General features: G+C 24.9%; 6 protein-coding genes across 7 annotated transcripts; 2 read left to right on the forward strand and 4 right to left on the reverse strand.

The window, feature by feature from the left end:
* Positions 1 to 5,063: 5,063 nt before the first annotated feature.
* On the forward strand, positions 5,064 to 12,883 carry RecQ4 (RecQ4 helicase). The gene is made up of 10 exons (XM_011504256.1): positions 5,064 to 5,174; positions 5,254 to 5,745; positions 5,983 to 6,183; positions 6,466 to 7,077; positions 7,153 to 7,249; positions 9,760 to 10,850; positions 10,939 to 11,265; positions 11,344 to 11,503; positions 11,582 to 11,904; positions 12,642 to 12,883. Exons 1-10 carry the CDS (start codon positions 5,064 to 5,066, stop codon positions 12,876 to 12,878), a joined length of 3,651 nt encoding a protein of 1,216 aa, XP_011502558.1. The 3' UTR covers positions 12,879 to 12,883.
* A 5,735-nt stretch (positions 12,884 to 18,618) lies between these two features.
* On the reverse strand, positions 18,619 to 33,918 carry sno (Protein strawberry notch). The gene is made up of 15 exons (XM_011504257.1): positions 33,548 to 33,918; positions 33,359 to 33,449; positions 33,188 to 33,289; positions 32,869 to 33,105; positions 32,665 to 32,790; positions 32,290 to 32,427; positions 31,680 to 32,047; positions 31,347 to 31,599; positions 30,926 to 31,251; positions 30,184 to 30,464; positions 29,331 to 29,704; positions 27,563 to 28,043; positions 22,820 to 23,203; positions 21,190 to 22,073; positions 18,619 to 18,922 (listed from the first exon to the last, which is right to left on the reverse strand). Exons 2-15 carry the CDS (start codon positions 33,423 to 33,425, stop codon positions 18,816 to 18,818), a joined length of 4,128 nt encoding a protein of 1,375 aa, XP_011502559.1. The 5' UTR covers positions 33,426 to 33,449; positions 33,548 to 33,918; the 3' UTR covers positions 18,619 to 18,815.
* A 2,757-nt stretch (positions 33,919 to 36,675) lies between these two features.
* On the forward strand, positions 36,676 to 39,705 carry LOC105365872 (sperm-associated antigen 7 homolog). Its single transcript, XM_011504134.1, has 5 exons — positions 36,676 to 36,838; positions 37,381 to 37,448; positions 38,453 to 38,541; positions 38,617 to 38,954; positions 39,550 to 39,705. Exons 1-5 carry the CDS (start codon positions 36,760 to 36,762, stop codon positions 39,657 to 39,659), a joined length of 684 nt encoding a protein of 227 aa, XP_011502436.1. The 5' UTR covers positions 36,676 to 36,759; the 3' UTR covers positions 39,660 to 39,705.
* Positions 39,706 to 39,779: 74 nt separating this feature from the next.
* On the reverse strand, positions 39,780 to 43,360 carry Exo84 (exocyst complex component Exo84). The gene is made up of 8 exons (XM_011504136.1): positions 43,251 to 43,360; positions 42,507 to 42,862; positions 42,135 to 42,437; positions 41,897 to 42,048; positions 41,314 to 41,822; positions 41,119 to 41,249; positions 40,628 to 41,044; positions 39,780 to 40,034 (listed from the first exon to the last, which is right to left on the reverse strand). Exons 1-8 carry the CDS (start codon positions 43,303 to 43,305, stop codon positions 39,825 to 39,827), a joined length of 2,133 nt encoding a protein of 710 aa, XP_011502438.1. The 5' UTR covers positions 43,306 to 43,360; the 3' UTR covers positions 39,780 to 39,824.
* A 6,828-nt stretch (positions 43,361 to 50,188) lies between these two features.
* Gos28 (golgi SNAP receptor complex member Gos28) lies at positions 50,189 to 51,430 on the reverse strand. The gene is made up of 5 exons (XM_011504137.1): positions 51,355 to 51,430; positions 50,893 to 51,068; positions 50,642 to 50,823; positions 50,514 to 50,579; positions 50,189 to 50,429 (listed from the first exon to the last, which is right to left on the reverse strand). Exons 1-5 carry the CDS (start codon positions 51,386 to 51,388, stop codon positions 50,192 to 50,194), a joined length of 696 nt encoding a protein of 231 aa, XP_011502439.1. The 5' UTR covers positions 51,389 to 51,430; the 3' UTR covers positions 50,189 to 50,191.
* Positions 51,431 to 59,314: 7,884 nt separating this feature from the next.
* Positions 59,315 to 69,037, reverse strand: Wdr33 (WD repeat domain 33). 2 transcript variants are annotated; one of them, XM_011504138.1, is made up of 9 exons: positions 68,929 to 69,037; positions 67,489 to 67,880; positions 67,153 to 67,422; positions 65,516 to 65,667; positions 65,010 to 65,107; positions 64,593 to 64,953; positions 64,292 to 64,503; positions 63,873 to 64,208; positions 59,315 to 60,772 (listed from the first exon to the last, which is right to left on the reverse strand). In XM_011504138.1, the coding sequence occupies exons 2-9, from the start codon at positions 67,810 to 67,812 to the stop codon at positions 59,424 to 59,426; spliced, it is 3,102 nt and encodes a 1,033-aa protein (XP_011502440.1). In that variant the 5' UTR covers positions 67,813 to 67,880; positions 68,929 to 69,037; the 3' UTR covers positions 59,315 to 59,423. The 2 variants fall into 2 exon arrangements, with proteins under 2 accessions (XP_011502440.1, XP_011502441.1); XM_011504139.1 differs by lacking the exon at positions 68,929 to 69,037 and having other exon boundaries at positions 59,317 to 60,772; positions 67,153 to 67,396; positions 67,489 to 67,567.
* Positions 69,038 to 72,089: the final 3,052 nt, after the last annotated feature.

Raw genomic sequence — 72,089 nt, forward strand, 5'->3', positions numbered from 1 at the left:
TCTTTCACTTCACGCAATGCCGCCAAAGATACTCTTTCGATATTCTCATTGAATAAGCCTAATTTCGTAGGAAGTGGGAAAAGGGCGTGCATATTCATCATGCCGCCGAAAAGCAGCGCGCCCTGATTGGAAAACTAAGACCAGAAGCTCCTTGAGTGGGGACTCATGGCAAGAGGCCTTAAAGATAGGAACAAGGCAGTGAAAAGTAGCTGTCCGCGGGGGACAATTGGAACACGCTGTCCGTGTGGGCAGCCAAAGGCTGTGGACATCCACGTACTGTCCGCAGAGACAAGTCAAGAAAAGGTTCGAGTGGGCAGTCTAGGGCTATCTTAAGAAAAAGTCAAGTAATAAAAATTAATTGTCTGTAGAAGCTAAGTCTAAAGATCAATTAACGCAGAAATAAATGTTAGTAATCAGATCAAGCCTGCTGCATCCTTGTGAGTATAAGAGTCTCGCCGCACGCATTTGCTCTGCCGCGTGCAATTGTGTCCAACTCACCGCTGGATCAAATGAAGATTATTGCATCCTTGTGAGTATAAGAGTCACGCCGCACATATTCGCTCTGCCGCATGCAATTGTGACCAACTCATTCGTGGATCAGATTTAAACTACGATATCGCTGTGAGTACGCTAATATACTTTATCTATTCAATTATTGTCAGCCGACGGCGCATCTCACACTCTCTGACAAGAAGTGTGCAGTAATTATTTATCTGTGCAATTTTCATCAATTCAACGATTTCAAAGCATCTTGTGTAGTGATTCATCCTATATAAGAAGCCGTTCAAGAAATCATATCTTCATATAAGATTTAAGAAGATTCTACAACACCCATATGTAAATTGTGTAATAAATTGTATAATAAATGTACAATTAACCAACTCTCACGACTCTTGTACAGCCCCTACATCTGACTCCTTCCCGAGCGTCTGCTAGGGCGGACGGCAAACTAAGCTATTGAAGTATTGGCAGTTCGAGCCAAGAATTACATCAATGTAATTTCGAACAGCCCTTATTTGTCTTAAATTCGTGGAAACTGCATCAATCCTGAACAATGGTACATGACAATGTATGCTTAATAATAATTGACTAACAGTCATTACAATCCACTACTTTCTGCACAGGGTAATAGTATAAACCAAACTATGTTACTAGTTTTACAATATTATCGCACAATTAATAATCTCTACATACTCTACATATTTTAAATAAGTTTTTAGATTATCTCCGTTGTTCATTAGAACATGTCTGGGATCAGATTAAAAAACCTCCTTTAGATGTTGAGTGAAGGTGTTGCTGGCAAGTGAAGGGACAGTGAAATTATTCAAGACTACTTTTAATGTTTATCGTTGTTTGTTTTGTTAAAAATATAATAATAATAAATAATTAATTGTGAAGTATATAAATGATATAATAGATTAAATATAAAGTTTCCTTTTATTGTTACGTATTATGAATGTATTTCTTCCTTTGTTGTATAATTAGTAAAAGCTATCTTAACATACATTAAATTGTTGATAATAGTGGTATGGTTGATGCCGCGCCTTTATTACATCGGTCGTATCTATGAGGTATGGTTGATGCCGAGCCTTTATATCGGTCTTATCTGTAATATGTTTCAATATTATTATGCTTGATTCCGCGCCTTTATTACGTCGGTCTTATCTTATGTATACATTGCTTCAATATATTATATGTTTAACTATTGTTTTATGGTCACTAATACGTTATTCATAATTTAGAATAAATGTCACTATTTCTTTCTTAGATTATTACGTATGTATGCCGTTAAACTGTGGTCACTGTAGAGAAAGCTTGATGATGTATAGTGCATTTGTTATAATGATTGTGTAATTGTTACCAGAATGAGGCAAACTGAGGAAGGCTGTGTGAAGCGTAGCCCTTAAATATTATCGCACTATTTCACAAACGCTGATGTTTGTTACCATGACGAAATTAGTCGTGACTTCAACAGGGCATAGCCTGGAACGTTCGTTGCTAGTATTTTGTTTAAATAACTGAATTACTCATTCATACCTCTCCCACTTTCGACTTTCAAGTTTTTAATCCGTAACAGAACAAAACAGACAGATTGTACACTAAAGATATAAGTATAATTATTGAAATGCGTCTTAATCCATTCTTAAATTCTTTTAAAAAATTATATCTGACACTTCCTTTTAATATAAGTTATAATTGAATGACTTTATAGTCGTTTTTACAGTGCTTTACGTTTAGATGTTTGTGAGATATCGTCAAATGATTCGATGAATTCTAATTTGTTGCCTAATAGCTTTAATTCCCTTCTAGTACAAATTAAATATTTATATTCTAATTATCTTAAACTTTATATACCTTAATTATTAAATGTAATTAAAAATTAATTATAAAACAGTAATACCATTCTTTTTTAAGTTATGTTAGCCACCAGAGTTAAAGATCGCTATATTTTAATACGCCTTCTACTGACTTGAACATTACGCTCAAGGTTACATACTCTAGTTAGAATGCGTTTACTTCTTTTACCAAACCTATATGAAATCCATTCCTACTTCACTTTTCTCATGGTTTTAACTTATTCGTACTTGTAACGTTTCCAATTCAACATTCAAAAAACGAATTTATTATAAAGAATTCAAAATTAAAAAATCTATTCTTTTAAAATACTATTAATATTACCTTTTAATCGATCTTTCATTTATCTTGTTAATTATTTAATACAATAATAATATAGTCTTACCATTTTGTGTATCACATTTATATTTATATACATATATACAAATTTGGGTATATATGTAAGTTTGAAATATATAAAATTAAAAATGTCTAATTTTTTTGTATAGCATTACATATTCTATGTTGATTTTAAATTGTCTATCATGAGAATTAATTTTTATTTCAATTTATAATTTTTAATAACTGTAATTGGAAATTTGAAACTCTAGTATCGTTATATATAGATTTTATTAGTTAGAAATGCATGCTATTTGTTAGATTTAAAAATAGCTACATAGCAAAATTTTATTTGTACATTATTTATATGTATATTTTTAATACTAAATTTTGGAAAACTTAAATACCATTTACCATTTATTATTAAATTACAATTATTGACCATTATTATTAACTAGATTAAACGATAAACTGAAAAGGCAAACAATCTGTATATATCTGTATATTTATTTATTAGTTTTGTAAATATATATATATAAATATTAATATTCATAATTTTATTCTAACAGTTATCTATACTTTATATTCATATTTTTTATAATTTTATTAAATTATTTAAACTGAAAATAGTCTAAAAAACTTACTATTTCTAACCATAATTAATAAAGATCAGCTTCTGATATGAATAATGGTTGTTGGAAAATACTTATGTAAATCATGTGATCGCTTTACATGCTACTTCAAAATTTCGTTGGATGTTATTATTTTATACCATATAAATATATCGATTAAGACAATGGATTATTTAATATATTCTAATTTTCTACAAATCTTATACAAATAACTATTAATAATTATGTATTTTTAAACCTGATTACCTTTATATCTACTTTATCATCCAAATAACTCTGTTTTAAAGAAATTGAATGGTTTTAATAATAAATAAAATTTATTGTATATTGTTAATTAATAAGAAATTATATATTCAATCAAATATATTTAATTTTCTATAGTATTTGAATTAATATTGGTATAAATGAATGAAAATATTAAATTTATTAAAATCTATACTCTAATCAAATTTTACTTGTATATCTATTTTGTTTTAAAAACTGCATTATATATGTGTCATAAATTATATTTAATTTTGATATGGAGTTAATTTAAATTCAATAAAAATTATTTAATAAGAAAACTGTGGAATATAACATTAAAAAACTTGTTCATAAATTTTTATACCACATATAATTTTAATTGGAAATTTGAAATATGGTTTAAATTGCTTCAATTAGTAATTTCAGTTAAAATTTTAATTAGAGTATAGATTTTTTATTTTGTTTAAATGTAGTAAAAAGTTATAAACTATTCAATTAGATATTTCATATGTCATGTAATTATTATTATCATTTATATAATATGTAAATTTCTAATCATCTGATTGAATATGCATTTTTAGTAAATGACTATAGATTAGAATTTTGTAGTATTTAATCTTATTAAATTTTTCCCATTGATTATTTTCAATGTAATAACTGTTACGATGTAGACATTCTTTTCTATTTATATAAAGCTACTATATTGATCTTCTCGGTATATATATTCTTTGAAATCATAGTTATAATATTCAATGTTCCTAGTTATATTTTTTAGCTTTTAAATTCGCAAAGCACTATATATTTTTTATATATATTTAATTTAAAAATATATGTTTCATTTCTTATTATAATTAGTTCTATAAAGTTTTATGTACTAATTTTTCACTCAAATCATTACGAAAGTATACAAAATTTTGTGAGAGAGTTTACAAAATTAACGTATTTGCATTCCAAAATTAATCGTATAATTCTCATGTTAACGGATATAATCATTTTAGATAACGAACTATAGTTGTTTGCAAGTAGAAAAAGATAGGGAATATATATTTCTTAACTTTTTGAAAATAACTTATAAAACTTCATATTGAATTAAAAGTATGTTTGCAATTCCTCTAAAATAAAATTTTGTTTGAATATATATATATCGAAACATTATACTATGTTAATATTTAACAAAATTTTATATATAATATTGTAATGAATTTTTAATATGTTTTATTATATTAATTTCAAAATACATAAAAATAAATATTTTCATAAGTTAAAACACTAGATAAAATACAAAATTCATATTGTTGAACTTACTAAATCAATAATGTTAGGCTTGTACTAACGCGGGAAAATAGTATATTTTCTGCTATATATATATAGTTTTTGTTTGTCTTGTATAGATGATTTGACAGTAATATATTAGGATTTTTTATAAATTGTGTAAAAATAAATAAAATAATTGATTTTCGTATAATTACAAAAATTTATCGATTATTGATTAATTAAAAAGTTTTTATACTTAATATGAATTTAATGGAAGATCCAAATTTCAAAACAAAATATCATAAACATAAAATTCGTGTTAAACTTTGGGAGAGTGACTTCATGGAGAAATTTGGGCGTAAACCAAATAAAGTGAGATTTATCATGAGAATTATCATGTACATATAAATTTATAATATTTTACTTATATTAAAGCTTTTTTTTTCTTCAGAATGATATTAAAGTAGCCGATATGACAATTCGTGAGGCATATAAAATGTATTGGAAATTAAAAACTAAAGCTCTAGAAGAAACATTAACTGATATTACTTTTTGCAAAGATACAGTGGATAATATCTCATCCGATTATAGTTTTTCAAAATCAATGCAACATCCGAAACCTCAAGAAGTACAACAAAAAAATATACTAATTGACTCTAAATCTGTAGAATTAGTAAATAATCATGCAAATAATTGTTTATCTGAAATTACAAGCATTTCAAGCTATGTAACAAACAAGACAAATATGGAAAACCCTTTAGATCATATTGCTTTAAAACAAAATTGTATTAAAAAAAATCAAACTGTCTTTATGGAAAGGTCTTCTTCGTTTCAATTATCACAAAATATGTGTAAATCACTCACATTTTCAAAACGAAACCCTAGGAAATCCTTTTCTTTTTCAAAATTTAATGCACAACAACTTGAATTAGATTTATTTTCCAATCAGACAATAAAATCAAAAATAAATAAAGATTATACAGTTCAAGATGTATTAAACTCTACCTTAAATAGTGATCTTAAAATAATTTTTGATGATAAAAATATACCTAAGCAATCAACTATTCAAAATTTAATTGAAACATGTACAGTATATAATAAACAATTAAATTCAGCCTGGTTAAAAAGATGTCTTTCAAATAATTCTTTTAAAAGTAGTATATCAGAAATTGATAAATTATCTCAAAATAATGTTTTTAAATCAGGATCCTTAAATTACATTCAGCCATCTAAAGAAAATTTTTTAACACATTCTATGTTGAACAATCAGTCATTCACAGATGATGAAGATTATATTTGTAACAGTGATTCAGAAGAAGATCGTAAAAATAAACGTATTCGAAATTTAAAAAAAATTGTTTATGATAATGGTTTAGAACCAGCTAAAAAATTATGTAAAACAAATGATATTTATCAAAGAACTAACGATACCAGTAAAATTTTGCAAAATTCTACGACCGATATTAATAAAATTAGATTTTTAAATGATCATTCAACTACGTTAAATTATAAAAATATATATTCTATTAATGACAATGAATTTTCAAAACTAAATAATCGAGGCACAGCAATGAAACTAAAAGAACCAACACAAAAATCTACATCAACGAATATATCACAAAAGTTTTTAAAGAAAGATTGTTTTAATAAAATTGTATGTGAGAATATTGATATAATCAAAGACAACATGAAAAATACAATGAATCAAATGGTTATAAAAGATATAACAGGTTTTTCATCAGTACTTAATCCATTAAATTATCAAACAAAGAATTTTTCAATAAATCTTAGGTCAAATAATAAAAGAAAATCAAAACAAAGTATATCTACAGAAAAACTGAATGAAAATTTCGTTAAACTAAATCTAAAAAAAAAAAAATTTGTTCATGGCAAAAAGGTATTTAACATATCAAAATATAAAAAGAATCAGTGGAAAGAAAAAAAGAAAGAAAGAAATTTTTATGAAACTAATGTGAATATATCAGATTCGATATTTGTAAATAATAATCTTTTATGTTATAAATGTGGTGAATCAGGCCATTTTTCTAGAGATTGTAAAAATTTAAATGATTGTTTATCACAAAATGCAACCACAGATATTTCTGTTTACCCAACATTAAAAGAATTTGAAGATTTGACAAAATTAAATGCAGTTAAAATTTGTCATCAATCTGTTACAGCTATGCAATGTGACAACATGACAACTATAAAATCAAATATAATAGTTCATTCTGGAGATTGGAAAAATAATCAAAACTTATATATGTTAGAGAAAGTAAGTTTTTATTTAAATATAGAAATATTCATATGAGAAATTAATGAAAATATTAAAATTTAATTTTTATTAAAGCCAAAATTAGTTATTACCAATGTTCATGAAAATATCCTGAAAAAGACTTGGGAAATAAATCCATTATATGAATTGGAGTCGGATTATTGTCTCAAAGGTAAACATTGTTTATTAATCTGAAATGAATTCCATCGCATAAGTATCGCTTATAATATATCACTATTGATAAACTCTTATTTTATATTTTAACTAATTGTATTTAAATTATTTTAATTAATCTAATTTTAAGATTAGATTAAATAGTAGCATTACTAGTTCCAATGTTATATAAAATTTTATTAAATAAATTTATAAATATTTCTGATATCAAATAACAATATTTGAAATAGTCCATGAGTTATAAAGCTATTTTTATAAACAGAATAGTTTAATTTTCTACTTAATAAAACTATCGATTATATTAAGTTTTAACAAAAATTGAATATTTTCAAATATATGATTATGAAAAATTATGAAATTTTTTTTTAATTTAGAATAATTATAAAATATTAAATTGTATCTTATTTTAAGATTTAATTATTCTTTTTTAAACATCAATAGTCCATATTTTAAATAATAATAATATTACTAAAATTGAAAATAATATACACATGTTTTATACAAGAATCAATATGAACTTCTTTAAATAAAATAAGACATTTTAAAATTTTTCCATTCCTATGGATATATAAATATACATTTAAAATTCTAAACTTTTAAATATTTTTAATATTACATAAAAGTTTATGTATGTACCTAGACTTTAAATTGAAAATTATTTTTAAGTTATATCTTATCTAATTTATGGTATAAATAATTTTGTTAATGCACTAACTTTTAAGAACTATTGGAATAATCATTTTTTATTCTCATTATACAAAGACTAAAACTGAAACTATATTACATTTATAGCTAAAAACATAAAACTAAAGCTAGTTTAAAACTTAATGTACTATTCAAAGACAAAAATTTGTATGCAATAACTATTAACAAATTTATAGTTTTCAATAAAAAAAAATTATATATTTGTATACATAGATATAAAACAAAAACAAAACATCAACGAAAGTTGAAATACTCATTTTGCTCTAAATATATGATTTATTAATTTTATAATTTAAAATCAATTCTTTTTTTCAGTAATTAAATATTGTACTATGAATATTATTAAAGTATGTATACATCTTCATATACACTATCATATATACTTAATTAGTCAATTTTATGTAGTTAAGGATTTTTTATTCCACTATTAATAGACGATGACTGAAATAACTATTCGCAAAATGTATTTTAAAGTGAGTTGATATATTATTTGAGTTTTTATTAAAAAATAACTTTTATGTAATTAAATGTATTTTAGACCTAAAATAATATAAGTAAAAATAATTTTTTATTGGTTCATAAAATTACTATGACTTTCCTCATACTCAGTACATATAATGTTTGCATTGTAATCGTAATAATATTAATAGTTAGAAATTCTTAAATTTTGATTTTTTATTTGTGTTGAGAGATTAGTTATATAAGGAACATACATATAATTGATGTGTTTATAAGATTAAATTAAAATTTTTGCAATTTTCCTTCTTTGTACACTAACTTTAAAACGTATAAATTATGTATAGTCAAATAGCAAACAGTCATTATGATTTCGAGTTATATTATCAAGTTGATCATGATTTAATATTATAATTAAGTATGAATTTAAACAATATAGTTTTAATTCATTCTTAATTGGCGTTTTACGCCAGTTAGTAACAGGAGGGCTATTTATTCCATGAACTTAAAGGAATATGCAAAGAAAATATGAACCCCGTAAATTTAATTATATATTTAAATTATATTATATTATATTATATTATATTATAATTTAAATGTTGACTAATGCAAATCAAAATTTAATTAATTTCTTTTGTGTTATATACTTGAAAATAAGAGTTTTAAAAATACATTATTTATAAATCTTTTTAAACATAAATAACTATTTTTTATATTAAGGAATAATTGAATTTTAATTAAAATACAATGCATAATGAATACTAAGTCTTCCATACATATACATTTACTTAAATCACCTTTTAATTTATTTTTACTGTATCTTTATTATGTTTGTTTCATATTTTTGTCATTGTAACTACTGGTCTTGATATGATTTTTATTTTATTATACAAAATAGATTGTATTATTAGGCCTACAATACTTTATAATTTAAAATTCTATTTATAATGTATTTATTTATGTTATTACATATATGTAACTTATTGATATATTTTATAATCAATTTTTATGCAGTGGTTTACTATACTTGTGCAATTATTAATGTTTTATATAAAAATAGAAATTTGATAAACACTTGTTTAAACAAAATATATAATTTAATTAGGTGGTAAGTGTTATTAAATTAAACTAGAGTTAACTTGAGTTAATTTATATTATTGAGGTACTTTTAATTTTTATATCTTTGTAATTAAAATATTACTTAAGCCATTCAATAGCTTAAAAATAGCATAATTATTAAATTATATTAAATTTAATACATTATACTTATTTAATTAATTAATTTCGTTAATTTTATATAACTTAAATAAATATATAAAAATTATTCCTCAATTACTTATATTACAGATACACCTCTAGAAGTTTTGATAGCCTTAAAAAAATTTGGTTACAACGAATTTCGTGAAGGGCAGGAGAAGGCAATAATGAGAATTTTATCAGGACAATCGACCCTTGTCGTTTTGCCTACTGGCTTGGGGAAATCCTTATGTTATCAATTACCAGCTTACATGTATGCTAAAAAGTATACATGCATAACATTAGTTATTTCTCCATTAATATCTTTAATGAATGATCAAGTATCTAGAATGCCAAATTTTTTACAAGCAGCCTGTTTACATACTAATCAGAGTTCAAAAGAACAAGAAAAAGTGTTAGAAAATTTAAAAAAAAGAAAACTCAATATTTTACTAATTTCACCGGAATTCATAATTAGTGGAGAAAAATTAAATAGTCTTAGAAATATAAAGCATTCGTTACCTCCGATTGCTTTTGCTTGTATAGATGAAGTACATTGTATTTCACAGTGGTCTCACAATTTTCGTCCATCTTATTTAACAGTCTGTAAAGTGTTAAAAGAGCAATTAGGAGTTGAAGTAACATTAGGTTTAACAGCAACAGCAAGCAATACTACAGTTATGAATATTATACATTTTTTGAATATTAAAGATGGAATAGCTGGTGTTGTATTAGAACGATCGCTACCTTCGAACTTATGTTTAACGATTTCTCAAGATCAACACAAAGAGGAAGCTTTATTCAAATTTTTACAAAGTGAAAAGCTGAAAAAGTGCAAATCTATTATTATATACTGTATACGTCGCGAAGAATGTACTAGGGTAGCTAAATTTCTTCGTATGTCATTATCTAATTTTACATTAAAGCAATTCAACTCAAAAACTAAAATTTCATCAGTCGTAGAAGTTTATCATGCCGGCCTTTCATCTTATCGACGAAAAATTATTCAAATAGCATTTATGAAATCTGAAATACGTATAATAGTAGCAACTATAGCTTTTGGTATGGGTCTTAATAAATCTAACATTAATGCTGTTATTCATTTCAATATGCCAGCGAGTTTTGAAGGATATGTACAAGAAATTGGTCGAGCTGGTAGAGATGGTTCTTTAGCTTATTGTCACTTATTTTTAAATCCGAAGGTGATTGTAAAGTTAATTAATCTTTAAATTAATATATTATATTTAATTTTATAATTTCAAAATATATATTTTTTTTGTCACATTTTAGAAAAATTTAGATGAATACGAATTGTGTCGTCATATAAATGCCAATGGAATAGATAGGTATACAATTAGACGTTTACTTCAAAGAATATTTATACCATGTAGTTGTATCAATTCTTATACAGAGTTGCGTTGCAAAGGGCATGAGATTGGTTTTTCCATAGATGAAACTGTAAAGCTTTTAGATATATCAGAAGAAATAATAACTACACTCTTATGTTATCTTGAGCTACATCCAAAACATTTCATTAAGTTGTTGCCTCCATCACTTATTAATACTGAGATTTATAGTCATAAAGGGTCTAATCTACTTGAAGTGGCTGCACAATCTGTAAATTAGTTTAATTATATTTTATTTTTTAATTAAATTAAAAATTACATTATTTTTATAAACATTTATAATTTTTAGTCACAAACATTAACAATGGCTCTAGCTTTATTAAAAAAGAATGGAACTTATAATGAAAATAGTTCTACTGTTAAATTTTCAGTAATTGATGTTGCTGCAGCAATCGGATTGGATAGTGATGAACTGAAAAGTCAAATAAAAAAATTAGAATGGACCACTGGTAAATGAAAATTTATTGATATAATTATTTAATTAAAATATTTACAGTCACTATATACTGAGTTTTATATTTTGTTAGAAAATAATAAAACTAAAAGATCATCAATATCTGTTCAATTCAATACACGAGGTTTTCGAGTTATAGCTTCTGGTGATTTAAGTAATGATGAATTGGAAGAAGCTCTTGAATCATTAAGTCAACAAAATCAATTACATAGTACAATCAGCTTGCAAAGACTTAAATCTATTAATTCAACAATGCGAAAATACAGTTTTACGTCAATAGAAGAGTGTATTCATCTAAATCAAGAAACCCAATTAAGATCTGAAGAAATAAAAAATACTATACGTAAACATTTTGAATTTAACGAATCTACAACAGATATTTCTGATACTTTAGAGGCAAGTATTATTCATAACTTAATAAACGTTAAATGATTATTATAGTCTGGAAATGATAATGTAAAATTGACTGTTTAAATCTACGCGCACGTGAACATATATTTTGTTACAAATTAAACGTTACTGTAACGCGAAATATATTTTCATAAGTATAGAAGTGTAAATAGATTGATTATTTAGTCTCTTGTTAAATATATCGTTGTCGATTGTATATATTCAATAATCGAATCAAAACGAATTCGAAATGTTACACAATCTTTGTAAGTAGTTGTATGCTATTTATTATTATTATGAGAGATCAAAATGAAAATGTAGAAAATGAGTAGTCACTATTGTCTACTCACTTTTTATTCATTTATGTTCATTATGCTCAGTTTTATTTTTTATTAAGAATGTGTTTACAACAATTAATCAACGTAAAGTTATTATGTACGAATCTTGAAAAGAAAGGAAAGTAATTTAGTGTTCTTCATACATCTTATTTCTATATATACATATATGTAAAAGAGAATATTCTTTTCTTAAATCAATAATTAAATTATTGATTTAATACCCTATCTTAGTAATCTACAATATGAGTAATAAAAGGAACAATAAGCAAATGAATTATAAATTTAGAATTTGTTACAGTATATAGAAGTATACATATTTATATTTATTTTTTATTTTTTTTTTTTAATTAAAAATAAGTATATATCTAGAAATATATATATATATATCTGTTTATTGTATTTCAGATTGATCTACAAAATGAAGATCATATTGTGGCAGACATACGTAATTTAATTTTAAGTTATAAAGATGTTAGCTTTACAGGTAGAAGTGTCGCACGTATTTTTCATGGAATTCAAAGCCCAAATTATTCTGCTATTATTTGGTCTAGATGTCGATTTTGGAGATCTCATGTTACTGAAGATTTCAATGTAATATGTCAATTAGCTAAAAGAGAAATATTAAAATATAAAAAAATGTAAAATATTCTCATTTTCAGTAACAACTTTTCATAATATATCAACATTTACGTAAGATTATTATCACACACATATATATATAAATTATTTATTAAAATTTTCGTTTAAAAATGTAGAAAATTATATATATATATATATATATATATGTATAAGATCTCTATTTAAACGCTTACTTTAAATTTATAATTAAAGTATATATATATATATATATATATATATGTATATGTATAAGTATGGGAAAAAAGATAAATAAATCATTTATTATAGTAATATAGGAAATACTAAACTATCACAATACTTTTTTGTAATATAACTGTAAACAAATATTCCATAATTCTTAATTGATACGAAGATTCTTGATATCTTTATTATATTCACTTAAATAAAAATGTTTACGTAAAGGATAAGACCATTATTAATTGCTCTGATATTGACATAAATTGTTTTGTATTCGAATGAAGAAAAAAATATTAAAGAATTATGCACATAGAAATTAATAAATGGTGCAATAGTTTTACAAAATTTAAAGAATTGAAAGTTAGAAATATACTTTTATCATTTCTATCTGTAACTAATCTTATAATAATTTTTTTGTGTTAATTCAGAACACTTTTTCCAAACGATTTCGAATTTTGCAGTATACTAATTCTTTTTTATATATTATATTTTAGATATGTAACATAAATGTAGTAATAATGTACAATATTTATTGAAAATATTAATTTATATATTCAATTTAATTGTTGTAATTTTTGTTTGATACTTTTATGCTTTAACTTTTCAAATATTTTATTTATTATATTTAAATGATCACTTATAACTTATTATTTTAGAACATCATGTACTAAAAACATATTTAATTAATTAAATTTATGAAATAGTTCTACCATATATTATTGTCTACAATATATCTTATTATAGAAGTCATGAAACAATTTTTTTTATTTATTTATGCAGAATTAACTAATATAGTTTTGTGTATCACAAACTGCAAGTCTGTACTGTCGAATAATTAAAGATACTCGAATAATATATATGTTATTGTTCGAGATTCCGAGAATTTCTCGAATGTTATTATTTCTGGAAAAATCCCAACGGTTATAATTTAGGTCTGTTCGAGAATGCGAGAACATTTTTTCCTTTTTGTCAGTGCAATAAAACATCTGGCAAGTAATATCATAAAATTTGTATTTGGATTTCAAACTTCGCTTGTTCAAATTTTCTCACGCATTTGTGTCATAAAACATCTAGAAAAACAATACCATAAACACGGAAAAACCTATAGTTTTGACATCTGCATTTTCGTTTCCCTCGGCAACTACATCAAGCATTACTGCAAGCGGACCCTCCTTTCCCTTCCCGCTGTCGACAAGTTGCAATTCTGTCACCAGATGTGTCAGCGAACCCCTCCTCTCCGCTGCCAACATGCTATCGCATGCGGCAGCGGCAATGAGAGATCTGCGCATCATGAAGACCCAGAGACGACTAGGCCCTTAATTAACTCCGAAGCAAAAGAGGCGCTGCCCTCGCACTATAAGGGAGGAGTCTCTGATTGGACAGAAAATAAGGGAAGGGATTCAAGTAAAATTCATGGTCAGCAAATGTATTTAAGGGGCGCAATTTTCAATACTCATTTACTCTCGATACTTAACTCTCTTAATCCTTATCACTCGTGACGATATCTTTCAATCATAAAGCCGCATTCATAACCTCAATCATACACGTGCTCGTTCAAAAGGCGTTAGTGTCGATGAACGAAACTTCGCGCCATTCGCCATTCATATTCAATAATCAAGCTGCATAGATTATTGTACAGTTGTCTTCGCAACACATCACTTCAATCAAGAATTTAGTTCTACAAGTAATATTAGTAATACTAGTCAGTCTTGTCATTAATAACTAATAGAATAAAAAGCATATACTTCAGCCATATCTTTATTGTATTATTATAATATCCCTTCCACTTGTGACCTATCATTGCTACCACACAACACCCGTGGTCTCTGAGTTGTCAACGGCATCAAATTGTATCCGTCGAACCGGCCTTGATAAAACAAGTCGGAACGACGAGGTGCATTTTGTACAAGGCCGTTAGATTCTGAAAAGCCGGTACATCCGAACTGATACAAGTGTATAATTGCGCCCATTGCTTCTAGCACCATGATCGTCTCCATTGTTATCTAGCAAAGCTGCTGCGTGAATATTTAAGGCAAGTGCACCACGAAGCGCATTAGTAGATTTTGAGTCATTGACGCAATCAGTCATGCTATTCATCCATGACTAGTTGGTCAGCAAGCTACTCACCACAACAGAAGAAAGGGGCTCTTATTTACTGGCTATATAATAATGATCAAGCTGTAAGTAAGACCAAGACGCCAAGAAGTAAAGCTCTTACTGGTGATACAATGATCAAGCTGTAAGTAACACCAAGATACAAAGAAAACACGTCAATTCTCCTGTGCTGCAATTAAAAGAAGTTGACACTATCTCCTTCATATCAAGAAAATGCCAGACTATCCAAAACATACTCCCGAATACGCAGCGTGCATAATCATTGCTGATTCTTGCAAAATCAGCAACAACTCATCACCACCGACAAGGAGCATTCTTGATAGTGAACTACTCATCATAGGACAAGGTCAAGACTAATGTATTTCTGTGAGTAAAACAAGTCTAAGGCACATAAGTATTGCTAGGCCTTACAAGACTAGCATGACGCTATTATTAATAATAAAAAACACTAATAAGGAGTGTGCATAATCAGTTGCTAATTGTTACAAGATAAACCATTCACCAGAGGAACAGGTCCAAGCAACTGCATCTTCGTAATTGAACATAGGATACACCTTTCCACCGCATAACTCCAACAAATCTATAATGTAATTGTAAATAAACCATAATAAACAATATTTATGGAAGAATTACACACTGTATTCCTACAGCCCTTCCACTTGACTCCCTCCTATACATGTGCTACGGCGGGCGGCAATTATTATAAAGATATCCAAACATTAGCAGTTCGAACACAATTCTATTCAAGCTATAATTACTGTAGTAGAAATAGATGGCTATTATTTAAATATTTCTCAATATTTTAATTTCTCCGATATTATATTATAATGTTTAAGGTAATCAAAGATATAAAACTCAAAATTGTAAAATATTTTCTTCGCCTTGTACCTATTACTTTATCTTTTATTGATTTTTTACATTCATTAATGATTGTTTAATATTTTTGAAAAATGCGGGTTATGCAAATTAAATATAAATAATATATTTTTTATTACATCATGTGATTATAATTGAAAAAAAATAATAATAATAACATCGACACTTCAACATTAGTTTAAAATTTAATGTCTGCTATTGCAGATTTTCCGTTTGTTAGATATATAATTAAAAATATTTGGCTGTATCGATTACGACATAAGATACAATTTATTGTTAATAATACTGTGATCAAATGAACTTATCTTTATAATTAAATGTATCCATCGTGATCCTATAAACGTTTATTATATTGTATTATATATCTTATACATTATTTGTTATTAAATATAACAAAAATTCAATATAATACATTCATGAACTATTCTTAAATATTTATCATAATTACTTCGTTAAAATATTTACAATAAGAATGTAATATTAAGTTTTGAAATGTTCAAAAGTTCATTCTGAAATTATTATTATTATATACTGTACTATTGTAAGCTAATAGATTCTAATCATAGCGTACCATATATCAACGATTAAAACTTTTTTATTGTAAATTTTTAATATTATTAAATGTTTGTTATTGTGAATGAATAAGATACTAAATGGCGTATTTTTCTTATGTTAAAACAAATATTAAATTATATCTATTATGATTTACTCTAATCATCTAATAATAATATTTTTAGTATTAAAATTAAAATATTTCGAAACTTTTAACATTATGTTTAAAATATATGCGCTAAGTATGTATTTATTATATATATATATATATATATATATATATATATATATATATATATACTACGATTATATATTTATGATTCATAGATTTTGTTCAAAATTGCGATAACCCTTCCCAAGTTATTAGGCTTCTGAAAACCCAGTTTATTAGACATCTGGAAGTAGTCCTAATACCCAAAAATAAAAATCTAATGGTACTGTCGCTTGGATAGACAAACAAGGACGCTTCAACCAGCGCTCTCTTAGTGGGAACGCCACGAGTAGACTACTCTCTCTCTCTCTTTTTCTCTAATTTGAAGTAGCACCTGGTACGGGCGCTCCAAGTAGAGACGTCGAAGCTAGACGCGCTCTGATTAGAGACGCCGTGGTCAGCGGAATACATTAAGAGAAACGACCACAAGACTTCCTCACTCTCCAGTGGGTCGTGAGGGAAGAAGGAAACACTCTCAGAAGTCAGTGTGCGTCTAGCACGAAGCAGTCACAAACCTTTCCAATACTAGTGCACCTAGCACAAAGCCGTCGCCGGCCTTCCTCATCCGTCCACACCACAAGACATCAAGTGAAGACTAGCAATCAAGACACCACCACGTGGCACTACACTGAGAGATGTCCAGGGCTTACGACTTCTCACTTCTCAGTGTAGTAACCCATCACCAAGCGCACTGCATCAAGAGGATCCGAAGATTTATGACCTACCTCTGCATATAGTGCATGCTAACGCCACGTACCAACCACGACGATACTGCAAGATCTCAACGATTCTTATCTTTGTGTATAAACTGATTTTTATTTTCGCAGAGAATTTCCATAAGGATTCTTGATTTAGACATATTTTTAAAAGGATTGACATTTAACATTCCTTATAACAATGTTTTACCATCAAATATATTTTCGAAATTTAAAAGTATAAAAATATCTTATAAAAAAAGATCAATATTCATTAAAGTTTATATACTGAAATAATTTTTAAGATAAATTCAATTGCAAAGTTTATTTAAATAGAATTTTTAGTTTTGTGTACAAATATTGATAATAAATATAAATAGCATACGTGATTGAAATGAATTTTTTTTTATGAAACCAAGAATAAGGTTTACATTACATTTATATATTTATAATATATATGAAAAGTGTAAAATGTATTAATTTTATACAGTACAATTTAGATAAAAGCACATATATATGATGACTAATCATATGAATTAAAGTTTTATTATAATTAATGTTGATCTTTGAAATAATGAGTAATGATAATTACACCATTACTATAATAATTAAAACAAGCTAGTAATGATATTTATATATTAATAACAATGACTCTTATTTTTATGAAATTGCTTAATTCTAATTGATCTTATTGGTGTAGTAATTATCATTAATTCATTAAATATTAGTTAAATAATGAAATATAAAGTATACAGCCTTTTCAAATTATTCGCATGATTCATTTACCATAATTTATACAATTAGTTTTAATAAAAGTTTTATGTAGCACGAATATTATTTTACAGTTTCTCAATGTTTACTTGTTTTTTCTCTTAATTTTTTAAACAATAACGTTAATTAATTATAAGAAAAAATCGGGGCGGTTAAGACAAGATTTTTTTTAAATTAAGTAATTTATTGTATGTTTTCTTTAAAAATTCGAGAAATACTTAAAAAGTTAAAAGAAATATTTGGTTTGCTACTTTTAGAATTATAACCATACTCTGTTTCTAATTAAAGTTAAAAAGGATCTATTTGTTAAAATGCAATTTTTCAAAACTATATAAAATTATGCATGAAGTTCTTTTCAAAAGTAGATGCATAACTTCCTTCAATATTGTTTTAATGTAAAATTAGCTTATGATATACACTAATATAGTTGCAAATTTTACATACTTTTACAGATTTTTCTGTACCACTTTTAATATAAGAAACATAATTACGTCCAAATTAGTCTGCATGAATTATTATAACAGTTATTTATTTAAAACTATTTTAAAATGATTGATCTTCCACTCGTTCGGCATCAGTAGCTAAAGCTTTACATAGCGATTCCATACAAGATTTTGGAATTAGAGTACCAACAATTTTAAAACTGTCATCTGAAAATGATTAATATAGGTTTTAAATTTATATATCTTTATGTATCACAATTATAATATTAAGTAAAATTAATTTCTTTAAAGTAAATGTTAAGGTTTCAAATTTATATAAGGTAAATATATTTAATGAATAAAGGTGTAGTAATAATTTTTTTTTGTATTACTTTTTTATAGTATGAGAAGTTATTTTAAAACATTTGGTATATAATAATTGTTAATCTCGAGTTACGGATTGTTTTGAAATATACAAGTACTTATCAATGAAATCGTAATAAATTAAATAATTATAATTATTCAATAAAATTCAATTCCATATTCAATAAAACTGCTTTTTATTGAGTGTTTTGTTACAATTTCCTTTTTAATAAATCTTAATTCATTGAGATTTGTTATCAATTTTTTAAGAATTCCACAAAATTTTATTTTTTATTTAACCATTATATAAAATACTATATAGTAACAAAAAATGTTTATCCCCAAAAGTGTCAGACATTAGTTAAAGCATTAGGTTAAAATGAATTTTCAGAATAAATTTCATTGAATAACATAATATAATAATATATCTTAATTAATCATACAAAAGCATATAAATTATATAATATAATATATCAGAGGATATATAATACATAACAATTTTTAACAATTGATAATAAATGATATGTCAATGCCAATAAATACTGTAATATAGAAATAAACAGAATTTAAATACGATTTAACAGTATCCTCTTGATATAAGTACACTGATAACTATCGTATATGATTGAAATTGAAAAATTAAATAATACTTTTATTTATATAAATTGGAAAATTGTTCTCATAGTTTTTAGATTTTCTAAACATACTTAAGTATAATTTATTGTAATTATTATTACACATTTTTATTTACAGCTATTTCAAATATAACTATTATGCTCTTAGCTCTTCGATAATGAGTAACATTGGTTTACATTAAATGAAAAATTTATACCTTATTTATTGATTTTTGAATTCTTAATTAGCTCTTGCAAGTAATTATATATTGATACATATTTATATTTTAATTATAATAATTGGACATACGATTTCAGAAGCTATTTTTATTTTATATAAATTCTTCCTTTTGTTAATTCTGGTTTTTGTTTTGTGTTTATTTGATATTATCATATATTTATAAATGTAATATAATTTCTAAGCATACTTATATTGATTTATAACACAAATGTTTTTTTCACTATATTGATAGTTATGAATTATAGAAGATAAAAGTTTCTAAAAAATTAAAATATGTTAATTTTCTTAGTAATATTTAAAGGAATTTAATTTTTGAGCAAATTTAAAAATCTTAAAATTTTTTTTATTAATCACATGAGTTTTATAATATTGATCCCTCTTAATTTTTATCGCTTGCACTGAATGTTAAACTAATATAATTTCAATTTGTAGTCAAATATATTTTTTTTCCCTGTATTAAATATTGGTATAGCATATATATTTATGGCCATTATTTTTTTCTGTTTTAAATTTTATTTTGAAAATGACAGTATTAAAAGTATTTTAACGAAAAATATCAGTGTTTGAAATATATTTTATCAGATTGTTTCGAATGTTGCTTAAAAAAAAGTGTTACAATTTTTTATTAAATTTTATATAAAATAATAATAGAAACATGAAATGTTTGAAAATTTATATTGTATGAAATTAGAATATATGTAAGATTCCTATTTACTTATGGTAACAATTTTTATTATTTTATTGGTTTTCTTTTTTTTAGAAATCTCTATATCCGACTAAATTTATTAATTAAAATCTTTAACAGAAATTTTTAAATACAATTTTTATATAAATAATATATATATGTATATATGTATATATAAAAAATAATACCTGAAATAATTTAATTTATGGATTTAAAAATTTAAAGGTAAATTAATTTATCATAAAATATCGTATTAACTAGTATGAGTTAGCATTTACTTTTTTATTTGTTATTTAATATAAATTAATAAAAATAGTAGTGTACCAAATTTTTAATTTAACACAATTGAATATAAATATTTCGACATTTTATGCTTAAACCGTAGTAATTAGCTTATAAAAAGGTTATTTTAACTTATTAAAAGTAATACCAAGATTTGCTTAAATATTAGAAGCTGAAACAGTAAGAGTAATTATATATATTTTAAAATCAGTTTATCTTGAAAACTAAATACCTTTTCTCCTATCCATCCTATATCGGTTAAATTTTAGACATTCTACTAATTCTGTAAAATAAAATATTAGATGCTTACCAGTACGTAACCTTACAACTTGCATTTTTGAGTTGTGACCAATTCGTGTGGCTAAAATGCTTTCAACCCGACTCCACACACTAAGAACAGATCCAGCAAGTACATTATATGATCTACGTCTCAAACCAACTTCACAATCCATATTTAAGTTTACATTCTTACAATTTCCACGCCAGTAAGCATGAGAGCATGTATTTACAGATGCTTCGTATTGTTGCATCCAGTGTATTTCGGCATCTTCTAAAGAAACTTTTTTATATTTTTTTTCTAGTTCAACTATTGTTTCTTGACGCAGTTGTAATCCTGTATTTGGTCTATAAAGCATATAAAGTTGATCCTTTTTTCTTTCAGATTTTTTTTTTCCAGTTGAATGAACGGCTACTGCTAATATAGCAGTTTGTTTACCGTTACGAATTTGGTGACTTAAGTAAAAACCTTCACGTACATCTGTTAATTCAGCCCAACGTTCTGATGCTTCTGACCAAGTCATACCGCGTTCTACTTGTACAACATGCAATTCTGTAGGTGCAGTACCTGTTGCATGTTTACGAAGAAAGCGGAAAAGTCTTGTGCGACGAACACTTTCGCCTGATGCACCGAGGTCAAGTATACCCATATCAAAACGACCTGTTCTTTTTGCTTGGAAAATAATATCATGAAGTGTATCAGTAAAGTACTTAAAAAGACGATTTTGAAGATCGACGGGCATTCCAAGGATACGGTTTAAAAATTTTGAAATATTATTATAATCCTTGTCAAGCGATAGAATTCCAGGCGTACTTTCGCTATTGCAAATTATTCCAACGCCTACTAATGCATCTGCTACATCTTTGAAAAAATCACCAATATAATCCTGTGGTGGCGGTACAAGTGGTTTTTCATACCTGTAATGCAAAGTATACTATTAAATAAATATTATATATAAAGTATAATATTTAAAATTTTCAAATTTTAATTTATAAATATTTTATTTCATATAGTGATAATTATTACTTTTTTTACAAATAATATTATACTATTTTTATGAGTTTAATTAAATATGTAATAATGAACGATGCCAGTTGTTCTCAAAGTTAGATCAATTACAATTTATGTTCGACTTTGGTGAAAATAAATAAGTGTTTAACTATAAATATTACAGTTTTAGGCAATTTTTTAGACTAACATAAACCTTCTATTGAATTAAAATTGGGATTGTCGAAATTTCATAAAAGTACGATACATTAATCTGTATTTCACTTTTTTTAAAATATTTGAAATTCATAAAAACGGAAAGATACAGATGATTAGATCAATATTTTATGATTATTAACAAAAATATTATATACCCACTGTATTAACTTTCTAAAATACTGAGAATTAATCACTTAAACATATGTGGTATATGCTTTAAATGAATAAGCACTGTACTTTCTCTAATTCAAATCCTTTATACAAATGTAAGTATTCAAATGATACTGTTAAAGTTAATTTCTACGAAAATGCCAAAGCAAATTGCAAATAAAATAGAACCATTTAAACTTAAACAAACCATGTGACTTATAATCGTTTATTTACTTTCTTAATATATATTAATATTACATTATTATAATACACTATTATTTTACTGTAACATAAATTTATCGCTTACCCCATTATAGTCTTCATTGTAGCTTCGAGGGCTGCACGACCGTATTTATTGTCAATATTGAATTGGGAGAGATCACGTGTTTCGGTAGCACGTCGATCGCCATGTGTAAGAGCACCAAGACTTTCGAGTCTCTTGGCAACAATTGAAGCAAATCTTCTTTCACCTGCTAAATCCGAAATTAGAAAAATGTATTCTGGTGCATTAACTTGATTTGAGCGATGCGTCCTGCCAAACTGTTGAATTGCTCGATCAGCGCTCCAAGGTAATTCTAATGTTATATGAACACGACGCATTTGGTTTTTAGCTCGTCGATCACTTTGTAATGATATACCACTGCTTGCTGCTTCAGAAATTATTGCAACAGTTTTCTCACCATCCATGAATCTGATATTAAGTAAAATATTTTTTCTATAATAACTTATGCACAGGTTTTAAAAATCAAAACATTATATATAGTTTGATTATTGTTCAATAAATAGTTTGTAATTTTATTGTCATTCATACGGTAATATGAAACTATCCGATTTAATCATACATATATTTAAATTTAAAGCAAATGATAGAATAGTTTTTTAATATAAACAAATATTTTTAAAAAATAGCCCAAGCATAAATAAAAATAGATATTAATTTTTATATTATTCCATGCTTCAAATTCCATAAGATATCTAAACAATAATAAGGAAGTATTTTGATGTTTAGATAAATACATTGTAACATTTTATTCTTCAAGCACTATAATCACGCACTATATATTGTATATAGTTGTATATTTTACAGCTAATTATTATATATTAATGTTTACTTATTTTATCAAACTATCGATATGTAAAAATAAAATATAATGTAAGTAATGTAGATAAAATCAATTATTGATTAAAAAATATTCATTAAAATTTTGTATGTTTTAATATACAAAATTCTGTTTTTAATTAAAACACTTTCTGATTCACAACTTCAATTATCTAGAAAAAAAATGAACATTTGCTTTATTAGAATTAAAAATATAATTGTTGACGTCTATTATATCTTAATTTTTAAATTAATAAATGATATAAAAGTACGGATAGTACATTTTCTAATTTTTTAGCTATTGTTAAATATTAAAAAATTAAAATAAAGTATATTTTCTAATGTTGTAATTACTGTTAAATACTAAAAAATTTAATTACAATCCATTTTCTAATGTTTTAATTACTATTAAATACTATAAAATTATATATATATAAATAAAATTCTTTCATATACCATAAACTCAGTAAAATTTTATATTATTATTAAGATAAATTATTATTAGTTAATAATTTATTTTATGCGTGTAATTAGAGTAAACGATAAATTAATATAAATGTTTCAATTAGTTCATTCATTTAAAAATAGAGAAAAATTTAAAATCACAAGCAGAAAAGATGATTCTAAAAACCGCTGACACGATAGTATTAAAGCATGAAAAATCCGTAATCGTAGTGAAGGAAGAAAATAAAAAAATATGGTTGAACACAAAAAATAGCAAAATAAATTCACTTATACTGGTGAAAATGGTTAATAAATTGTAAATTCTATATTGTTAATAAAAATTGAAATATAAGAAATAAAAAATTTAAAACGAGAAACAAGAACATTAATTAATTAAACAGAATATTAAAAAAGTAATAAAATAAGTTATGCAAAGAAAAAAAAGGAAATAAATATAATAAATTATTATAAAATAAAAATTGTAAAATTTAGATGTAATGAAAAACAATTTAACAGTTATTTAAACTACAATAAACAAAAGTCGGTACTTTTAAATTAAATACAAGTAAAGTCAAACGAAAATTTGCTGTACACTAAGTTACGAAAACATATAATAAAGAATATAAATGAAACATTTATGTAAATTACATTATAAAAAAAAAGTTATATTGTAGAACAAAAGAATAGTAATAAGTTATAAAAAATATATAATTTCCATTCATAAAAGTATAGAAAGCGATCAATCAAAAATTACTAAATATAATTATGAAATTTTAAGATGGAAAATGTATTATAGAAAAAAAAATTTAACATTGATTAAATAAATAAAAAAAAATTTTAAATAATAATTTTAAACTTATTTAAACTTCTATACGAAATCGAAACGATTAATAGTTCTCTGAAAAACTTAGTTTGGGCAAGATCAAAATAAAATAATATTTATAAAATGGAGAAAATAAAGTAAATAAAAATAATAAAAATATAAATAACAATCAATAGAAATGAAGGAATTAAAATTTTCTTAAAAATCTATAAAAAATAAAGATGATGGAAACATTATTGGAATTTATAGACCTATTACATATATGCGAAATAGCATTGGAAGGAAAATTAAAGAATATAAATACTGAAATGGAACATAATAACATAAATACCAATATATAATTTCTGAATGAAAGTATAAGGGAAAAGAAATGGAAAATTTGGTAAAGGGAATCATATATTAAGAAAAAATCAGAGAGTAAAGTGCATTTGTTGCTAATGAATGTATAAAAGGAAAAAAAATATTTACTAAATATTATTTAAAAAGTAAATATCTATATATTTTTTAGATACAAGACACTAAGCAAAATTTTAGTATTATATAATAATTATTTAAATTAAAATGATTATAAGCAAGAAAAAGATTGTCTTTTTATGATGTGATTTCTACAAAGAACTTAATTATCAAACTTTATCTTGATTAAAAGACTAAAAATTGAAATAGATTAATTAATTTTATATTATTATTAAAAATATAAAAATACTTGAAAAGGAATAAAATATTCAAATAAATAATGCACATAGAAAATAATTTAATATTTGATAAAAAATAATTGAGAGAAATAAAAAGAAATTTTTTTAATATTGAAAATACATTTACTTTATGTATAGTAGAAAAAACTGTTTTTAAAAGAATTTATAAGTCATTAATGAAAATCTTAAATTATAAAAAAATTAATGGAACTATATAATCATTTATCAAATTATATTAAATCAAAGATACTAACACTTATCATGGAAGAATGATTTAATTGTGCATATTAATTATTACTAATAATGTAATCATTATACTGTTATTAATATTATGAAATGACAATTAAAAGAAATATTTTCAACTCAATAGTCAATATATAGTGCAAATATACATTTTTTATATTTATAATACAATAAAAATTACAATAGATTTGTTAAAAATATAGTGAATTAGGGTATTAATTATTAAAGAATTTATAACGATATTAACTTTGGTAAAAATGGTTTTGAATATCATTAGTAAATATTCTTCATAACATGTTACAATTACATTGAAAATAAATAGCTGACTAAAAACATTTCAAATATTGTCGGTATTTTTAGATTATTAGATTATACATTTCAATAAATTTTTAAATAAATATAATATAGGACATTACTACGAATAAATGAAATAAAGTGAAATAATATTGTTATTTTAGTAAATATCATATAATCAAATATTTAAACCGTACATGTTTTTACTCTATCTACAAAATTACTATAAATTATTATATTTTATGCCCAATAAGATATTAGACACTAAATTTATTATATTACAATAAAAAATACGGGGGAAATTTTTAAATTCACATCCTTTATTATAAATATAATAGATTAATGTCAACAATTAGATTTCTATAATTCAAAAATTTTTTTTTATATTTATAACTTTATAATGTTCAATAACTCTGTAGCATGTTCAATAAAAATGTAACATTTTTTATACTAAAATTGAACGTTTTTCATGTTGTTTAACTAACTTCTAATATTTTGTTTTAATATTATAATTGTATATCATGTATTTGATTTAAATACTAGTATTGTTTCTTTGATTTATCATGTAATACATTCAAAACCAATTTTAATATTTAACGAAAGCTCTGCTTTATTTTGAGTCATGTCCAGAACAATTACAAATTAGAATCTCATCATCTATATTCAAGTGATATTAAATGTTTAATGTTCCACTATAATATTTATAAAATAGTTTACGTAAATAATTATTACGAAAATATATCAAAAATATGATAAAACAATATAGTATTTAAAACATATAGCAAATATAATTTTAAAACGATAAACAGATTTTTGTAATAAAATCTATTTCGTAAATCACAATAGATGATGTTTCTTCAAATCTATCTAAATTTGATATTCGAATTCGGTAAATATTGTTATTTTTTAATTCAAAATCATGTATCTTACTTGTTTTATTATTGATTTGGTTTTATGCTATTTAGAATATCGATAAATAACTTTAAAAAATTGAATCTCTATATGCAATTTTACTCTATAATCATCGCTTCTATGTGGATTTTATATATTTGTTTTTCAGATAAATATTTTAAGATCTCAATGTAAATATTATTTCTCTTAGGATATTGATGATTAATATGTTTTTTAATTACTATAAAAATGCAATTGAATATTCTAAAAATAATTAAAATATTAATAATTATTCAAAGTATTATATCAATTGAAAAGTAAAGGTAAAATATTTTTTAAAACATTGCAAAATTTATTACATCGTACATGAATTTTAGATAAATAAAAGAATCAATTTTTCGCATTTTATAAATAATTAAATACTTGAAATATATTTGAAACATTTCATAATTGAAGTATGTTAATATGATCTAATTTATTTTATAAAATTATACGGTACACTGTTATTTTTTTTTGGGAGTGAAATTTAATATTATGTTATACAAGGTATAAAATCTATCAGACCTTTGTTTTTCGGTAAGATTCAGAGTTTCCAGCGGTACGTCAGTTTCGGATCTGGATTCGTACTGAATTGACCCTTCGTCTGTTTGCACGATTCGACCCTTACGGCCAGTCATTTCAGCTACATTTTCAGGTCCACCTAATTCATCTATTAATTGATCTAATGTATTAGGTGGTAGCTTTTCACCCAATTTTTCAATTTTAACAAGTAATTCGTCTTTCATACAACAAGCACGTTCGATTGCAATTCTCGATGGTGTGTGGCTTCGTGCACCTGAGTTTGGCTTAACTCTTCCAGAAATTGCTGTCGTCATCAGTGGTAACGTTGCTGTTGCCTTCACAGGTGTACCATTGCGTTGTTTATTCTGAATATTAATTAATGTTTTACATGCTAACATTGACTGTATTTTATCTTGTGTACTAAGACGTTTCTTAACGGATTTTTGTTTTCTCACACCTTTTTTCTTTCTTCTATCCCATGGATCTTTATTAAAAAATTAAGCAAATTAATATTTATTTTATCTTTCATTTCTTTTATATATTTATACAAACAGTGTTATTGTAACAATGAACATTTGCTAGAATCTAATTATTTGTGCAAGATGTCTTAAAAATACATATAAAAATTAATGTTATCCGAAAATAATTTTTGTAAAATAACGAACAAAACAATAAACAATTTTATTTTATTATATAAAAATTTTATAAATAAATAAATTAAAAATATAATAAATTTAAGTTCACATAACTATTATATAAAACTTTGTATATACACAGAGTTAAAAATTATAATATATGTTTTATATGTTTCTCACTAGTATATTTTAATTAAATGATTTAAAAAATAAATCTTTGTATTTAATGTTTTCAATTTTATTAAAAGACCATGTCTCTTAAAGCACAACTATATAACTATATAAATATAACTATACAACTAGACCTATATAAGTATATAACTATCATAATTATAAGAATCAATGCATAGTGTACTATTTTACACAATAAAATAAAAAATCTTATATATGTGAATATAATTCATAAAATTAAGCTTGTAGATATTTAAATTATTAATTAAAATTACCTAATTTAAATTATTGACACATTAAAATTGTCCAATCATAATCACACATTACTTAATTCAAGTATAATTAGATATATAAAGTTTTATTCAAGTGTAATTCATAAATAAAAAATTTCTCTTTAAAATTAACATTAATATTCAGTAATATATTCATTGATACAGAATACACTTTTGAATTAAAGTTTTAAATTAAACTTTTGAATTAAACTTTTAAAATTTTGTTGTTATTTTATATAATATAAAATTATCAATAATTAATTAAATACAAAATTTTAAATAATAAATTAAATAAAAAATTATAAATAATAAATTAAATAAAAGATAATATTTACATCTACATTAAAAACATTGTTTTAATACAGAAATTATATACACAGGCATTATATTTAAAAAGTTACATTTTAAAAAATCATGTAGGTATAAGATATAACTTAAAAATTGTTTTATTTAGATTTGATGACGTTATGAGAGTAGTTCTTTTCGATTCATTACATGGATTTTAAAAATATTACAATAAAATAAAATTTTAGAAAATCTTTTTTTAATTTTTCTACTTTTGTAATTAATACGACAATTTATTACTTTAAATAGCGAAATATTTTATATTTAGTCTATCTGGATTTAGTTTTATTATTGTCCATTTTAAGTTATTACAAAGTTCTTTGAATATTAATAAAATTTTTAACATACCCACATCAGAATCACTATCACTGTCAAATGGATTATAATCTGAGCTTAAGTTACTTATATCTCCATCAGATCGTATTTCTTCCTCGCTTTCTGAACCACTTATTTTAAATTCTGAACTAGAGCTATGCTCTCCGTTTTTCTCTTCTTCCGAAATTTCTTCTTCAGAAGACCACGCACGTACTCGCTTAGAAACTCTTCGGGCTGCTTGACGAATAAGTTTTCGCTTCTTGCTATTTAAAGAACTACTAACCATATTGTTTTTTTCTTGTTCATCAGAGATATTTGGCTGTGGTAAGTCTAAGCCAAGTACTCTATTAATGTGATTTCTATCAGGCGCAGGGAAGTGCTTTTCCACTAATGATTGCAAAACTCCCCTAATGTGCTCGTTCAAAGAAAAACATTTAATAAATACTTTTTTTATATAAATCGTGTTTGAAATTTATTATTTTATATAAACGATTCTTGAAGCATTGCTTTTCAAGACTAAATTATTACAATAAAATAATTGTAATTTATATATTCAAAAATATTTGATATTATATATAAAAATATAAAAAATATTTATAAATAATAATTATAACACTATATTTAATGCTAATATTTTTTATCTTCACAAAAATATAATTCATATTGAAAAAATAATTTATAAATGTATATATATAAATAAAATTTGAAATGTCGCATTCATTTAAGTTTTATATAAAAATTGATATAAATTTACTATTAAAATAATATGCAGTTAAAAAAAAACATTTAAATTAAAACGTAGACATGAACGTTTAAAATTATTGTATAAAATATTACATTGATCAATTAAACAAGTTAATTCAACAAAATAAATAGAAGTTATTACTTTGCAGTAGATACAAAGTCGCTAAGTTCGCCATCATCACGTTCCAATTGCTCAAGCGTACGTGCCTCACCAGTCGATTGAAGGCCTATTACAACGCATTTACCACACTTTACTGCTTCATGGGCTACGCTAACTGCATACTTTACTTTCGCAGCAATACAAAGATACTTAAAAAAGCGTTGATGCGACGACCAAAATTGACCCCACATTGTTTTTTTCATACGATTTTCTGCATCTATAAGCTCTGCGGCTTCTTGGAAACGCTGCATTGCCTCTACCCACTAAAAATCATTGACAATTATTTACAAAATTCAAATTTATTTGGAAATTCTAGTAAATTCTAGTAAGAATTATTTTATTATAAGCATTAATAATATCTATATGAATTTCTAATAACAGTTTGAAAATTTAATTCAATATTGAAATATTATAATATTGAAAATATTGAAAATTCAATATTTTTATTAAAATACATAAATTTTTTTTACAAGTACTAATTATGTTCAAACAATGCATATTATTTTTAAATTATAAAACTATAATAGTCAATTAAAAAATTAATATATTATTATAATGTATGTATGATATATAAAATAAAATTATATTAGGTTTATGTATATGTATTTATTGTATTATACACACATCATATTTCATTATGAAAAATTGTATTATTATTTTTTTATAATAAAAGCATAATGAAATAATTAAAACAATAATTGGTTTTAAAAAATGTATTAATTACCAGTCTAACGGCATGGTTATATACTTTTGTAAATTCTTCTGAAAGAGGAACTTCCTCAATTTTAAATGCGACACCATGAAAACTAAGTTGTCGTGCAATATACATTCCACGAAGTTTCATATCCATAGCCACAATTTCCATTGCACCAACGCCTCTCTTTTCCACTGCTGTAATGAAGTCAATAAATTCTGGAAATGGTGTTCCTTCACCCCATATGCCAAGTCGCACCATATATGCCATATTTCGAGGTTCTGAAGCACCAGTTGCACTAGCATATACAACTCGTGCTTTTGGTAATTTATTTTGTAATTCTAAAACTGTTAAACCTGCATAGAAAGTCAAAACGTAATAGTAATTCTTTTAGCTAAATATTCTATTAATAATTCTATTGATTAAACATATATAAAATATGTAAGTGTACCAGTTTTAGTCGGTTTTGAACTACCAGTGGGACAAAGGTTTTTTGCTCGATGACACTCATCAAAAATAATAAGACCATCAAAATCATCACCACACCATTGTAAAAGCTGCTTTAACCGACTCTTATATTTTCCACAATTTTGAGATGATTCTCCAATTAAAGCAGAATAAGTGCTGAATATGACACCCTTTTTTATATTATTATTTATGCCTGATGAGATTTTTGCATACTTAAATTTATTAAGTTGATGAACCTAATAATTATAAAATCTAAATAGCTAAATACTGCTACATATTATTTATAAAAATATTGAAATTAAAATAAACTGGATACCTCTATACTAGATGCTCCGATATCCCTAAGATCACGCTCAGCATCATACTTTAAATCATTAGAAACAGAAACCCACACAGCACGTTTTCTACCCTTTAAATAATTTTCAAAAATAATTCCTGCAATAGTGCGACCCTTACCAACACCAGCACCATCACCAATAAGAAATCCAGCTCGAGAGCCATCAGGTAAAAGATGTTCGTGTTGTTGTGAAGCATAAGTAACAGATTCAAGTTGTAATGCAGACAAAGCACCCGATTGTATAGTTTCTTTAGGAATTGAAATTTGATACCAAACATCTGTGGGTTCTACACTTGATAAAGATGCAGTTTCTACTACAGGATCAGGATGTTTACGACCAAGTTTTACTACAAAGTTTTAATAAAATATTGTACATATTAAATTTAATAAAAATTAAAATAGTTTGTATAAATAATAATAATTACTATAAATGCAATATTTCGGTTTAATACATACTTGAAACTACAATCTAAATACTATAATTATTTATAAATTCATTCTCTTTCTTCTCTCATTTTTATATAACATTATTAAAAAATATAAATAACGATATAAAAAACCTTTTGTAAATAAACTAAAGGATACTTACATTTGGTGGGCATATAATCTGCATAAGTTTCAGCAACTCCCATTTCTTCATCATCTGCATCTTCTTCTTCAGGAATAATGGATTGCATGTTCATTTTATTAGAATCAGAATTCATCCACATTGTTGATATACTTTTACCTATAATTATTAAGAAAATTTGACTGTTCGATTGTTCTCACCAATGTAACTATTTTTATAATATTATTTATGACATTCAGTATTTGCAATTAGATAATTTCTTATACTGTAAAATATTATTATCGAAAAATAGATAATAATATATTTAATATATATTACAAATCTAATATTGAAACATTTATCAAATACTGTAATGGATTATATATAATTATAAGTAATGTATATTTATCTTTATACCAGTAAGACCTGACATCCAGTTTGGATTAATATCAGTTTGATTTAAAAATTGCATAAAAGGATTAATATTCATATTAAATCCAGTCATTCCTATGAAATTTCCCATAAATTTATTTATATCCATGCCTAAAAAATAGAAATGATTTTTATTTTATATAAATTTATATAATTCATAAAAATTATTTTTAATAGTAAAATATTGACTTTGTAAAATATTAGATGTATTTAGATCTGTAAACCCAGATGGAAATCCAAAATTACCACCAACTGATCCCAGTCCACCTCTAAGTGTATTCATTTGATTTATTTGATTATTTAAATTTATTAAACTATTTGGAATTTCTTGAGAACTACCAACATGTTGAATTATATTGTGACTAGAGGTTGTACTTGTTTCAAATATATCATTAGATATATTTGTTCCATGAGATTGCTCAAAACCTAGTAGTAAGGTAAACATTTATTTTTATATAAAATATATTAATCATTAGACATTAATAGATTATTTACTATATCCTCATACCTTTATTACTTTTTAAGAGATTATTACAAGAAGCTGTTTTAATAAAATGTTCATCTTTTTGAATGGTGATTCGAACTGCAGTTGCAAGATCTTTTCCACCCCCTATTATTAAAATTATATTTATAATTTAATAAATAATAAATTTTTTTAATTCTGTATTTTTCATTTTACCTGGAACTTGAATTTTATCTGGATCATCATCATCATCAAAATCACTATTGCTGCTCTCATCACTCATTTTCCCTTTTTGATTCTCTGTAGTCTACAAGATAAAGAAAAGGAATAACCAATGAAAATGTGGATATTATGTAAAAAAAAATTGTACCGTGTTTTCGGAATTACGTAAAAGTAATTAAATACCGGCAAACTAGAAAGCACGCAGCGGTTAAAACGTCACTATAAGTACCCACGTGCGAAATCTTGTCCAAGTATATAACATAATAGAAAGTTTAAATTAAGGTGTCGTTTCGTTAATATAAATACAACTTTTTTAAGTTAACTCTAGTGTTATGTTTTTTTACTTAAAAAATAGAAGACGTTTTATTTTAAAAATCTTCTAATATGTAAAAAGAAATGTTACATGCGCATGTGTATATGAAAGCAATCATTAATAAGACAATACCAAATGTAATCGCGTACAAAATGCGCGCTAAAACGATAATAAAAAATTATGCAGATGAAAAAAGGAAAAATATAAAGGATAGATAAGTGGCATACAGGTTGAGATAGGTAGGCCAAGTCGCGCGATCTGCAAAAAAATGTCAAAGTAAAGAGCAAAATTATAGAAAGAAAAGTAACGTAAAAAAGGAGAATAGAGCTATTAAATTTAAAATCATTTACCATGATATATCAACAATTTCTAGTGTAGAAAATTATTAAATGTTGTAATAATAGTAAATTCTAACTTGAAAAACTTAACTTTTTTCAAGTTGTTCGACTTGATTCATGCTCTTTCACAAAAATACATATCAACAATTTTTACAGTTGCATATGGTTACGATATTTTCTCCATTTTCTTGTTTTTTTTTTTTTTTTTTTATTTATTAATTTCAAAGTTGAAGATTGGTAAGATAATTAACTACTGACAAGTACAAGAGATTAAAAATTAAATTAAAAAGAAAAATTAGAAGCAAAACATTAAGTATAATGCTTGCAAGTACTTTAATGTAAGACAAGGATCAGTTGGTAGTTATTTAAAATTTAAATTACTTTTTCAACTATAAATTATAGTGATGAAAAAACACTAAGCTTAACAATACTTCCTGAAAGTAGTAGCTTCCAAACATTAGAAAACTATTGGTATAACACAAGGTTGCCGGCTCCTCAACTTCTGATCTAGATATTTAAAATTATTTGTATTCTCAAATAATTCAAATAGACTGAAAGGGAGGGTCTGGCAACGTTGGCAATGACCTCTTGATCATTACAACTTTAAAAAACAGGCGGTAAAAATAAAACACAATGAAATGTATTATTTTATAAAAAGTGTTCAGAAATTATCAGTTTACAACAAATGAAAAGTTATAATGATTTACTTACTGTATGAAAGTGTTTATAATTAATAAAAGAATGTTAAAATTTGTATTACCGCTGAGCTGTGCTTATAGTGTTTTTTAAATCTTGATATATAAATTCATTATGAAGTTAAGTAGAATCGTTTAAATCTCACCACGCCACAAACTGAGTTTATGCAGAACCTATCCAAATGCTCGTTTCATATATTTTCGTATTACAGTACTATGATTTGCATTAAAACGATGACAAAAGTAATTTAGTATATAGTTAAGATAAATTTGTATTTAATCAATTTCAAAATATTTTTGCAAAACTTATATTATTTGATAACATCCACTCTTATATTTTTTTGATAAAATTTTAAATAAAATAAATATCTATGGCTTATCAAATTTATTATACGTGTATTTTTTATATTATTGTTGAATTTTGTAATGCTAAATATTTTTGAGCTGTATATTTACCAACAATATATTTCATATAATTTTTGTAATTTTTTACACTACAATTTTCATTGCTAGATATAATTCTTTTTTCATTTTAATATGTATATTTAGAAATCAAGTAAGATTAATTTATACACATTAATATTAAAAGAGTAATTTACATATAATTTGATTATATTATATATAAAATATAAAAATAAATAAAATCAATATTATTATTAATATATTAGATATTAATTCATAATGATAAAGTCTAATAATTGAACAAAATTATTGAGATTATTGAGATTATTTTATAAAAAAGGTTAATTACACTAAAAATTGAAAGCCTCAATTTAATTATAGACTTAATTATAAATGAATGATTGTTATCTTTGAATACTCCACTTATTTTATATAACTATGATACTTATTTATTATTTTTTTTTATAAATATATACAATTAAAAAAGTATATTAAAACACTATATAATAAATGTTAAATAGTTGCATTGTAATTTAATATATATGCAAATATTTACTTATGTAATTTATTAAAATTTTTGTCTCATTTATGAATATTTTCTTCTTTCATAAAATGTTCAACATTTTTTTTCTCATTTCTAATATATATTTTACTTTTAAATAATTACATCTACTGCTTGATGTCAATTAATCAGCTTTCATATATAAGCAATTTACAGATTATGTTAAATTTTTAGTAATATATTAAACATTATATTTTTTAATTGGTCAAGTATTTTCTTTAAAATGTAAATAAAAATATATATTATTAAACAGATATAGAAAATTTAAAATAAGTTTTCTATATGTATTTCTATTTTTAATAATTCATTTGTTTTTCAATTTTAAAAATCTCAAATTCTAATTAAATTAATATAATCATAATATTCTTCTAATTCCAAGGTTATTTTATTATGATATTTATACTATTTGAATGCGAGACTTTTAACGATAACTATATAAATGTTTTAATAATTTGCTACATTTTTCATGAAATATAATTGAACATAAAATTTATAATTTGTAACAATTTTTAAGTCACGTGGATGGGAATGGAATAGTTCAAAACTGAACAAAGTTGACTAATCCTTTAAAGTTTAGATTATATAATCAATCACACTTGCTTGTTTTTTTATTGAATTGTTATTATATGTGTTTTAACTCTTCGACTTATGAAATTCTGAATGAAATTCAAATACTGAATATATTTAAATTAAAATTGAAGATAAAATATTATTAACAAATTTTTGTGGTAATAATACGTAGTTCCTAATATTTATAAAAAACCTTTTGAGTAAAATATTTAACTAAAAATGTATAAAAAATTGAATGCTTTAATTATATGACGAATCTTTATTATAATAATTTTATTAAAATTTACTCTATCTAATAAAAAATTTAATATTTAAAAATTGTAAAATAAATATTTTGAATAAGAATTTTGAAAGCTAGTTTTTTATGAAATTATTACGCGAAGGAACAAAATGAGATGTTATTATTACCGTGATTGGTTGTTGTTTCTCGAGATACATTTTTATCTATTTTATAAATTTCTTGATGCTTTAAATATTTATATATAAGTAAATTAATTTTTGAACATATAAATAAAATGGATTTACTTGGATCCATTCTAAATTCAATGGACAAACCTCCAGTAATAAGTGATACTCAAAAAGCCATGATAAAAAGTACGTGAAAAAGAACTTTTTTCCTGCATAAAGTATAGATGTATATGGTAATTTAAAAATGAAAAAAATATCTTCTGAAATCTTCTGAAAACTGAAATATATAATTTAATTCATATTAGAGTTATGCCATTAAGATTTAGGAAATATATTTATAAACTAAATATTTTTATATACTATTATTAGTTTCTAATATAATTAACTCAAAATTTATGTTATAAAAGCATGATATTTCAATCTAAGCGTTCTACCATTTTATGTAAAAATGTAATATATTTTTATTTAAATTTATATAATTGAAATACAAAATTGAAATTATTCAATTATTTATATAAAAAAGTACATTCTAAGCCAAGTTAAATGTATCTGATGTTTTAACTTATCAAATTTACATTAATTATAGCATTTAAATTAATGCAATGTGAGATGCTAATGATATTTCATTATAAATAATTTATCATATATAAATATATTTTGTAAATATTTTCTGTTTTGTTATTTTGATTATTGTTTAAATATTAGTTTGTATTATTTTATATTTATAGAGCAACACGAAGACTTTAAAAAACATAAGCAAGCAGAAACAGAAATTTTTAAAAAATTTAGAACAAAGGTAATTTCTATTTTATTTATTTCTTTATGCAAAAATTTTGTGCTACAAATTCTTTAGTTTTCTAATAACGGTAAGCAATTTTTCAATAATTTATACATTATAATATAATATTTATTAACAATTAACTAAGACTTAAAGTAGTATTAACAAATTAAAATTATGATAAATATAATTTTTATCGTTATTGAATCTGAGTACAAATATGTATTTATTAGAAATATCATTGATATAATTGAGTGTTTGAGTCAATTGAAAATCAAAACAAAATGAAATGAAAACAATATTGAACATTGGTAATAAAATTATATTTAATTCAGAAATATAATATTGTTTTTTATGTTAAAAAGTTATAATATTGTTTTATATTTTAATTTTTGTATTTATTTTGTTGAATATATGATTATTAATTTAATTTATACATTTAGTCATTTAAGATTGAAATGATACATTTATGCAAATAAATTTGTTATTCATATTTTGAATTCAATACTTTTATTTTTTTAATCTATTTCATTTTATTCCAAAAAAAAAATAATAAATGAATACAATTTTTTTTATTTAATTTAATTTTTCATATTATCTTATGTTATATTATATTATGTAATTTTTTAATATATTCAATTTATTTTATGTATTATTCTATTTGTAATTCTTAATGTCATGATATACTATATATTTTAAAAATAATTTATTTTACTTATATGGTAAAATATTTAAATACAAGAATAAGAATATAAATAATTTTGAATGAAATATTTAAATGAAATAAATGTTATATATCATTATTTATTAAAAGTTGTCATTTAAATAAACTAATAAATAAACCTTTCTTAACAAAACAAATTATTGTTTATTAAAGCATTAAAAATTGTTTTTATAAAAGCAAATGATACAATGTTTTAAAAATTATTAATTTTCAATATACGTGCTTCTAAATAAATTGTCATAATCTTTTAAATTTTATTTTTATTAATTGCAAAAATTTAATGTAATTATTTACTTAGGTTGAAGATAAAATTAATACTTTTCTTAAAGATGATCTTAGAAAAGAATATAAATTTTCAGCTATGGAGCAAGTTTATAGAAGTATTATGTAATTTTTATATTTTTGACTAAAAATATTTTTAGCCATATATTTTATTTAATTATATTAGCATTAACTTTTTAGTTATGATGTTTGTGAAGTTGCTAATATTTTAGCATATTCTTTTGGTGAAGAAGGAATTGATAAACATGTCGTTATTTTTAAAAAAGAGCATACACCTTCTGAAGACCATTTAAATGCTTTACGAAGAGGAGAAGAGTGGAATGAAGACATTGCCCAAAAATTACAAGAAAAACGTCAAAAATATCTTGATCAAGTAAAAGAAGAAAGAAATATAAATACTCAGAAACGTAACTTTATACCAAATTCTAATTATAAAGATAAATATAAACATCTTATTGGTGAAGATGCTGCTCTTGAGGCAGCTAGAAAAACAGAAGCAAATACTAGTTATGGTTATGGTAAGTGGCAAATATTAAAGAAAACAGGAAAACTTAAGGATTTAATATGTGCTAGCAAAATTTTCAAGAAATATTTAATTGATACATTGTTGTTAAAAGTGGTAAAGTTAGAGACTCACATAATGACATAAAATGTCTATAAAATTTATGGTTTAATTAAAAATATTGGATACATAATTATATAAATTAATTTTTTGTAATATTATTTTATCAGTGTAAAAAATTTATTCATTTACACATCGAAAATTCAAATAAATTGTAATATTCAATTGCGATTTAACTGATGTTATATTATTTGGAAGCTTTACCATAAATAATAATCAAAACCAATATTTTAATTCATTATAAATATATACTAAAATTGAAAAACAAAATAAAATTTTCAAAAAATATTTCAATCATTTTCACAAATACTTTATAAATAGAAATATATGTTCATTTAAGATAATATTTAAGACATAAATTAATTGTTAAAATATTATGATTTGTGTATATAATCAGCAAGTATGATATTTATAAAATTAGTACTTAAGTATGATACGACTAACTATTACTTAATTAAATTAATACACATTTAAAAATTTTTTGTTTATAGTTCCATGTAAAAATAAAAAGGATCAGAGAAGCATAGAGCAGACTTTGGCTGATATTAAAAAAAAAAAACGGAAATTACAAGAACAAAGTGAAAACAATGTGAACCAATAAAATTAAATAATACATTAATGCTATCTTATTAATTTATTAGTATTTAAAATTTTAAATAATGAAATTTCATATCTTTATTTTATTACATGAATATTTACAAACACATGTAAGATATTTCTTTATCATAAAGGATATATTAAATAAAATTTATGGAATGACAATATATTAAATAAATTCTGTTGTTGAATATTTTGGTATCGATGTACGTGGAACTGGTCTTGGTTTATTTGAAATAGATATGGTTTCAAAACAAAATTTTTCTTGCAAGACAAGCAATTTTTTAAAATCATATCCAATTACACTTTTATAAAGCTCCAAACATCTACCAATAATGACATCGTGAAAGTATTTGGCATTATCTTGCATTAAGTTTTTCTGAAAATACAAGAATCAAGAATAAATGCAAAATATTGAATACAATAATACTAGTTGAATTTATTTTGTTTATTTTGTTTTTTGGAATGTTTACTATATATAAATAATATAAATTTAATCTATTTCAGTTTAAACCTTAATTGATTATTGCTAATGATATAATTTATATCTATTTTAACTATTTATTTATTTATACTATTTAATATATTCTGATTTTCATCTTGAATTTCAAATAATTTTCTTCTACATAATTAACTATGGCTAAATTTTGTATTGGTAATTTTCTGAATATCATTTATCTTGTTTTATATACATATTTATTTAATGGTTGATTTAAAAAATATTTAAATAAAGACCTAATATTACAGTCATTTTTTTAAATATATTTTGTTCATACACATGATTCTGTATTTTTATTTTTATTTTAATGTACCCCAATTGCCAATAAAAAAATGCATAAAGTAACTATTGTTAATTTAGTAGTTTGCTATTTACATTTAGAATTTACAGTAATTTGTTACAAATTTTTATTATTCAAGTTATTTACATATGTTTTAATATAAATTAATGAAAATTTTGAAAAACGTACTTACATCTTGTTTAAATTTACAATTGAAAATTGAAGATTGTATATGTTGAATTTGTATTTGCAATACAGAAATCAATACTTCTTCTATTACATTACTAGTTTCAGGTGTAATTAAATTAAGACAATCTTCAAGTAGTCCTATATATAACTTTGCAAAAGCTAATGTATTATTAGTTAATGAAATCCAATATTTATTCTTGATACAAGATTCTGGCAATGGAATTCCAAGATTATCTAGTTCAGCAAGCAAATTCAAAAAATTTTGAGTTGTTTGAAGATTACTTAATTTCCAGTTGTCTTCTGAAGCTCGCACTTTTATTGCATCCATGTATTTTTCTCCTGTGTCTTGCAAAGTTCGACTTAAAGGAATTTTCAATTGATTATCTAATTGATATTGAAAATCCATACCCATTTGAGTTAACTGTAAACGAATTTAAAGTTCGAAATCAATAACAATATGTTTAATCACTATTACTAAAAGCAAATATTTTAAACCTGTTTACAATGATTGCGTATCATTATGATGCATTCAACAAGTACACTTAAAGAAACCTGAGGTATAAACATTTGTTTTATTAGATGAGAAACAAGAAATTTTATTTCATGACTACACCATAATACTAGAGCTATAAAATAAATTTTTTTAATATAGTAAGTAACATACACGCATATTATACGCTTAAAACTCACCAGATGCACAATTTGTAATTTGTGGGAATATTTTTAAAAATTCTTGTGACAGTTCAAAAATATTACTAAATGCTATAGCACTTAATTGTTTTATGTAAGGCACTGTTGTTCCTTCTCTTTTAACTCTCTTAAGTCGTGCTTTTAAAGATGCACTACATAACTTTAAATATAACTGGCATGCTTGTGCAGTATGATCCATTTGAATTAAAAGCTTTACAGCTCTTCTAGCACTTCTCAAACCACCTCCTTGAAGAGATTTAGCTTCAACACTTAACTCTAACTCTCTTGTAAGAACATTAATAAGGAAATAACTTCTACTATTAATCTTTAAAGTTGTTTCATTTAATTGAGGGGTAGGTAAAGCATTATTTACAAATACCTTTGCTTTTTCTATTAGTTTGTATGCTTTTTCAAAATGTCGTTGAGCAATACAGGAATCCAAATCTTCTGTAACTTCTAACATCCACTCTGGAAATGGCTCATAAAAATGGTGTTTATCTATTTTATTGCTTACTACAATAATACAATAACTATGAAATAAAAATACAAATATTATTTAATGTATATTTTCATATATTGTAACTTACCTACAGTACCAGTTTCTGAATATTTGGATTGAGAAACAGTATATAATAATTCCATTTTAGTTGACTTTTTTGTATGTATAGGTTTTAGTTGAGTTTCTTGGGCTATTTTTAATTTTTTTGCTTGTTCACATTTCTCAAGCCATTCTCTCTTTTAAAAAAATATTTAAAAAAACAGATCGAGTTAGTTGTTTTTCATTACTTTTTAATAATATACAAATTTGTAAATCAACCAACCTTACTAATAGCATTAGTACATTGAAAAACTCTTGTATCAGGAAAAGATAATAATTTGAAAGCAAGTTTTACAGTCCCTAAATCTTTGATATTGACAATCGCTAAACTTTGTAAATCATAGATCACCTGCATTTTATATCTTGGTGGACCTCTTCTATTACCATTGGCCAACCAAGAAGCAATCATTAAAACATCATTAAATAAATAAGCATGTATTCGCTTTAATGGCAAACCCTCTACTGGGTCTAACTCTAACAAGGATCCTTCATACAAACACATTCTTCCAGGTGTTTCTAAAAGACTCTGAATTAAATATTAAATTTAATATATATCATTATTGACATCTATTTGAGAAGATATATTTATATTTACCATAGCACCTTCTACATTTTCAAGTAATTGTATTAATTTTAATTTAGATTCTTCCTCTTTAAATTGAAATTCTACAGAAGTTGGTGACTTAATTTCAAAGTTATTTTCAAATACAATATTCTGATTTGTTCCAAAAATACTTAATAAAGATCGTTGTTCACTTAGTAATTGAGATAATTGATACATTTCAGTTTCTAAGTGAGAGATTTCTTTTGCAGTTTCTATAAATTGATTATAATTTTGATAAACATTAAGTTTCAATAAAGCAGAAATACTGTCTGCTAATTCTTGAATTTTTGCTCTTTGATGTCTTAGATCTTCGGCACCAATACAATGTGAACTAAGATTTTTTACAACTATATAAAGCAATATAATATCAATATTTTTAATCATTAAATAATATAATTTGGTAATACATCTTTGTTCCAAATATATTATGGACTATATATTTTTAAAATAAATTTATCATTTATTTCAAACAAATACTTTTACAAATTTATTTAAAAAATACATAAGTCTATTAATATATTTATTAACTTTAATAATTTATTATAGTATTATTATTTTGTATGAATAAACTACTTATTACTTTGTTAATAAGCTGGTATAAAGGTACTAGCATAATTATATTGTATTTTTAAAAAGCTAAATATATATATTATATATATATATATATATTTATATATATATATACATACATATAAATTCTAATTTATGCAAATAAACATTATGCTATATACTTACATTTTTCAGGAGTGAACTCTTCTGTTATGAAATGTTGTGCTAAAGCCTCAGACATTTTTCTTTAATATCCCAATAACTACACAATATTTAATACTTGCATATAATATTTACAGTTTATTGGCTTTTATTAATTTATTTTATTTTAAAGTTACATTTACCATTTATATAAAATTAATTATAAGTAATAAATAAATCTGTCATTATTATTTACAAACATATTATTTGTAATAATTAATGATTAGTTTTTTAAAATTATATAACCATTTCATGTTCATTAATCCTCTTGTATAAATTATTGGTTTAAACCAATACAGCGTTTTCAAACAATTGTATATAAAATATTATTTTATTATGTAAAGATTAATAAGTTTAAATTAATATATTTTAATTGATTAGATAATATAATATTGTCATAAATAGAAACTTATAATAAAATTTAAATTAATTTGTTTGTGATATTTAATGATTACAAAGGAAATACTGCACCTTTTCTTCGCATGCGCAGTATACGTTTTTATATGATTACCGCATGTTGAAAGTACAAATGTTGGTATTCATTTTTATTAAATATAGATTGAATTGACAATACAATTTGACCAATCCAATTTATGAAAAATTTTAATAAAATTCTGACACATTTAGTCTGAAAGGTCAAATATTAATTATTTTTCTTTTATGTTTTATTTAGATAAAATGTTGAACATATTTAGTAAACTAAATAATGTATTGTCATATCGATAAAAAATTAATTATTTTGTATTGATAACTTAATTTTGATAATCCAAAAAGCAATAAATCGCAGAAAAAAATTTGTATTATTTTTGCTTCCTGATATCTATAATTTCATTGTAATTTCGCGATTATATTTCGTTTCACTAATAAAATGACTTAATATCGAAAAAAAACATTTTAGTTGTCATTTTTAATTATATACCTTTTTCTTGTCTTTTTTTGCATAAATTTATATGAATTAAATTATTGGTTATGGTTCCAAAAGTTATTAAATTTTACTTTTTATCATCTCATTTTTGTAATCTTTTTATAACAATTTCCAATTATTTATTTATGAAAAAAGGTGCTTTGACATTTAAGAATTTATATCGTCATAATTTGGAATTTATAGTAATTCTTAAAGCTATTTATAATTTAGATATCTTTTAATATTCTAATAAAAACGAATTTTTTAATCGCAATATTTTATAAAAATGAATGTGAAATATTATACAATTTATGACTGTTTAACACTTGTTTTTTGAAAAGAAGAAATTCTTAAAAGTTGTTCGAAAATTGAGTTTGTGGCTCGAACTGCCAAATTCAATAGTTCAGCATATTAGTCTGTCGCCGTAGCGATGCGTAGGAAAAGGACACGTGTGAAAGGGCAGAAAATATGTGCAGTGTGTGACTTCGTTTAAGATAGCATTTATTGTTTTATTAACAATTACAGTATTGCAGTTCTATGTGCACTTCTTGTAGGAGAGAGGCGATTATTCTATTACAATGATGTGTTTGCTTTTTAGAAATGCTGATGATGTTGTTGATGATGTTATGGGGATCAGCACTGGATTTTGAATATTCTCTGAAGGGGAATGTGACTTATTGGGTCTGTGCTGACGTTGTAAGGAGCAGTAAGAACAGCCGATCGAAGAAAGATGGTGATGGTAGTTAGCAGTATTTAACAGAGAGAATTGACCATACTCATAAAGGGAGTATGGTAATGTCTCCGTGAGAATCGATCATACTCATAAAGGGAGTATGAGAGTATTTGTGTGCTAGTTATTCGCAATAAAGATAAATTATATATCTTCGAGAACAGAAGGATTTGATATCATGATTTGTATAGTCGATTATTTTCTAGAACGGCAGTCAGCTCTTGACGGATTGATGTTTTTGGTGCACTGGTTAAGTGAACGAGCATTCCTTGCAATAGCTGCGTTGAATAAGCATGTATTGCTTGACCTTTTCCTGGCAAAGACTCCGTGCTACAGCGTGGCTTGGACGTATATGACTTTTTAGACAAATAATTGAATAGTGGTACTTTATAACTATCGACACTGCGTACCGGATAATTGTTTTGTGTTAACTACCGACACTGTGTACTGTGTGACTGCGGAGTGGTAACTACGGATACTGCGTAGTGGGTGACTGCGTATGTTGACTACCGACGCTACGTAGTGGATGACTGCTTCATGTTAACTACCGACAATGTGTACTGAGTGACTGCTGATGGTAACTACGAAGAGGCTTGACGCGTGCTTCATTAAGTATCAGCACGGCAACTAGGACTAACGAGAATATGAGCTTTGAGTTAGTTGGAAATTCGGCGTGAGAAAATGTAAGTTTCCAAGTTCGAGGCTAAACAACCTAGTAGAGCGATCGAAAATTCTACAATTTTAGCTAGTCGGAAATTCGACGTGAGAAAATGTAATCGTTCGAGGCTAAGCAGCCTTAGAAAATGATCGAGAACCGAAGCTATAAACTAGTCGAGAATTCTGCTTTTGAAAATGAAAATATTCCGAGAACCGATGGCCTCGAATAAAATGCTCCAATTACGAACAAAAGTAAATTACCCAGAATAATGTTTTTCGAGATGTATCTATAAGATTTTTAAAGATACAAAAGCTTCTAAGAAATAATATAATTTTGGATTAATATAGTTCTGTATTCATTTTAAATAGAAAAATTCAGTATGAAATTATGCAATATTCTATAACCTCGATACGGCAGGCATTAATATAAATTATAAAGTTTAATATGGTAATTTATAATAAGTTAATTAACATCAATTAACAAAACCATTTATATATATATATATATATATATATATATGTATGTATATAACGTTTTCTATAGAATCACAAGTAAAGATATAGTTAGATGTATAAACTATATTCATAAAGAAATAAAAACTTGTATATATGTTAGAATTATAATAGAAAACATATCAAGAATTATGTATTTATCAAATATACATATTGAGTAATGTCACTCTGCACTTGGATCAGAATTAAATTGGTTAGAAATAAGAACACTATAGAACGTTAGAAACGCAAAAACTATTATCTGAGTAAACTTTTTTCGAAACTAACATGATTATAAACTTATTAAAAAAAACGTATTATACAAATTAACTAATATGATTATAAACTAACATTAACCATAAATTGATACGAGAGTAAACGGAATCGAACGTTGTATATTGCACATATCTGCTTATGACTTTTATATATTTTTTTAACAACGTTGTTACGATTTTCAAAATTTTCTTACAAAAATGATATTTGTTCATAATTATTATAATTGTGAAATAAATACAGATTTATTTCCTTAACATTGTTACTTTTTTATACTTTATTCTTGTAATATTATTGTTAATGTTATTTCTGGGTATTTCTAATAAGATTATTGTTTTGGTGTTACAAATGTTTCAATTAATTTCCTATAATTTTATAAATAATTATTCGATAACTTAAGAAAAAACCTTAAATTATTATTAATGTTAAACTTTTTGTACTTCCAATTATTATAGTTATTAAAATATTTGTAGTCATTTTGTGATGGCCAACATTTTTATAATCCATAAATGACATTTTTTTGTTTCTGTTAGATAAAAGTAATGTAAAGTTTTATAAAGTGTTTAAATTTATTTTAGAAAAATTAAATCTTATACATTGATGTTTTTAATGCTGTGTACATACTAAAATTAGGATTTTATATTTAAATATGTGTTGTGTTAGGCACATTATAAAGAACCAATAACCTAATACTCTATTAGGAATTTTACCCACTATCTAGGGAACACAAGGTCGAATATTATCTGTTGCTAAGATTCTATATTTATATTAAAAAATTTGGAAAAGTGTTTTTTTTTAATAAAATAAGTTATATTGGTGTACAATTCATTGGTTACATATATATTAGCTTACACTATAATTAAAACTTCAATTAATATGTAGTTTCTAGAATATACATTACAATAAGAATTATAATATATTATTAATGAAATATAAGTTTATTACTTTTTAGATTATTCGAAGATAACTTTAGATTACTATATAATTTTTTATATTTTTTTATTCAGGATTTCTAAACATAACGCTTCAGTGAATGATACTTGAATAATTAAATATGACTAATAAAATTTCTCAAACTTTTAAATTACTCTAAAATTATTAAAAATAATATGCAATAAGTAATAACTAATAAGTCTTTATGTAACTTAACGGTAGTTAGCTTCATCCCCGTATCCTCGACATCTATATTGTTATAATTCATTTTCAAATTTATTTATATTAATATGATTAAAAAAAAAAAGTTCATTTTATAAATAATTTTATTATAAATGTACATAAATCTAAAACTGTGAATATCAACATACCTAAACATTTTTTTCTTCTTTCTTTCTACTCATATTTCTTCAATTAAAAAAATTGTCAATTATTTATTTCATAGAAAATAAAAAAATATACTAGAATGTTTGAATGAAAATTAGTTCATCAACATTATTTGTTACTTTTAACTGTAAAGCATCGGTTATAGTTTTGTTTTATTTAATGTTTATTATACGTCTATGTTATAATTCTTATAATTGTATCTGTTTGTTAATTTTTCTACAGGATGAAATAAGTAGTTCTATATTCATTGTTATATACCTTATTCTAAACTGTGGTTCACATAATACGTTAAAGTTAAGACTGTAGTGAAAGAATGTGATTAGATAATGAAACATAAGCTCTGATATATTTAAATGTCATTATAAATTAATATTTACCATACAATTTATTTTGTAGTTAAGTTTTAATGAAATATAAAAATTGTTCGAGATTGCGAAAACCTTTTCAAATGCCATAAAACATCTGGCAAAACAATATCATTAAATAGTTATTAGAGTTATGAAAATTCCTGCTCATTAAACATCTAGCAAAACAAGTCATAAAACATTTGGAAAACTCAGATGTTAGGGTTTTCTTGAGATGGTCGCTACACCCACACGCTAAGACCTACCAGCATGCATTCGCCCCTGCCCTTATTTTTCAAGTCTGCCACGTGGCCGCCAGAGTCGTCCATGGAAATGAAATTAGGAGCTCCTTTTAGCTCGAAGGCTACAAAAAGAATGACCTTGATTGAAGGCTATGCCGCGAGAGGCGCTGCACTCGCCCATTAATCGGCAAGTTCTCCGATTGGATACCAGGAAAGAGAAGGGATCTCACACTATTTGAGAAATACAACCATTAGATTCAAACACTCGCATTGACGGTTTCAAGGAGAAAGGGAAAGTAACGTCAGCTCAGCTGAGTCCGAAGAAAGTCTTCGTTAGTAATCTTCTTAATATAAGGTAATTCGCCACCAGTTTCCACACGGTCTCTCGAGTAGCTAGGTTACATAGCATACTTCAAGCTCAAAGAGCAAAGCTCAATGCCAATTCAAGGTATAAACAATATTAACCTACTATTTCCACAGCCTGTGCCTAAGGAGATTTTCACTCGCGCTTAACACGCATTAAGCCAACATCGCGCCATTCAAAGTCATACCGTGTAGATCCTAACCTCTAATTACAGCACGCGCATCAAGAGCACGAGGCACTTATTTTAAGAAACTGCCGCTTATGCCAGAGCGCACGAAGCAGTAGCAGATTCACTACGTGACGGTACTCGAATTAGTGGTAAGAGCTTTACAACCTCTCCTTTCTCAGGGTAACATACCATCAAAGGCACCGTGACACGAGGAACCTCACAACCTCCTACCTCTAAACGAAGTGCACACTAACTCCACGTGCTAACCGCCACAGAGCTACACGAGTTCATTTATTGACTAATCATACTTGTATTTAGAAAATAGATGGAATAAACAGCACTAAAAACAGATGTGTCAAATATTGAATCAATATACTATCCCTTTCACTTGCCCACGCATTTTTCCCACATAACATCTCGTGGTCTTTTGTTAATTCTAAACAATTTGGTTCTTCAACCTAGATCATCCGACACATTTTGTATATAAAAATCAATATTGCCAATTTAATAAAACAAATTATAATTTTCAGCACTAAACGAAATAATGATATATAGTGGTAAGGTATAAAAGAAATAAGAAATATAGTATTTTATCATTTTTAATTTAAACAGATAAATTTATTTGAATGTCGTCGATGTTAAAACATTGATTTCTTAACTCATTGTGTATAAAACCTACTATATTATATCAATGCTGCTTAATTAACTCAGTGCAAGTAGCATTGTATACCAAATTAAAATCGCTATAATTAAGACCGAACAAATTAAGTACAAATACATATGAAAAAATCATTGTATGCCATCAAATAGACAATATGAAAAATTCATGTACTATTTTATGTATTATAATTTTGAATAATTCAAATTGAGACATAAGCCAAAAAGTCAACTTTTATATATTTTAGAAATTTATTTTAATAAAAGGAATATTTAAATAAAATTATAAAAATTTTTAATTAAAAATTTGAAAGTATATTGCTTTGTTTTCTTAACAAATACGCATTTTAGCTTTACCAAGATGTTTTATTACTTTATACAATAATTTTATACATCAATTTTTTTGCTTAAAATAAGAAATGTATTTTCTCAAGAGTCTACTACTAAATTAAAGTTAAAATGTGAATTAAAATCGGAGCTAATTAGTTTCATATGGATCTTAATGTAGCTCTTATTTCATTGCTAAGTAATACAAAGTAATCATGTTTTATATTATAAATAATTGGCTCTATTGATAACATTTCAAGACAAAGATCGGTCCCTCTTTTTTTATTATCAAATAAATTTATGATTATAATTATTCAATATTAATCTTTTCAAGATAAAGCAAAGAACTTAATTTTATATAGATATTTAGTCTGTATTTTACTTAATAAATATTAATTACAAAATGTTATTTTTCTATCAACTTCTTAATAATTAATGTTATTAGATTTAGCGAACAGAATATAATATTACTAAAACTATTAAACAAATAATTAAACATCCAAGAATAACGGAATCTCTACGTTTACGTATGTTTATCCTTTGCAAAATGGTATTAATGGCAGGAAATCCGTTTGAAAGATCATGAAATCTTGTTTGAATGCGTTTGAATGTATGTCGTTGAGAGATTAAATGATCTCTGGTATCCATTGCAATACTAATTTGGTCATTGATTAACGTATCTGAACTAAAATTTATTTTATTATATATTATTTAAACTTGCATGACCAAATTTTTACAATTAAAATAATATATATATATATATACATACTCCTGAATATATTGATTTTCTTTCAACCACATATCTCTGCGATTTAGACCATTTACGCTATTATAACTAGACGAAACAAACATATACTTTATATTACTTTTTATTTTTAATAATAAATAAATTTTTACCTTTTATCTATTAAAGATTTATTTAAATGATTTTCTTGATTCTTCTGAGTTATAAAATTATTTTTAACTATACTAAATTCAAATTTATAATCCTTTAAAATTTCTTTATGTCGTTGCATTGTATGTAACATTGCAGCACCATTGGGATGAATTTCATTCATCTTTTCATTCAGTAAAATTAACTATAATACCAACATTTTCATATTTATAACCATGTTCTAATAGACAGATTTATTGAATAAAACTGTTACCTTTGTTAACGATGATTCTATTTCTGAAGCCATATTTGCAAAAACATGCTCTTTATCCAACAGTGGTATTGAATTTAAATTTATAGGATTAGACTTTATACTACTGCCCAATTTACTAAATGAAACTAATTTTATATCAAGTTCATTTTCTAAATGTCTGGCTTCCTTCCTTAAATCTGGAATTAGGTTATAAATATTATATTAAAATCTGTATAAAATATATAATGTACTTTGTAATAATCATTAATTTATAATTATTTTGTAATTTATATGTGATTTATAATTATCATTACAAATTTTGTATGTACATTAATAAATAAAAACGATTATTAAAGTATATAGTTAATGCTTGAAATAAATATATTTAAATGAAAGTTTATTTTGATTCTTCAACGTTTTCACAAATTTAAAAATTGTATATTTTCAAAAGTGTAATAATTAAATAAGTAATACAAAATATACCTTCCCAATTTCTGGATATTAAAGTACTATCCATAATCAAACATGTACATATGCATATAATAAAATAGATCACTATAATTTTGACATTGAAAGTTTTATATGTATACTTATTAATTACTAATTTCAACAATCTATAATTATTTTAACGATTGGTTTTAATTTCAAAAATACAATTCAAGAAAGGTAACAAAAATTTTATACATTATGCAGACGCTATGCGCTCAAACACACGCGAGCACGTACGCACGCGCTCATGCACACCAAATATATCAAAGTATGAATACATTTAAACATAAATAATATATTAAAATAATATAGAATATTTTAGTGGCGACTTAAGTAAAAATGTGAAAATAATTTTTAAAATGTGAATGGATAAAAATGTATATACAAATTTTTTTTAATTTATTTATATCTTTATTAAACTTACAACAATATTATCAACAAAATGCACAAATTTATAATAATAATTTCATGTTTGAATTAATTAAAGTTATAAAATTTATCAGATTTATCATTAATAAAATAAATAATAGCTCTGGCGCAAACACACCTTCATCTCTGTTGAATATTTAAATTTCTATATTTTATATTAAAAGACAACGTTCTATTAGTTACATAATGAATAAATTGACATACAATATTAATTAATGTAAGAGTTGTAAATCCATGAGTGTGTTAACACGTTAAATTTAAGGTGAAAATTTAATATAGTAAATAATTGAAAAGTAGTTTATGTTATAATAGACTGTTTCTAAGTCGAAATTAACAAATAAAATCTATTACCTATATTAAATAAACTGTTTTAAAAAAATTTGTTTTTTAGTGAAAAATTGATTCAAACATTGTTACAATGTTTCTATTTGCAATACAAATTCAATTATATATCCGAAATAGACTACCAGCAAATCGTTACTGCGCTAACCATAAAAAATCACGCATATAAAATCGCTCAAGTAAAGAAATTAATGACGAGGAAGTAAGAAAAAGAACTATAACGAAAGAGAAATAAAAATATTATTTTTTAAAAATTATAATATGACAACATAACATATATTAAGTTTTTATTTTGTTATTTATATTATGTTATTATTCTATGTAAAAATATACAACATCAAAACCACCAGTTACAGTTTGTTTAAATTACAATTAAAATTTTGCAACCTACTATCAAATATTACAATTTTATGATATATAATTATATTAAATATAGTCCTTGTATTAAAATCCTGCCAATTATATAGTGTTTTGTAATATATATGTCATAAGTAATATTTAGTTATATAAAAGAAAATTCAATGACTTATTTTCTAAACATATAAATATATTTAAATTTATATTTTACTATTAAATCAATATGTATACTAACCGTTTAAACTAAAATATCAATAATGTAAATATATAAATGAGGCTTGTGTAGTTAAAATTTATCAAGTAGAAAAGTGTTATTTTAAACTATTGTTAAAAAAAAACTTATGACAAAAATAAAAAAAGAATCATTAAATAATTTGCGGCGTGGGATTGTTACATACAGTCACTGTGAGATCCAGCAAAATTTATAAAATGGAGAGAAACAACTGCATTCTTCATACTTACAAAAACTGTATGTTCGAGATTGAAGCAGTTTAAGCAGAATTTAAAATTTGGAAAGTTACAAGCTCTCGGACACTCATTTATACACACGATTCAGTGAATCCGGGAATTTTCCTACGCCTTAAATTCTAATATACGACAATATTTCTGCATAGCAACGCCGATGAAACTTTTAGAAGCTTCTAAGACTGTGCCCTTCGACGCTTCTAGAACATTTCATAGCTTCGTTCTCCGACATCACGACGATTTTCGGCATAGCAACTGGCATCGGCGCTATTACCGGCGTCCCAAGCTACCACGCGAATATTTAAGAGCAGTACGCCACGCACCAAAGCTCACTGTAATTCTACACCCCGCTCATTGATATTTTATTATTATTTAGTGCATTTTCACATACACAGTATCAGTTGTCACTCGTGACCACGCGAAACTTAGCCGCATATCAGACAATCGGTCTAAAAAAAAACATGTGTGTATTATAAAAATCTGTTACAATAGTGTAGTAATTCAACAGTAAAGCCATTGGAATTGTAGTCAATAAGATGCGCCAGCCACGCAGCCATTCAGCGTGCATTCTCGGTAGTTCACAAGGTACATCCGTTTATTATTTGTATATGATAGCCATCCACTCTCGAATCACGTCACGTATAAGGCCTACAAAAGTGACACAATACGCTCTCTCAAGCCGATCAGGCCAAAGACCGTACGTTCACCCTCTACATGTAATTACATTGTCAAGGCTAGAATTCAGCCGATCGACGTTGATGATAAGTCCTTCCGTCATCGAAGGACCTGTTTATGATTTAATCTTCTTGCGTGTGATTAAGTCTCTAATATTCCTATTCTCCCATTGGAGATATAATAAGTATAATAAACATATAATAAGTATGCTTACTCTTTCTACGAAACCTTATTGATTACCATTACCATCACCATCACCTTCTTCCCATGCTCATTGATGAACATGGTCGACTACTTATGCTGATCCTTACAACATCAGCATAAACTCAATACTCAACATCCACAATGATTTCCATAGCATCAACGACAACCAAGGACACAAGGAAGCACCCTACTCCAATAGAATGCTTTTCCCTCTCTCTCTCTCTCTCTCTCTCTCTCTCTCTCTCTCTCTTACGTGAAACAACCAACAGAACTGCCATATTATAATTCATAAACCAGAATAAAACAATATCTTCATTCAAAATATATATTACATAATATTTTCAGCCCTTCCACTTGTGCTTTTTTCCTCCTAATCACTACGGCGAGAAACTAATCCACTTAACTATTGAACTGGTAGTTCGAGTCACACAACAAATACTCAATTTCGAACACTTTACAATTTAAAATTAAAATTGTACAGAACCCATGATTTATAAAACTTATACTACTTGTTACATTTCTATTTACCAATATATTAATCAAAATTCAATACCGATCATTTTTCTTACAAATGAAACTTATTAATTTATAGATCAAATTGTAATTATTAATTATAATTAAAATTGCAAATATAAATAATTTAAATATATTACTATTCAATTCAATTAAAATTGTTTTTGCAAGAATAATAGATCAGAAAAGTAATTTTTATAAAAACAAATTTTTTAATAGAAAATACAAAATTATACATTTATCATTGTTGTACAATTTAGGATTATCAGCAAATATTTATGACTATAAATTATATGTTGTTTAATTTCTTCAGAATAAAAAATACAATCAGTAGACAAAATTATAATAGTAAATTAAAGATTAAAAACATATCTTGATAAACGTTTAATAATTCGTAAGAATATTCATTACATGATTACTCGTATGTATGCAATGAAATTTTTTACTGTTGCATTCAACTTGGGACACCGAATACTCTTTTTCCGTTTTATAATATCGAAATATACTGTTTCCTTACATACACTTATTGTAAATTGCTAGATGCATACTATAATATCATTGTTATAATATTAACAAAAATACTAGGTAGGTACAAGAATAAGATTTGTAAGGTTAGGATTTTATTCATAAACTTCTATTTATATATTTCTTAATAAACAATTGCTTACTCTTGGTAAATCTTTTATGTGTTTCAAAACATGTTCATATATTACATTAAAATATTATATTTATATTTAAACAATTCATATGAAAACCGTTATGTCTGGGATCAGACTAAAAGCCTATTTAGATATTGTGTGCAGGTGTTGCTAGCAAGTGGAAGGGGCAATGCAATTATTCAATACTACATGCAGTGTTTCCTTTCTTTCCTTTATTAAATATAATAATGTAATAAATAGTTCTCATTCATAAAATGTGTGAATAAAGATGTAAGCGAATAGTTAGAGGAAGTTTCTTCAATAGTGTTACGTACTGACGGGAGTGTATGTACTCTCCATAATGTGTGGAGTGACTTCTTCCCTTCCGAGATGTGCCGCTATAGTAGTATGCGTGAGCCGCCGCTGTTGTACCGCTGATGCCTAAGTGAGACTGGGTTGCTCCTACCTTTGTGTTGGTGCGTAAGAACTGCTGCTGTTGTATCTAAGCTTTCTAAAGGGGGACCGCTGCTGCTATCTTAGGGTCGGTGTAATCCATTAATATATGTAGTATGCTTCGATAATTTCACTCTTGATTAAGTTAGCACTATCGCGTTATTCGTTAAGCTTGATTAGCGGATTCTGAAATGTGCTTCACTATTGTATGGTCAAATTGCTTACTGTTTGAGCAATTACGTACGTGTGTATCTACAGTGAATGATGACTGTAGAAAGAAGCTTGAAGACTGAATAGTGACGACTGAATCCAAGTCGTAAAATATCTCTTAGACCGTTGTCGTCAGACATCTGGAAAGACTCAAGTTGTTAAGCATGTGCGAGAACCGTTGCAGTTAAACATCTGCGAAAAGCAGTTGTAGCTAAAACATCTGGGAAAACCCAGCACATTAGACAGCTGGAAATAGTCATGACACGTAAAATTTTCGATGTAACGATATTCAGCACATCCACTGTTGTCAAGTTTACCTATGCTGCCGCTCCTCTTTGAAGATAAGACTGAGCACCCTGATTGATGGCGCTTTTGCCGATGTGGCTACTGTCGAAGCCAAACTCTGTTTGAAGACGGATTCTGAAATCGGCGCGCTCTGGTTGGAGAAATCTAAGGCAGAGGCATTCCTTAAGCGGAGTTCCAGTGTCAGCGGCCTTAAAAGGGGTGACGACACAGATTCAAGGACTGTCTAAGTAGAGAAGCGAAAGATGTAGGAACAGGTTCTTACTGGTGATACTATAGCCATCAAGTTGTAAGTATCTTTGTAATTAAATGTAGCATACGTTCAATACATCAATAACGTAATTGCAAATAAAATATAATAAATTATATTTATCGAAGAAGACAACAATATTTCTACAGCCCTTCGACTTGACCCCTTCCCAAGGTTTGCTAGGGCGGGCGACAATTTTAAGCTATCGAAACATTGGCAGTTCGAGCCAGGAAATCAACAGTTTCGAACAGATTGCAATATATTTTTATTGGTCAAAAATGGATTTCTTAGATACTTAATAGTTCTTATATTTAGAGATAATTTTAACATTTTTTTAATTAAAAACATCGCTGCATGGATCGACAATTTTTCCTTGTGATGTCTTACAAAACTTACTTCTAACTAAGTCTAATTTACTTATTTCTCCTACAATTTGTCAAGATGGTAAAGATAATATTAGGCAAAAAATTAATTTATACCCACAGATTCTATGGTTTCCGATTTTCGCGTGAGCAGAAGTTTACTGGTTAGTCTATTGGTTTAGGATTATTTCTTTCATATTTATTGTAACCGTCTCCACATTGATAATTATTGTTATAGTTGGATCAGAGATCAACTTTTTATCAATCAGATTACTATTCCTTTTGTCTCTTCTTACTTATTTATGTGATAGGTATATGCTCGATTTACTTCTTCATTCAAATTTTGTATAGAGCTATAAAGTATATTTAAATATTTTAGTTATTTCCGTTAAATATTGTATGTATAAAATATAGTTGTGAGTTCTTAAGTTAAACATTAAAACTCTATTTATTAATATTATTGATCACTTCTATTACTATATATATTTGTTCGGGATTCAAAGAATTTCTCGCATGTTATCATTTTGGGAGAAAACCCCAACGACTATCATTTCATGAAAAACTTCAACGGTTATAACTTCTGGGAAAAACTCCAACGTCCGTTAGATATGCGCAAAAGCTGTTACATCTGAAAAAAAACAAGTGCAATATCTAACTGCAAGCAACGTGACAGAGCGCACAAGGCATTTGCAGGTAAAATATAACCATTGAACCTCACGCATAGTGCCCGAGAGCACGAAGCGGTTGCAGGTGACTTTCACTTACACAGTGCTAACACGCACTCACTCACACTCAGTGTTATCGCACTCTCTTTCACTCAGTTCCATCGCACATTCTCTCAAGGTATGCAACCTTTTCTTCACACTTCCACTCTATAAGACATCAAAGAGGAGACGACAATCAGGCAAGCACCAAGTAGCACTACACGAAGAAATGTCTAAGAATTTACAACTTCACACTTATCCGGGCAAACATCCACCACCAAACGCACCACGTCCAGCGGATCCGGAGATTTACGACCTCCTAGCTTGACAAGTAATGCATGCTGACACCACGTGGCAACAACCAAGGAACGGTAAGATCTCAGCGGTTCTTTTCAAAAACATAGAATCATTATTGTGTAGTTGTAAAATGAAACACAATAATAAGCACAAAAAGCAGATATGTTATATACTGAACTACCCCTTCCACTTATGTACACTTTTTCCCACCGGGAAACTAGTGGAATTTGAAGTTAACATATTCCCCTCGAACATATCAACAAGTTAAAGCACAAATGTTAATCTCTACAGATACGATTTGATCATAGTGGATCTCAATAGCAGTAAAACTTCATTTTTAATATTGTTTTCATGGATATATAAATTAATACATAGTTTTAGTTATATTTTTCTTTAATATTATACTCTTATTGTTTTGAGTTCAATATGTTTAATACTACTACAAAAATGCTTTTTGTTTTTTTTTTAATTTCAACAATCTTATTTTTTAAACAATTTTATTGTTAAGTCTATTAATATAGGTTTTTGGTTGGACCCAATTTACAAACTTCTAATTAGAGTTACGAAGTAATATGAAATCGTTTTTATAAGTAGTATAAAATAAATATATAATTATTCAACATTATTGTATTATATTTGTTTTTAACAAAATAAACAAAAAAATTTAGTAACGAAAATTAAATAAGGCTATTAAAAATATAACAATTAGAAATATAAAAATTTCAATTATTAATGACCATTCATATGTGTAGAGTAAAATAAGTTAAAAAATTATGTTTCCTTTAAAAAATTTTTATGAACAAATTAAAGAAATCTTATCATGTATTATATAATATTATTAGAATTTAATTCTAGTATAAAAATATAATCAAAGACATGAAAAATTAATATATTTACGGTTATTGATTATTTCAAACATATCTAAATTGTAACTAATAGATTTTATTTATAAAAAAAATTACGAACTCTGTAAAAATATTTATTGTATTAAAATAATTAATACAAATTCATGACAGTACGAATAGAAATTAATATTTATACGTAATGTGAATAGTGAAATCTTTTTTATAATTTAATGATGAGCCACTTTTTAAACATTAATTTTTAATTATAATATTAAAACTATTCAAATTTTAATAGGTTTATAATAAAACAACTATTTCTCTTTATATCTGAACAGAACAATGAAAGGATGCAAAGAATTAAAAAATACTTTTATAAAAATTACGTATTGTTTGGTCAAAATTAGTAAAAAGCCAATACTTAATAAATAGGCAACAAAAATGATTTGAAAATATTATCTTGTAATAAGAAAATATTGTTTTTTTATGACAATTGCATATATCTATAGTATTTAAAGACACTAATAAAAAAGAGTTATGAATTAGTTAGAATAATATTTAATAATAATGCATTTAGTAATTTTTTCATAATTATTACTTTTCCTATTCATTTTTTATTATTGAAATATTAAATTCGAAAAAATGGCATTTATTAAGTGAAATAGCTTCTATGTATATCCTATGTACTATATCCCATTTAATATTTAGAATATTAAGAAAAAATACTTTAAATGCTTCGTATGGGATCTATTAAATTTTAAACTAAAATATTTAATACTTAACATTTATTTATTTATTAATATTATTTTACAATAAAGTTTGATGACAATTTTAAATATATGATACTTTCAGGTATCTTTGGTAAAAACGTCAAATTTATTAAAGTATAGTCAAAATGAGATATTGAATATACATGTAAATTAATATATTAATACTGTATTATTTCAAAAGTTACCAATTTATACCAATATGGTATTGTACGCAAATATAAATGTAATATTAAGTATTCTGTTTGCCCATCAATAATTTTCTCGCCCTCGAGGCCCTCTTAATTGATCATTGTCTCTTCCACGACCACGATTATTGAAGTTATTTCGATTAGTGTCATTTGATGTTCTAATTATAGAAGTATTACGATTAGGTCCAGTTTTTCCTGAAAAACTTCCAAAATTGGAATTATAATTATTTGAAGTTCCACCAGATTGTTGAGTTGGACTTTGTCCTCTAAAGTTAGATCCACCAAAACTATTTCTATCAAAATTTGAATTTATTGGTCTAAAGTTAGGTGGTGGTCCAGAAAAGTTATTAAAATGCCCTTGTGTGGGAAAAAGGCTTAATTGTCGAAAATGAATATTTGGAGCAAAATTACCATTTTGTTGGGTCCTAAAATTTGTAGGTCCAAAAGTATTAGGTATTTGTGGCGGAGGGCCATTAGGCCGAAATGGAGGTGGTATATTGTGATGGGATATCATTTGGGATAAAGGACCTTCTATATTTGAATGTAAACTTATTTTGGAAGGATGTTGAGAAAGATTTGAATATGGAGAAATTCCAGGTGGTGGCATATTTGGATTAATATTTTGCATATTATGATGACTTGTTGAATGCGACAAACTAGTTCCATTATACGAATTTCCTGATATATCACGCTTATCAAAATTACCCTGGGAACTACTACCATCTATTTTTCTGGAATTACGATTCTCCTCGTCCCAAAGCAATCTATTCTCTTCGTCTCGCTGTGTGAATGTGCTTGTTTCGGAGAAAGAATTATGCAATAATCTAAAATCGTTATCATAAAAATTAGTTTTTAAATCTAATTCTTCATGTGATTCAGTAGATCTTCCTAATCCACTAGAATTAAGCCTCAAATCCTGTTCTTCAACTCTATTGCTTCTTACAACTTCTAACGGATTTCTCCTGTAATCTTCATTATAATTATCTGTATAATTATCTTTTAATAATCTCTCAGAGCTGCTACTTCCATACTTAAGATCACTATCACTTGTCTGTGAATCTTCTGTAAATGCTCCACTAAAAACTGGTTGATGAATTTTAGACATTCTATCAATTGAACCTCCATCACTCCACCCTATTAATTGATCAAATTTACGTTTCCCTCCTCGATTTAAGGCTTTTAGCAATTCAGGATTTTGAGCAAATTTTGAGCTTGCTAATGGAGCTGGCAAATCAATATCAGGAACTTTGGAATAATCAATTTCACCATCATCTAGAAGATAGTCTTCAATTTCTTCTTGTTGCTCTTGCAATTCTATAATATCACGTAATTCTTCGATTTCTCCAGATTGCACCAACTTATTTATAGCGTCAGCACCTTTGGATATAGCTTCTGCTAATTTAGATCCAGCTGAAATTAAATTAATAACATATTAAATAAATATTATTTAATTACAATTAAAGTATAATCGTCTAATTTATTTAATTATCAATGACATATTTCAGATAAAGCATAAAGATGGTAAAGATGTATAAGTATTATAAAAGAATCAAATAATAATCGAAGACTTTAATGTTTTAATAATAGCACACATAAATATTATCTATAATATAAAATTACACAAACGGGGATACAATATAGTTTTGAAAACTTAAAAAACCTTTATTAATTTTAATTTTCTTTTATTACAGCATCAATTATAAATTACTAGATTGAAGTGATTAAAAATATCATGAAATTAACTATTGCAGAATTCAAATATAGTTTTAATTGAAAGCAGATATTGAAAATATTAAGTTAAATATACATAACTTTCACTTAAATATTATGAACTAATAATTATATATATTTCACTAAAACAGTTCCGGATATTTAAGATATGAAAAATTGAAACTCAATTCCAATAAAAGATTCAACAAAACATTAATTTTTCTAAATATTTGTATTCAATTATATCATATTAACAAATATATTAGTTACTATAAAGGTTTAATTTTATGTAAAAATTATAAGCAATAAAAAATTCGTCTAAACAATAATTTTTAAAAGAATTATTTAATATTTTATTATTTAAAATATATTGTATATTATATAGTATCGTGACATTTAGAAAATTTAGCAAAGCGTTATTTTAATATTTATCATATATTAACTTCAAATAATATTATCATCAAATAAATATCATAGGATTTTTAGAAGTCACTTTAGTCAACATATCGGTATTTGTATTTATATGTAAAAAAAAGTACATAATACTTACAATTCTTTATTAACATTCATAATTCATTTTTTTTATTTTTGAGCTTCGAAATATTTTTCGAATATAATAAAAATACTCTTCTTTCTTTTTATGAATTAAATCTAAACTTTACATTACTATGTAATAATTTTGTATGAATAACATTTTTTGATTAATAATAATTAATATATTTAATGTGGTTGTGTATATGATATTCATCGAGTTTAAAAAAATAACTAAAATCAGTGAATTGGATAAAATGCGATTTTATCGAGGCTTAAGAACAAGCTTTTAAAATAAATTAATTTAATTATCCAATCAATGTAATAATAGGTAAGAATAGGTGTTTCACAGCAGCAAAAGTGAATCGAGATTATGCCATGAGTAATTTATATAATTCATACAAAATTTAATAAGATAAATTACAATCAATAAAAATTAAATAAAATACTAATCATTTATATTCTGGTAATATCTTATTTTAACCAACTAAATAATTAAATATATTTTAGCAAATACTATTATATAATTTATAATTTTATTAAAGTTTATACCATTGTATAATACCAAGATAATTAGTAGAAAAATTCCCATTATATGCAAATACCAAATATAATATTGAATATACATTTCAACATTTATTTTTTACTCTTTAAAAATTAAAGAATATCGATTACAATATATTTCTTGTGGTTTACAATACGAGTACTTATATTTTGGACAAAGTGAATTTAGTATATATAATACTTGTAAGTGTCTATGGAATTTAAAACTTGATTTCGGTAGTAAATAATGGGTAGTGAACTTAGGCTTTCTGTAAACTTACATCGATAGCGAAATGTTTATAACCCTTTGCTAGTAGATAGCAGACTAATTTTAAAAATTAATTTTTATATAATATTCAATGTTTTTTAATTGGAAGCTTTAGAATTTGTATCATCTTTTTGATTTCGATTAGTGCATCAATAAAAATGTACATTGACGATTTGGTCTTATAATTATATTACAATTCTGTTCGACACTTCGAGAATCTTTCGAATGTTATCATTTCGAGAAAAACTTCAACGGCTAACATTTCAAAAAAACTCCAATGATTACAATTTCTGTGAAATTTTCCAACGGATGTTGGAAGTCCGGAAAACCAAGTGCACAATCGCATCCTTATTGTCACCGAGCACAGCTGTCGCGTGAATATTTAAGGCAATCGCACACTCTCAGAACAGTCGCTATGGAAGGTACACTCAATGGCTTCATACTAAGGAGAATCTCATACATAGTGCACGTAGCTGTATGCCTTTCTCACCCTTGCACACTACAAGACAGCTTGGAGGAGACCAGCAATCAAGTTACGACCACGTGGTCCTACACGAAGAAGTGTCAAGAGATTTTCGACCTCTCACTTTTTGTGTAGTATTTCACCACCAAGCGTATTGTATCAAGACAATCCGGAGATTTACGACCTCCTAGCTTTACAAGTAGTGCATGCTGACACCACGTGACAACAACCAAGAAACGGCAAGATTTCAACGATTCTCATCAACGTAGAATCATTATATTGTAGATGTAAAATAAAGGAAATACCAAGCACGAAAAGCAGATGTGTTAAATACTGAATTGAAGCGCTACCCCTTCCACTTGCCCACATTTTTCTCTCACCAGGCAACTGGTAGCCATAGTCTAAGTTTAAAGAAATTCTTTAATAATGTTACATGTATATGTATTCATTTACATGTGTATTCATGTACACAGTCTTTACATATATGCAAAGCTATTTTCACTCTATTTTTACCTGGTCACAATACAAAATGAAAATTCTTATAAATATTGATATTAATAGTACATCAACATTAATCTTTTAATTAAGTACATTAAGTTACATAGAAATTTCTGAAAAATATATAAATAATTTAATATTTAATGTTCTGTAAAGAAAAAGTAATAGTTTAGTAAAGATGTTTTAATAGGTAACAAATATCAAAATATTAACAAAGTAATACAATTAAAAACTAAATAAATTTTTGTTTTACAGTCAACATACTGAAAAATTTACTTTCAAAATTTTCCTCCCAATAAATCTCAAATACGAATATAAAATTATTAATAGATTGTTAATTATAATTAAAAGGAAATGTATTATAAATATTGAATAAATTATTTAAAAATTAATTTATTTAATAGATATCTGATTTTCTGTTAAATAAAATAAATCTTTCTAAAAAAGTTTTTAACTATTAATAGTGTGAATAAATAATTTACAGTGAGTTAACTTACATTCAACAGGAATCATTTTTCCATATAAAATAATCGCATTAGGTGTTACGTCATTCAGAGGTACTGCACCTGGCGTCGTTTCAATCAACTGATTAACTATAGCATTTAATGCCTCAACCTGTTCCAAATCTTCAGCTTCCATTTCATTCCACTGAGCTTGGAAATTGCGCGGTATTGGTTTACTATATGGTACTTTTTTACTTGCTAATTTTTTACTCTCATCAATGCTATGATCAAGGTCAAGACCTGGTATTTCACCATGTTTATCCTCTTGCTCGCCATCAATATTTATTCGATCTTCGGGTCCCATCCCAGGAATAACTGCTGCTTCATCGGCTATTTACCGAATTAAAAATTAATTAAACTGTTTATACTTTAATGCATAAAATATAATAAATGCAAAATATTAAATAACCTACCGACTTCGTGATCATCAATTCCACCTGCTCCGGCAGGTAATGTATTGAGATTATATTTATCTCTCATCAAATCACCAGGCCTATTTCTGGTCCAAAATTTCGAGGTATGATCATTGCTACCTGAGCATAATATATGACCAAGCGGATGCCAAGCTAAAGTCCAAACTATACTATCGTGCGCTTGCTCTATTGCACCCACCTCTTTATCCGCACTGTATTTATAATAAAGAAAAATGAAGATAATAAAAAAATTAATTTTAAATGTTACCAATTTAAATAATGATACTAATTGAATATATACCCAACATGCCAAAATAGAATAGCTCCATCACTTCCGCCACTACAAAATAGACCTTCATGACTTGGATGCCATGCAACACTAGAGGCCTCCTTCTTGTGTCCTCGAAATGTTTGAACTTCTTGACTTAAATTTCGTAAATCAAAAAGCTTAAGTAAATGATCACGAGATGCTGTCACAAGCCAATTGCCATTTTCATTCCACTTAACATCCATGACTGTGGATTTGTGTGCATGAAGTGTAGCTAAAGAATGACCACTTTTTGGATCCCAGAGTTTTACTGGTTGCTGGTTATCTTTACTACCCGAAATAACAAGACTTTTTTGAGGATGCCAGTGGACACATTTAACATCAGCTCCATGGCCTAAAATTAATGTATAAATAAATCAATTAAAACAATATTTATATAGTACAATATACCTCGTAGAATTCGTTCTTCATGGCAACGTAAAAAATCCCATATTCGTACAGTACCATCGTCACTGCAAGTAGCCAATTTATGATCTGTTGGACTGAAACTATATACCAAAAAACATACAGTTAAATTATATAATTATAAATTCTGTTTTTTTTGTTGTATTTAATATTTCAAGAAATTTAATATAAATCTAACAATGATTAAATGTATAAATTTTATTTCGTTTTTAGTATAAGCTTTAATGAAATTTAATTTTTATTTCAATTTAATACTCAATAATATATACACATGTGCAAGCTGCACATACACACACACACAAATTATATATTTTCTGTACATATAGTTATAACATATACTTATAATACATATACTTATAGTTTATCAATAGAATAGCTTAAAAAAATGAATAATTTTCCTTAAGCTATGATAAAAAAATAGTCTTTTCATTAAAATATAGTTTGCTTTGACAATATTAAAAATTAAATTAAAGAAAATTAAATATCAATACCTTAGTCCCCTAATTGCTTCTTTGTGTGCTTGAAACATTTTAACGTTATTCATATTACTTTGCCAATACTTAACATATCCTGCATGGTCACCAGTCACCATCCAGCTTTCATTATGTGACCATACCATTGTTCTAACAGGGCTATCATGGGCCTTGAACAATAATAAGTACAATTTTATATAATTTATAATTTTATTTTAATTTATTTAATTTACATGGATTTGTAATACAATTATTTATTTAGTATATTGGCTAAATTTTGTAATCACTAGCATATTTCATATAATTTTTTTTCGTTTTTTATTATCATTGATTATGAGACTTCTGCAAAGATATAACCTTCTGAAATATCACCTTTAACATGGTAGACAAATATTCTATTATTTAATTATGTCAAATATCATGTAAGTTGTGTTAAAAAATTTAATTAAATTCATTTTTAATTTAAATCAGCGATAAAGTGTATATTGTACACTCAATGCTTGTTTCCTTTTTGTTACTTATCACAAACCTTTTTCTAAATAAAATTTTCTTATTTTTTTTTTTATTTTTTTGGGTTTACCTGGTAACTACGCTTGTTCATACTATATAACCATATTTAAATTTTCAATGTTTTATATAATCTTGATTGACTTACATGCCATTATTTTAAGTTAAAATAAATCTGCTATTTAAAGTTTATAAATTCTGTGGTATTCATAAAATTCTTTATTTTAATTTATTATTTTTCTATGTATTTATTATATTCTCTCAATATTACAGAACATTAAAATAATATCGGAATATTTGAAACACCAAAAAAACAAATAATTAAATTGGAGTGTTACAACACTATTCAAAAAACTTTTTTGTCATTTAATATTTTTAACATTCTGATATAATTATGATATCTTGAAGTAAAAATATATAACATTTTTCGTTATTATTTGTTAATTTATTGGGTATATAAAGATAGTTATTTTGGATTAATTGGCAGTATTAATGAAATCATAAATGAAATCATCTACATAAAATATCTAGCCTTATGTGACAGAGGTTACCTGCTAAACTACTTATTTTTTAAAATACTTTTTGGCATATATAATTTGCTTGATAGTACCAATAGTTTTTCATTGTTCGTTCTTTCCTTCTTTTTCTTGTAATTCCCAATAGTCTTACTGCATTCTTATAAAATATATACTTCAAGCGTCATTATATTTTCATTTTTCCTTACTTTTTTCTAATTGTGTTTTCATAATGTGTTACTACTTTCTTAATAAAAATTATATACAAAAAAATTCTGGACACAATATAGTGCTCCATGGTTACAGTATATATGATATTATTCAACAAATTATTTCTATACATATACTGAGATGAGTTATTTTTTAGTTTCATTGGGACAATTCCATATAAAAGATGTTTCTCTTTTTTCGTACATATTATTTACTTTATAAATATTACATTCATTTTTATTTTATTCTTTACATGATTTACATTAAATAGTTTAAATTTAAAACAAAGCATTAGACTTAATAACTTAAAAATTAAAATAATACTTTAAAAATTATATCTAATATAAACTAAATTGATAACTGAAAATATTTTCTTTAACTACAATTTAAAATATACAAGATAATACTTGCAGTATAACTTACTTGAAGTATAGTTTCAAAATTAAATGTCAGACCATTCCATAATGTAAATTCTCCACTAGAAGCTCCTGTTACTAGACGTCGTCCTTCAGGTGTCCATGCCATACAAAATATAGGACATCGCATTTTATTCGTTGCAGTCTTTACAAATCTAGTTGTCACTGCATTTATTGGATTATCAATATAACTAGGAGGAGGTAAAAGATCGGGATAATATATAACGTCTGGTTGAAGAGCTCGTCTATCCCTATAATCACGTTGCCAAATTCGATTCTGAAATTAGTGTTAAATATTTCAAAAAATTATTAATAAATTGAACAAATATATCTAAAAATTCACCTCTAATGTCTTAATAATTGATGAATTATAATCAACAGTTTTACGCATTACTGATTTCCGTAGTCTTTTGCCATCAAATTCATCTTGTAAAGTTTCTTGACTACCGGAAATCAATTTAGGAGCATGATATGGTCTGAATGGTTTGAAAAATCCTCGATTTATCTCTCTGTGATTAGGATAACGAGATTGATAATTTGGTGATGTATTTATCATTGTTAATGCTGGAGGTGGAGCAGAAAAATTGGGAGCCGCTGGTGGTGGAACCGACATATTTGGAAGACTAATAGAAGGAGGAGGATTTGTAAAAGCCGTATTTAACGACATGTTAATATTATAACTATTTAACTTTTATTTTCTAGTAGTATTGAATATTTTCAATAATTCTAAGAATCCTGAAATAAAATATTTAATTACAGACAAATATTATATACAAGTACATTGTTTTTTATGACATTAATCTTACATAAAAAAATTGTGTAATTGCATTTTAATTTTAATTTATAATTTCAAGAAAATTATTTAAACTTACGTAATATTAATATTATAAATATACATTTTAAAAATCGTAAGTTATTATAAAAAAATTAATTCATGTTAAATTAGATTTTTGTATTTGCATTCAATTAAACATAAACACACAAATATTTAATATAATGTTATGTTGATATATGTTTAGCAAGTTTAAATAAAAATAAAATACAAAACATTGTTAATTACATTTTTATTATCCATATCAATTATTAAGTTTTAATTCGGTTATTTTTTTGTACGTAAATAAACACATATGTCTGTACAATTTAACGAATAATGTAGTAATTAAAATATATATTGGACATTTAATAATTTTTCAATTTATATAAACGTTCTTTTAGATCAAGCAATTGTCATTGCTGACATTTTATTTGTATTTATAAAGATTATACTTTCAATTTGATTTAAACTGAACTAGTTTTATGAATTTTTTACAAAAATTATATAGAAAAAGATTTATGTAACACTGTTCTGGAATTCTCAACAATTTTTTATTAGTGCTTAAAATAATAAATATTTATATAAGATAACTAAAATTTATGTTGCATTCCAATTTTCTAAAATTTGTTTAACAGCAATTATATTTGTAATCTTAAATCTATTCTAATTTTATTACTGTGTATCCAAAGATAAATCAACAGATTTTATAGAGAAATTATTTAATTTCATAGTTCTACCAACGATAAGTTAAAGAATATTTAACAAATTTTTATAATTTTAGCAAGGAAATATTGTTTTAAAATTAGATTGAAAATACTTATTTAAAATTTATTATACAAATATGTATGTAAACATACGAGTAATGTTAAGTACAAGTTATAATAGTTAAAAATAATTAAACGTGATAAGTACTCTACTACATAGTAATTACAGTTAAGCCAAATTTACGGATAAATGACTGTACATAACCTCTATTTAGGAAACAAAGTAAGCTGAGATTACAATTCCATAAGTAATTATAGTATATACAGACTGAGAGAATTAATGATATCGAAGAGGTTAAAATAGATTTCCAATTCTATACGTAACACGTATAATAACAAGGACTACAGAAAAATATACAGAGAGAGAAATATGAAATCGCGCAACTACAAAGACTTACCCTAATTTGAATCATGTCAAGGCAGAAACATAGCATAAGAACACGCAATATTTTCTAATCGTTTTACACTATTTCAGACTTGTTATAAAATTATGCTCTTTCTTTTCAGTTATCCTGCTAAAAAGTTTTATTTTTACCATAATTAATTGCGTTCTTACTTTTTTTTTACACAAGATACAAGACTTACATCTTTTATCTAATCTCCAATATCCTAACTCATGCTTCATTTTTATCTGAATAGACAATTTAATATTATGCTTAAATTAATTTTTATATTTTATAGCCATTAATTTTGACATAAAAATAAACTATTCCAGCTCCAGTAGCATATTATTTACTTTGCAATTAAATATGCTTAAAAATTTAATGTTAAACTTTTAAGGATAGACAGGAACACTTCATTCATAAGAATAATTGAATTATATATACACATACAGAAAAATTACCTATGACACTGTTAAATTCAAATTAATTATATAGTTTAGGTATATTCAATTATTTTATATATGAGGCAGATTAAAATTGTAATGATTTGTACATTAAAGGTCACTTTAATGAAAAGTATAAACAAAAACTATAAACAAAAATTTATAAATATTTCTAAGAAAAGATTAACAAATAATATCTATATATAGTTTTTTATTGGAAGAGAAATTAAAAGATATTTTAATTTAGCGTAAATTAATCACAAACATTTGCACATCATTAGAAAATGCATTCGAATTTATGAAATGATATATGAAGATAAAATAGTGTCATATATAAATAGCAAATATAGAAATGTAAATTATAAATATTTTTATCAGAAACAATAGACACTATATATATAAGAAATTTTAATGTTCTACTTTATAGATTATAATAAGTATAATCAAATAAAAATTTTTCTAGATTTTAATACTATACTTACAATTACTAATTTGATAAAAAATTAATACTAATTAGGATTAATACAGATTAAAATATATTATAAATTATTCATGAAATAACAGTTCACATTATTTGTACAAGTTACTGCTTTGGGAGAGATAACACCATATTGTAGTTCTCATGTAATTTATGTAATTATAACTTATTATTTTATTATATTTAACATATACATTCAGTTCACTTTTCATTGGTAATTTTTATAATCAACCAATCGATTATTGATAACTTTTATTCATTTACTTAATATTGATTTATTCATATTTCATAAAGTATATTAAAGATAATAACTGAATACCTAGTTAATGTTCGATCATTAATTAGTGAGCAAAATTCATCATTAGTTAGTGATGAATAGTACATTAGTTAGTGAGCAATAACAGTATGATTTTACATGAAATTTTATTACCTTAATGAATCAACAATACTTTTTCACAAGTGCATCAATTGACTTCTATATTTTATATTAATGAAAAATCTTGCTTCATTAGAAAAATAAAAATTCAATATTCTATTTATTTTTATATTTGGCTATTTCAGATAAATAGTAAGGTGTATCTTTAATAAAAGGTCAGCTAGATTTTAAATCATTTCTATATGAATAAATAAATAATAGCATTACCTTCCTTAGTGTTTTAATATATTTGAAATTCAGTTAAATAATTGTTCAATTTAATTAATTATAAGATTCAGTTTTTTATTCTTTAGTATTTTATATTTTTGGGGTATATTAAAAAAATTATTCATAATTTATCAAAAATTTGTCTGTTTAAAAATATATACTTTTTCATATGGATTAAAAGTTCTACATTATAAATTTTACTTCTCACAAAATAATATATTAATATAATTAATTTTTCACTATTCAATATTTTTAATAAAAGAAAGATTATATTTTTTCTTTATTCTATCAAAGTTGAGAATTGATACATAATATTTTTATATTCTTTAAAATACATATTAATTATATATTTTGAAATGTATTACAGTGAAAGTTATATTTTTAAATATAATTATTATATAAATCTATAAAAATACACATTTGTTATATTTTTATTAATAATTTATTAAAAATTTAATTAAAAATTCATTAGTAATATATTTTATTGATGCACTTACAAATGATATCATTTAAAAAAATATATCATTCTACGGATCATATTTAAATTATTTAATAATTATTTTTCATCTTTATCTATTTAAAAATTGATTACATTAACTGATTCATGACTATAATATTACAATAGAAATCAATAATTATATTAACAAGGCTTTTTTATAAATTGTAATTAAAAAGTAAAATAATGTAAATTTAATACGTCGGTATTATAAAGATATATTAATTTAATATCAATCTATAAATTAATATTAATAATTTATGATTTGTTTAGAAACAAGAAATTTTATTTTATACTGCAGAAAAATGTTTTTTTAACGTGTGCAACATCTTCACTAAAATAAAAAGAAAATTAATCCAAAATTTTTAAACATACAATTATAATTCTTTGTAATTCAATAAAGAATGTTGTTATTTTAATATTTATTATAAAATTCAAACTTATAATATTAAATAACTCGTATTAAATTATCGTTTTTGTTTAATTAAAATTATTAGAAATAATCTATAGTCTGTACAATAAGATACTGACTGGTTTGATTATTTTATTTTATATCTAAATATTTGTAGGTTAGATCAATAAGTAGTCGCATTTATCGTTTCAATTCATTATAAATAATATATATATATATATATATATATATATATATATATATATATTTAAAAGACTCAAGAAAAACAATTTAAAAAGTACTTGCTCTAGATTCACCTCTTCAAAAATAAAAGGTGTGTTAGAATTGATATAAACTCATTTGATAGAATGAAAAACAATTATAGGGCATTCAAAATATAACTTTCTAAACCAATGTGTGAATACTTTAAGTAAATAATTATTATATGGACAATATACTCATAAAATTAACGAAATAACTATAAATATTAAATGTCAGTTATACATAGTAGTATAATATTATTAATCTTATG

Source organism: Ceratosolen solmsi, unplaced genomic scaffold (assembly GCF_000503995.2).
Source record: "Ceratosolen solmsi marchali unplaced genomic scaffold, CerSol_1.0 scaffold19, whole genome shotgun sequence".
Lineage (NCBI taxonomy): Eukaryota > Metazoa > Arthropoda > Insecta > Hymenoptera > Agaonidae > Ceratosolen > Ceratosolen solmsi.

Coding starts and splice junctions, on each gene's coding strand:
- RecQ4 (XM_011504256.1), top strand. CDS start 5,064: ATGAATTTAATGGAAGATCCAAATTTCAAAACAAAATATCATAAACAT. Junction 6,184..6,465: donor ATGATAATGGTTTAGAACCA/GCTAAAAAATTA, acceptor ATTGTATGTGAG/AATATTGATATAATCAAAGA. Junction 11,504..11,581: donor AAAATTAGAATGGACCACTG/GTAAATGAAAAT, acceptor ATATTTTGTTAG/AAAATAATAAAACTAAAAGA.
- sno (XM_011504257.1), bottom strand. CDS start 33,425: ATGAGTGATGAGAGCAGCAATAGTGATTTTGATGATGATGATGATCCA. Junction 31,600..31,679: donor TCGGAGCATCTAGTATAGAG/GTATCCAGTTTA, acceptor TATAATTATTAG/GTTCATCAACTTAATAAATT. Junction 28,044..29,330: donor TGATAGTGATTCTGATGTGG/GTATGTTAAAAA, acceptor TTTTTAATAAAG/ATCCATGGGATAGAAGAAAG.
- LOC105365872 (XM_011504134.1), top strand. CDS start 36,760: ATGGATTTACTTGGATCCATTCTAAATTCAATGGACAAACCTCCAGTA. Junction 37,449..38,452: donor TTAAAAAATTTAGAACAAAG/GTAATTTCTATT, acceptor TTATTTACTTAG/GTTGAAGATAAAATTAATAC. Junction 38,955..39,549: donor AAATACTAGTTATGGTTATG/GTAAGTGGCAAA, acceptor TTTTGTTTATAG/TTCCATGTAAAAATAAAAAG.
- Exo84 (XM_011504136.1), bottom strand. CDS start 43,305: ATGTCTGAGGCTTTAGCACAACATTTCATAACAGAAGAGTTCACTCCT. Junction 42,863..43,250: donor AGAGTTCACTCCTGAAAAAT/GTAAGTATATAG, acceptor TGCTTTATATAG/TTGTAAAAAATCTTAGTTCA. Junction 41,823..41,896: donor GAAACTGGTACTGTAGGTAA/GTTACAATATAT, acceptor TATTGTAGTAAG/CAATAAAATAGATAAACACC.
- Gos28 (XM_011504137.1), bottom strand. CDS start 51,388: ATGGATAGTACTTTAATATCCAGAAATTGGGAAG. Junction 50,824..50,892: donor TAGAATCATCGTTAACAAAG/GTAACAGTTTTA, acceptor TTGGTATTATAG/TTAATTTTACTGAATGAAAA. Junction 50,430..50,513: donor GAAAATCAATATATTCAGGA/GTATGTATATAT, acceptor AATAAATTTTAG/TTCAGATACGTTAATCAATG.
- Wdr33 (XM_011504138.1), bottom strand. CDS start 67,812: ATGTCGTTAAATACGGCTTTTACAAATCCTCCTCCTTCTATTAGTCTT. Junction 65,668..67,152: donor ATTTTGAAACTATACTTCAA/GTAAGTTATACT, acceptor TTATTGTTCAAG/GCCCATGATAGCCCTGTTAG. Junction 64,504..64,592: donor ATTCTATTTTGGCATGTTGG/GTATATATTCAA, acceptor TTATAAATACAG/TGCGGATAAAGAGGTGGGTG.